The 72089-nt window shown below is 46.0% G+C and overlaps 1 protein-coding gene and 2 pseudogenes across 1 annotated transcript; 2 read left to right on the forward strand and 1 right to left on the reverse strand.

The window, feature by feature from the left end:
• The first annotated feature begins 10928 nt into the window (after window positions 1-10928).
• On the forward strand, window positions 10929-13383 carry LOC123040241 (senescence-specific cysteine protease SAG39-like; annotated as a pseudogene).
• Window positions 13384-18488: 5105 nt separating this feature from the next.
• Window positions 18489-30210, reverse strand: LOC123038888 (uncharacterized; annotated as a pseudogene).
• A 19297-nt stretch (window positions 30211-49507) lies between these two features.
• Window positions 49508-51145, forward strand: LOC123040242 (uncharacterized). The gene is made up of 3 exons (XM_044463139.1): window positions 49508-49755; window positions 50403-50533; window positions 50785-51145. The coding sequence occupies exons 1-3, from the start codon at window positions 49615-49617 to the stop codon at window positions 50915-50917; spliced, it is 405 nt and encodes a 134-aa protein (XP_044319074.1). The 5' UTR covers window positions 49508-49614; the 3' UTR covers window positions 50918-51145.
• The last annotated feature ends 20944 nt before the right edge of the window (window positions 51146-72089 follow it).

Below are 72089 nucleotides of genomic sequence, written 5' to 3' on the forward strand. Positions count from 1 at the left end.
AGTCGCGGTTGCTTAAGAACCGCGACTAAAGGCCCGTCCACGTGGGCGCCAGGTGGCCGTCGGGGCGGAGGACCTTTAGTCGCGGTTCTTCTGGCCAACCGCGACTAAAGGCCGCCGCAGGTTTAGGGTTTTAGCCCCCCCCCTTAAACCTGTTTTCTGTTTAATTTGTATTGTTTTATTTCTTTTGTGCTTTATTTTAATTTTGAAGGAGTTTCATATATTCTACGGTACTACATACATGCATATGAATGTACAATTTCAAATAAATTTGAAATTAGAACCAAAAAGAATTCAAGAGGAATATACAATATATATTCAATATCATCGGATGACCATATACAATTTTGAACAAGTTTCCATACATGATTTAATGCATATAAAGTTCTACGTCCTCGTAATAGTGTTCTCCTTTAGGATGGAGGACTTCCCTGCTGAACCATCCAGCTAGTTCCTCTTGAAGTGGTCGGAAGCGAGCTTCTGGACTAAGCATCCACCGGAGGTTATTCCTCTGAGCATTGGTATCACTCGGAACCCGCTCAGAGGTGTATCTCCGGATCATCTCACATACATAGTATCCACATAGATTGGTCTCCGGTGGCTGAATATCCCCAGCATTCTTAGCCTTTAACATTTTGAATTCTAGCTCTTTTTTGAATTCACCGACCTTTGTATCTACGAACCGTCTCCAAACCCTACGAGGCAAAGAAAATTAAATGAACAAGAGAGTTATTAATTAGTTACTTGATATTAGGAAATGAACGAAATAGGCCGATCGATATAGAGCGCAAATGAATGAAAATAATTACTTCTGCAGCATTCTTCTCATGCCGCCCCAAAGCTTTGGATCCATATTCACAGAGTCGTGGACGAGACATTCTGAGGTGTTAACTTTAATTACTAGCAGAATCCAGTGGAACCTGCGGACACGATACATGCACAGTACGTCATGCATAACTCATCGATTAGCCGGCCACATACCATGCATGGAGTAAACAAAAGAGAATGTGCTCAAGACAGAAACACTCACTCAAAATGGTAAGGAAATAGAATATCACTTTTGAGTTCCTGCTTTGTAAGAAAGTGCCACAGGTCTGCCTCCACGTCGGCGGGGTGACGCTCCAACACATGTCCATTAACGATGTGTGGGTCAATGAACCCAACATCATGGATGTTCCTTACTCTGCATTCCTTAATCTTCATTCTGCATGTATAATAGCGGACACAACAATATAGTTAGGACATATATATAGTGCAGGCAATATGAACGAGATGGGGTAGAAATTAATAAATCACTTATAGAACATAGCAACTGATGATAGATTTATCGAGCTCGCGCAGATTGAAAAGCTGGAACAATTCACTCAGTTCAATTTGTACATAGTAATGTTTGAAGTGATGCTCATGTCTAACTTCCACATAAATATATTCTTTGGCGTTTTATTTTTTATGTAACCCTTGTACCATTTCAGCAGACCTTTCATTTGTGGAGGTAGATCCTTTTCCTGCGCAGGCTCGACGAGAGGCCCATTCTTGACATATGTAATTACTACCTCCTTCACTGGCGCCTCATCAAGGCCTAACAGTTCACGAAGAGTAATACCTAAGTTGGCCGCTTGTTCTCTGGCACTCGTTACAGTCAATCCCTGTGCTGCCGCAGCTTGTATGATCTCGGGGGCATCCGGACAGAAGGCTTCCACTATAAGCGGGGCAATCGATTGTTTACTTTGTTCCCCGAGCTGGGCAACTTGTTTCCCGCTTTTTTACTTTCGGCCTTCTCCCGCTCTTTGTTCTCCTTGAACATGAGTGCCTGCCTGCGAAGTTCACGTGCATAGTCGTTAGGCAGATTCTTCGCGGCTTGGGACGGTGTGCTCAAAAATGACTTAGCCCACTTCTTTTGCTCATCAGAAAATACTGGCTTGGGCTCGAGCTCTCTTTTCTTCTTGCAGTCCGCCTTCCATTTCTCCAAATCAGCAGCCGAGGCCGCGTCGACTTCCTCGGCACTACGTTCCCAAGGCCTTGTGGGGAGAGGCTTCAGTGATGGCTCCGGTACCTTTGTGGTCTTAGGTACATAAGGGTCCGGGTTAATAATCCAGGACTGCTTCTGCTTCTTTGCCGGAGGTGGATTGGGGGGCGGCGTCTGATCACCCGCCGGACGAGGACTGGGGGGCGGCGGCTGATCACCCGCCGGACGTTGTGGACTGGGGGGCGGCGTCGGCTGACGTGACGGAGGTGTAGGTGAACCACCACCACCACCACCACCACCACCACCACCACCACCACCACCACCACCACCGCCACCGCCACCACCACCACCGTAGGGGGGTGGACTTGTTGTCCTTGGCGCCTCGCCTGGAAACTTGATAAACTTCTTTTGCCATAGAATGAAATGGCGCTTGACATCTCCAAGTCTTTTCTCCCCTTCAGGTGTAGCAATGTCAATCTCCAGGTCCTCAAACCCTTGGACTATGTCCTCCACCGTGACACGAGCATAGCCATCTTGAATGGGGTTGTTGTGGTGGAGTGCTCCAGGTAAACATGGTAAAGCACTGCCGATGGCTACCTTCATGGACATGTTCCCGATAGGATAATACAGATGACATTCTTTCATCTCCTTTATATCGTCCACGGGGTAGCGAGGATGCTCCGGTGAAGTAATTTCGACCACCAGAGGCTCCGGTGCAGTAATTTGGACCACCAGAGGCTCCGGTGCAGTAATTTCGATCGTCGGTGCATCTGCACCAGCCGGTGGGGCCTCCGTGGAAGCCACGCTGCTTCTCCGCTGCTGGCTTCCGAGATCCGCTGGATGATCTTCATGCTGCACCCGAGCTGCATCTCTTTCGGCTACTAGTACACTCATGGTTTTCTTCATCACATCCATTTCCGATGCCAACCGCGCCACAACATCTGCTTCCCGATCCATCTTTCTCTTACGGCTTCTGTAACCGTACGGGTCATCGTTCTGGGGGAACCCTATTTTCCACGGAATGTGCCCCATGCCTCGTACACGTCCTCCGTGTTCAGGATTCCCGAGGGCTTTTGTCAGCGCGTCGTTCTCTTTGTTGAACTTGATCTTCCCCTGTTGAGCATCCCTCATTGCGTTAATAAGGGCTTGGGTGGGTTTAATTAATTTGCCCCGGTAAACACACTCCCCTGTCTCCGGGTTCAGCGTTCCCCCATGCCCGTACCACCAGCTTTTGGCCCTTGGGTCCCATCCCTCCGTACCTGGACGGATTCCTCGCGCCCTCAGCTCGTTCTCCATCTTCTCCCACCTAGGCTCCCAAAGGCGATACCCTCCTGGCCCCATAACATGATTGTACTCCTTCTTAGCCGCATTTTCCTTATTTTTTTCGATATTTGAATGAACTGCTCCGATTTCTTTTGCTTCACAAATTCTGGCCAATCATCTTTCAGTTTCTCATATTGTCCTTTGAAATCCGGAGTCTTGTTCTGCTTGACAAAGTCATGGGCTAGATTTTGCTTGAATTTCCGGAATGCGTCGGCCATCTTATGAAGAGCGAACTGTTTGACTAGCCTCCTCCTCTCCTTGTTTTCCTCAATCTTGTTACCCTCCTCATCGAATTTGTTGTATTCCGGAGGTAGAACGAAATGTTCCATAAGCTTCTTGAAGCAATCTTTTTTTGTTCTCTTATCGACAAAAGTGAAACCATCAATTCGTGCCTTCTTTGGCTCATTCCACTCCTGGACGGTGATCGAGACGTTGTCTCTAACAATGGCTCCGCATTGGCTGACAAACTTGGTGGCGTTCTTGCGGGGCTCCAGCGGCCTACCGGTTGCACTGTCGACAACCTCGATGGTGCATGTTTCTCCTTGTTTCATCGTCTTGGTTGCGCCACGCTTTGACGACGTACTCGATTGTTTCGATGATCCGGCCGAGGGCTAAAATAAGAAAGAGTCGCGCGCGTTAGTACACACATAAGAAAGAGGCTCAATGTATATATATACCTCGGCGCCGGAGGTGGTTGCTACTTCCATTTGAAGATCGTCGTTTATCGACGTTTGTTCGGCATCATCTTGCTGACGGCGCCCTTCATCTTCACCGTCAAGGTTCAGATAAGAAGAGATATCATCTTCTTCTTCTCCGGTCGGCACATATAGAATATCGCCGTTTATGATGCCGAACATATGTGCTTCACCATCCGGATCATAGTTGTCCATAATCGGGTCAGCTCTATCGTCCGCCATTATGTCAGTCCTGAAAACATGTAGTAAAAACAAATTAATTAAGTGAAGAAGGGGGGCGGTGGCGGTGGCGGTGGCGAAAGGGCGGTGGCGAAAGGAGGGGGCGAGGAAGGGGTGGGAGAGGGTGTCGCGGTAGAGGGGGCGAGGAAGGGGTGCTGGCCACACTCTTTTTTCTTTTCTTTTTCATTTCATTTCATTTTTTCTTTTCCTGTTTTTATCCTTTTTTTCTTTTCTTTTTCATTTCATTTTTCTTTTTCATTTCATTTCATTTTTTCGTGTATTTCAAAAAATTGATTTTATTAGACACAAAAAAATTCATCAAAACAAAAAAATATTAATGAATTCCAAAACATATTCTTTCTTCTTTCTTTCTTCTTTCTTTTTTTCTTCTTCCTTTTTTTTCTTCTTTCTTTTTTTCTTCTGTTGTTTTCTTCCTTTTTCTTTTTTTCTTCCTTTTTCCTTTTTTCTTCCTTTTTCTTGTTTTTCTTCTGTTTTTCTTTTGTTTTTTTCTTCCTTCCTTCTTCTTCTTTCTTCTTCTTCTTCTTTCTTCCTGCAGGGCGGGCGGCAGGGCGGCAGGCGGCGGGCGGCGGGCGGCGGGCAGGGCACGGGCGGAGGCGGGCAGGGCACGGGCGGAGGCGGCGGGCAGGGCACGGGCGGAGGCGGGCAGGGCACGGGCGGAGGCGGGCAGGGCACGGGCGGAGGCGGGCAGGGCACGGGCGGAGGCGGGCAGGGCACGGGCGGAGGCGGCGCTCACTGGGGACGGGGCGGCGGCGCGCAGGGCTTCGGCGTCGGCGTCGGCGTCGGCCGGGGCAGCGCTTCGGCGTCGAGAGAGAGCAGAATGGGAAGTGGCAAAACTGCTAAGTGCAGTATTTATGGACGCACCTTTAGTCGCGGTTGGAGAGGCGGATCGCGACTAAAGGTACCCTTTAGTCGCGGCCCGCCACCCCAACCGCGACTAAAGGGTGCCCTTTAGTCGCGGTCCGCCTCCCCAACCGCGACTAAAGGGTTTTGGCGCCGCCTCCGTTCCCGCGCAGAAAGACCCTTTAGTCGCGGCCCGCCACCCCAACCGCGACTAAAGGTATCCTTTAGTCGCGGTCCGCCTCCCCAACCGCGACTAAAGGGCTGTGCTAGAACTGGCGCGGTGCGGTGGGATGTTTAGTCCCACCTCGCTAGCCGAGAGGCTTCGACAGTGGTTTATAAGCGCGGCTGCGCTTACCACTTCGAGCTCCTCTCAAATGCAGGCTTACGGGCCTATTCTGTCACTGTGTGCCTGTGGGCCTACTGGGCCTTCTGCGGGCTTGAATCCTGGCCCGTTAATGGGTTTCTAGTCGTATTCAGGCCGTGGTGGCCCAGTAGGTGGCATATTTTCTTTTTTTCTTCCTTTTTTCCTTTTTCCTTTTTTCTTATGTTTTTCTTCTCTTTGTTTTTTTCTTCTGTTTTTCCTTTTTTCTTCTGTTTTTTTATTCTGTTTTTTCTTCCTTTTTCTTCTGTTTTTTTCTTCCTTTTTCCTTTTTCCTTTTTTCTTCTGTTTTTTTCTTCTGTTTTTCCTTTTTTCTTATGTTTTTCTTCTGTTTAATTTTTTCTTCTGTTTTTTTCTTCATTTTCAAATCTTAAAAATACAATTATATATCAAAAAAATCAGAAAAATAAAACTAATTCATTTTAAAACCCCTTGAAGGTTTGACAAAAGGTTTGATACAATAAATTATTACACATCATTTCTTCCCTTGTGTCCCTGCTTGCTTACGATTGTGCCGTATCCATGGAGCATCCTCATCATTTAACTTAATGCTTGGGTCGGTGTTCACTTTGAAGGGCGGAATTTCAGCAAACATATTATAATCTTCTGACATGTCTGTCTTGTCCTCCACTCCCACGATGTTTCTTTTCCCTGAAAGAACAATGTGGCGCTTTGGATCATCGCATGATGCACTGATCGTTTTCTTATCTTTCCGTTTCCTCGGTTTGCTACTCATGTCCTTCACATAGAAAACCTGAGCGACATCTTTCGCTAGGACGAATGGTTCGTCAAGGTAACCAAGATTGTTGAAATCCACCATTGTCATTCCGTATTGCTGGTCCACCTTTACCCCACCTCCTGTTAGCTTGAACCATTTGCACCGGAACAAAGGGACCTTAAAGGAGGGTCCATAGTCAAGTTCCCATATCTCCTCTATGTAACCATAATATGTGACCTTTTTCCCATTCTCGGTTGCTGCATCAAAGCGGACACCACTGTTTTGGTTGGTGCTCTTTTTATCTTGGGCGATCGTGTAAAATGTATTCCCATTTATCTCGTACCCTTGGAAAGTCGTTATAGTCGAAGATGGTGTCTTGGCCAACATGTACAGCTGATCTACAACATCATTGTCATTCATTAAATGTTTTTTCAACCAACTGCCGAAAGTCTCCATGTGGGCCTTCCTAATCCAGGATTCAGGCTTCCCCGGGTTGTCCGAGCGTAAAATATTCTTGTGTTTCTCAAAGTACGGAGCCACCAAGCTGGAATTGGTCAGTACAGTGTGGTGTGCTTCAGTCAGAGAATGGCCGTCCATACATATCGTTGATTTCCTTCCGATCGTGCCTTTTCCACTTAGTCTCCCCTCGTGCCGCGATCGAGGAAGACCAATCGGCTTAAGGTCAGGAACAAAGTCAACACAAAACTCAATTACCTCCTCATTTCCATAGCCCTTGGCGATGCTTCCTTCTGGCCTAGCACGGTTACGAACATATTTCTTTAATACTCCCATGAACCTCTCGAAGGGGAACATATTGTGTAGAAATACAGGACCGAGAACGAAAATCTCTTCGACTAGGTGAACCAGGAGGTGCGTCATAATATTGAAGAAGGATGGCGGGAACACCAACTCGAAACTGACAAGACATTGGATCACATCGTTCTGTAAGCTTAGGAGGTTCACGCAAATATTCTTCATAACGTGCATCACGTCGATTGCAGAGCGGACATCTAGGACTTTCCAATATTCTAGCTCCCAGAATATAGATTTCTTCTTCCACATGGCTGCGTGCCCGTCAGCTCCCTTCGGAACTGATTGTCCGCCAGGACCCTTTCCAAAGATGACTTTCAAATCCTTGACCATATCAAATACCTCAGCACCAGTGCGTTCCGCAAGCTTCGGCCGGTGATCTGCCTTGTCGTTGTAATGCTTGCCTTTCTTTCTTACTGGATGAATTTTCGGAAGAAATCGACGATGCCCAAGGTACACGTTCTTCTTACAATTTGGCAAATGCACACTTTCAGTCTCATGTAAGCAGTGCGTGCATGCATTGTATCCCTTATTTGACAGTCCCGAAAGGTTACTAAGAGCAGGCCAATCGTTGATGGTTACGAAAAGCAACGCTCGTAGGTCAAATTCCTCTTGTTTGTGCTCATCCCACACACGGACACCACCCCACAGCTGTAAAAGTTCATCAACTAATGGCCTTAGGTACACATCGATGTCGTTGCCGGGTTGCTTCGGACCTTGGATGAGCACTGGCATCATAATGAACTTCCGCTTCATGCACAACCAAGGAGGAAGGTTGTAGATGCATAGAGTCACGGGCCAGGTGCTATGGCTGGAGCTCTGCTCGCCAAAAGGATTCATGCCATCCGTACTTAGAGCAAATCTTATGTTCCTTGCGTCAGCTGCAAAATCTTTGAACCATCTGTCGATCTTTCTCCATTGCGTTCCATCTGCGGTGTGTCTCAACTCCCCGTCCGACTTACGGTCCTCTTTGTGCCATCGCAACAACTTGGCATGCTCTTTGTTCCTGAACAGACGTTTCAACCGTGGTATTATAGGAGCATACCACATCACCTTGGCGGGAACCCTCTTCCTGAGTTTCTGGCCCTCAACATCGTCACCAGGGTCATCGCCTCTGATCTTATAACGCAATGCAGTGCATACCGGGCATTCATTCAAATTCTCGTATTCACCGCGGTAGAGGATGCAGTCGTTGATGCATGCATGTATCTTCAGAACCTCTAAACCTAGAGGGCAGACAACCTTCTTTGCTTCGTATGTACTGGCGGGCAACTCGTTATCCTTTGGAAACATATTCTTCAACATTTTCAGCAAGTTTTCAAATGCCGAGTCAGCTACACCTGCCTCTGCCTTCCATTTCAGCAAATCCAGTGTGCAGCCCAGCTTTTTCAGACCATCATCGCATCCGGGGTACAGCGCCTTTCTGTGATCCTCTAACATGCGATCCAAATTCTCCCTCTCCTTTTCAGTTTCGCAGCGTCTCCGTGCATCAGCAATGGTCCGACCAAGATCATCAACGGGATCATCACGTGCCTCTTCTTCACCTTCCCCTTCACCTTCAGCATCCTCCATGAAAGTATCACCGAAATGAGCAAGATAGCTTTCATCGATGAAATCATCCCCTTCTTCATCTTCTTCCATTATAACCCCTCTTTCTCCATGCTTGGTCCAACAATTATAGCTTGGCATGAAACCGTGCCGAAGCAGATGCATGTGAACATCTCTTGAGGAAGAGTAACCCTTCTGATTCTTACAGATAACACATGGACAGATAACAAAACCCCCCTGCTTGTTCGCATTAGCCACTACGAGGAAATCTTTCAAACCCGTAGTGAACTCGCCGGAGAGTCGGTTACCGTACATCCATTGCCGATTCATCTGCATTATTATAATATAAAATATATAATTAACCATCATGCATTTGTTAAACTAACTAGCTACAAACAATATAAATTAAACAATGAACTGCACACATGCATATTTTATCAATGACACACATGCATGAAAGGTTCAAGTTGCTAACCGCGATCGAGGAGGAAAAAATAAATGAGGAACCTCAAGTGTGGCTCCAACACTTCATATCATGTTTGTTTCACCCTCTTAGGGTATTTCATCAAACACCTTGTGTGCATAAGAGGAACCAAAAGCAAACCTACACCCCCTTGTGAAGCTTGTGAAGAGAAGTGGCACCAAATGGCTAAGTGAGTGTGCTGAACTGGTATATATAGGGGAGGAGCTTTAGTCGCGGTTGGCCTGGACAACCGCGACTAAAGGCCTTTGCGCACCTTTAGTCGCGGTTGGCCTGGCCAACCGCGACTAAAGCCCCTCACGTGCAACAGCTGGCCACCGAGCGCCCTGGGCCCAGGCCTTTGGTCGCGGTTCGTCTGCCGAACCGCGACTAAAGACCTCATTAGTCGCGGTTCCTACAGTTTCGCGACTAATGGGGCTGGACGGAAGCCTCTTTTTCTACCAGTGATACAGTCCAATTTATGTGGGGTCGGGTGGGCCAGCATGGGCCGGAATCCTACATGGCGGGCCTGCCCGGGCACGCCTGGCATCCCCATATCCGTCTAAGATGTATATGGGCTGGATATCAGGAGTGTCGATCAGTCCGGATGTTTGGGCCAGAAATGGGGCATCGGGTTGGTGTCATTTTTCAGTTCCGGCACTGACCGGGCAGCCCACCCGGGTGTTTGGGGCGGTTATGGGGTCCAATGGAAGATGCTCTAATCCCCTTAAAGGAGTATAAATAAATGTTGAGCACCTTAGCATGTTCACAAGGTTATATAAAGATTGATACAGTAAATATGTGGGCATTAGTTGTCCTTATTCGTGGTCTGCGTAGTCACGTTATAGTATTTTTGGTCGGCTAATGGCTAGTGCAGGTCACCAACTCACTGTTTCCTTCTTTATAAATTTGAGTGCTTCATGTTAACACATATCTATCAAGCTACATATATGTATTTACCAGCATCGGTTGCAAAGTTAAATCTAAGCAATTTATTTTATCATGCATGAGAAATGTGCCGTGTTGGCGTAGGATTAGAAGTCACCGGGATATACAGTAGTGAAAAATGATTTGGTGTCGCTCGCTCATCGAACGTGCAATGTACGACTAGACACCTTGTGTGGAGTACACCAGTGCTTCCTGCTGCCATTGGCAGTTTTTCCGCAGGTTGCATATACATATTCCCGCAAGGCCAAGAAGCGCCACTAGGCCGTTGGGCTGCCACCACAGTGCAAGATGTATCTGCTGTACCCAAGCGACTGAGCTCGCTGGCTAGAAGGAATGCCTGGGTGCTGATAGTTTCGCGTGTACAGGGAAGCTGCAACAGCGACTGTAGTTTGCTCCAACCATCTAGTCTAGCCAGTTTGAATCGATACCTGCCCAAGCCTGTAGTTTTCCAATGTCGGTTGAGAGTTCAATCTCAGTTGATACTTATGTATGCAAAATTATGTTCCTTCTTTCCTGCTAGACTACGAGCAAAAAGCAGCCTGGGACGTGAGAAAGGGAATTTCAAGACAACTCTTGTTGAATTGTATATGTCACATTACATATACATCACGCAATTTTTTATCAGGCAGGACATTCATGTCCATACTAGCAAGCGCCTACTCGATTCTTCTATACAAATATTCAAGAACACAGTTATTTTTTCTTTCATTAATAAATATTCCAGGCACCAAGCAGGGATCACTATCAGATGTACACTCCTAAAATAATAAAGCAGGTGTCACTATCAGATGTGCTTCAGGCGTACTTCTTTGTTCTGCCGTATCATTTTTATACAATCTGGCCGGCCAATCAAATGTGCCCATCATTTTTATACCACTAGCCGGCCACCATAATCCACGGCAAAGCACAAGCCCTTTTCCTCAAACAACTTCGTACACGTGCCATCCTAGCTTGCATCTGCCTCTGCAGTACTGTCATTGTTACAGTTTGGTGCCTAACCGAATATGGCCATCCACAAGGTTTTGCTTCTTGCCATACTTGGAAGCATCTGCCTCTATGGCACTGTCATTGCAGCTCGTGAGCTGAACGATGACTTGTCGATGGTGGTCAAGCATGAGAACTGGATGGCGCAGTATGGCCGTGTGTACAAAGACGCCACTGAGAAGGCACGTCGGTTTGAGATTTTCAAATCCAATGTCGGATTCATTGAAATGTTCAATGCCCAGAATCATAAGTTCTGGCTCGGCGTTAACCAGTTCGCTGATATCAACAATGATGAGTTCAAGACAACCAACACAAACAAGGGGTTCAAAGCAAACGCCATGTGAGTTCTTTCGACAGGATTCAGGTATGAGAATATGAGTTTTGATGTTGTTCCAGCAACGATGGACTGGAGAGCCAAGGGGGCTGTCACCCCTATCAAGGATCAAGGCCAGTGTGGTAAGTACACAAAATATGTGTTGCACTGCATATATGTGTTATTATTTTATAGGATAACACTATAAGAAATTAACAACACAATTATTTCTAGGCTGTTGTTGGGCATTTTCTGCTGTTGCCGCGACAGAGGGCATTGTAAAACTGAAAACCGGCAAGTTAATCTCACTGTCAGAGCAAGAGTTGGTTGACTGTGATGTTCATGGTGAAGATCAAGGCTGCGAGGGAGGACTCATGGATGATGCCTTCAAATTCATTATCAAGAACGGAGGTCTGAAGAGATGGACTAATCCCCTTCGCTCCGCCTAGGCTCCCTCCCCTCGCCTAGGGTTTCCGAGCCGCCGCCGGCGGCTCCCCCGCGCGGAGCCGCCGCCGCGGCCGAAGCCCGCCATCGCCGCTCGCTTCTCCTGCTCCCCCGCTCCTCCCTCCTCCTCCTCCCGTCCCTGTACCCCCCGCGTCGCCTCCCCGGGCGAGGTGACCGGGGGGCCCCGACGCTGTTCCCCTCCCGCGCGCTCCCAAGCTCCTTCCCCCTGCCGCCGCCAGCGCGCCGCCGGGCCTTGCCCGCGTGGTGCCGGCGGCGGCGGGCCTGCCTGTCCCCGCGCGCGGCCTCCTCTGCTCGGGCGATGGTGGTTGGCGGCGGTGTTCCTCGGCTGGCGATGGTGCGTCCTGGTGGCGGGGTCCACGGGGCGCGGGCGTGTCTGATGCGATGGCGTGGCCGTTGGCCGCGGGGCGCGCGGCGGTGCGGCTAGCCGCCGGCCTTCGCTCCGCCCAGATCTGGGCTCCAGCTGGGTTGGGGCGGGCCGGCGTTCTGGCGTGCGGCGGCGTGGCTCCCTGGCGGTGGTGGCGCGGCGTCGAGGGATACGGGTGGTGGCGGCTTCGTCGGCCGAGGTGCTGCAGCGTGGCGGCAGGGGTTGTCCGGATCTCTGGGGTCCGGACGGGCATGTGCAGGCCTGGTAAGCTCCTGTCGTCACGTCCGGTCGGCTCCGCATCGGCGGTGGTGGTAGTCCCCTCCCATCGGCTGAGTTGCGGCTTCCCCCGAGCCCGTTGGCCCCTCGTCCCTCCTCCAGGTCTAGTGTCGGTGGCTCAGCGAGACGCCGTTGATGGTTCAGTGACTGTGGTAGCACATGTTGGTGGGCGGCAGTTCTGGTGGAGCGCTTCCGATCGTCCTGGGTGGTGGTGGTTGTTTGGGTTGGGAGAAATCCCTGGTGGCTTGTCCATCACCGACATGGTGACGCCTGCGGGCGCCGCCGGACCTTCCTGAAGGGCGTCGGATCTGCCCCTTCCCCACTGCCCTCTGCGTACCGGGGGAAACCCTTGGACTTGTCTGGGCAGCAGCGTCGTCGTCGTCGCATTCCTTCCTGAAGGTGTTGCTCGGTACGCGACGCCTCAGAGTGCTAGAAGCGCGATGGTACTTCTCCGGTGGGTGCAGCGGTCACTAGCCATCTTTGTTTCGTCAACCTGCCATTGTCGGCATTTGTTTCTTTTTCTTTTTCTTTTTCTTTTCTTTTGGGCGTGCTTGTGCTGCTTCCGCCCCAGCACCTATCGTGGATTGTATCGGATGGTTGCTTTGTAATACAAAGCGGGGGGAAACCCTTTTTCTTGAAGAACGGAGGTCTGACCATGGAGTCCAGCTACCCATATACTGCAGCCGACGACAAGTGCAAGGCTGGATCCAACAGCGCCGCAACCATCACCAGCTTCGAGGATGTGCCTGCCAATAACGAGGGTGCCCTTATGAAGGCGGTGGCAAACCAACCAGTGTCCGTAGCTGTGGACGGAGGTGACATGACATTCCAATTCTACTCTGGTGGGGTGATGACCGGCTCCTGCGGTACTGACTTGGACCATGGTATTGCGGCCATTGGATATGGAAAAACTAGTGATGGCACAAGTTATTGGTTGATGAAGAATTCATGGGGCACAACTTGGGGCGAGAATGGGTACTTGAGAATGGAGAAGGACATTGCAGAAAAGAAGGGCATGTGTGGTCTTGCCATGGAGCCTTCATACCCCACCAAATAGGATGATCACCAAATGCCACCTAATCATGCATATGCACAATTCTCTAATAATTAAGGTCCCCATGTCCTATGTATAGTTCATATGTGTCCATAAGTTGTGTACGATGATGTATATTATGTCCATACATTGTTATACTTTGTAAATTAATACCGTGTGTGATATATTATACAGTACGTGAAAAATAGATTAAGAATTATGTTTTTTTTGCGGGTCAGATTAAGAATTATGTTGATATATATCCATGAAGCTTTCAAATGTCCAAAACATTTGGCTATGTCAAGAGTACACTCTAAAGGGCATTTTCATATATATGATTTTTATATCTGGTCTTTTCGGTATTTATTGGAATGTAATGTCTTAACTGAAAATTGAAGGCATCCTACTAGTGATTTGTACCACTAGAGAATACTACAAGCACTATTCAAAGGAATCAATCCATTGCAACAAGATTATGGGAAAACTCCAACTTCCCAAATTGGCCTAACGCACAACACCTTATGATAAGGTGATAGGCTATGACAAAGGAGACATGATTATGTTATCATAAATTTGCATACTATGATGTTCATTGGAGTAAAATGCATAGAATCACTGATGTGGCACTTTACGAAATGTGGCACTTTGCATAGCAGTGAAGAATCGCCAGTGGCAAAAAACACTGATTCGTTTTCTGAGACCGTTTTGACGCGGCCAATCACTCACGGGCCGACAGCGGTGACGACACGCCGCTAAGGCCGTTAATGGCCATGTCCGCAGTGGTTGGGCCAGCCATCACTCCCATCCCTAGCCGTCTATCTCTCTTCTCTCTCGCGCGGGAAGGGCAGTGGTGGTGGTGGCTCGGATCAATTGGCGAGGGAGTGGTTGGGAGCAAGGTGTGGTGAACATATTCAGTCACCTTGGCTGGCCGGCGTGGCAGAGGGCAACTGCGTCGAGGAGGAAGATTGTTCAATTATTCTTGGAGGAAAATTTGTTGATCTAGTGTCAAATGATGCTGGTCTAGCTCTGTGAGCTGCCTCCCGCGCCAAAAGACTGCCTGGCGTGCCTCACCGCGGCCGCCAAGAAGCTCACCAACTACGGCGCGATCAGGTGCGCTGATGTCCGAAGGAGTGAGGGATGCTTCCTGGCCTATGTCGACGGTGACACCTCCTCTACGCACGAGGATGCCTTCTGCGACGTCATCTTCTTCGGCCAGGAGGTCTACCCCACAGTCATACGGAAGTCGTGTCAAACAGCGAGATGAAACTACACAAGGAAACTAAAAAGATCGATTGTATCTCATGAATTTGTCAAAATTCGTCCAAAAAAAGATTCAAATATGTGCACGAAATTCAACATATAGAGTGAACAAAACTACAATCCGATCACCTGAATGGAATCAGAACATCGAGGTGCGAATCGAAGCAAAGTTGTGTAGAAGGGATGAAGGAGATTAAAGAGGTTCTTAGAAGAAAATACCTGCTAACCACGTACCGAAAACCCTCGATTTGAGTGTTCCCAAGCGATGCAGGCAAAACGGTGCTATAAGAACCGTGTGATACAGGCCCAACAGTGTTCACATATAGCCAAACAGTCCAACACACACAAAAAAAACTGCATCCAGCTGGCCTGGTTGGGCTCGATGCAGCCTACCAAACGCGTCGTAAGTGGGTGTAAAAGCGTCAACGCTCAAGAGGCTATGCAGGGAGGAGAGAGCCCAAAGAGGCTATGCAGGGAGGAGAGAGCCCAATGAGGCTATGCAGGAAGGAGAGTGCTCTGACAAGAATATTGCAGATTTTGCAACCAAGAATTTGGCGAACTAAGACAATTTTCAGTCAAAAAGATCTTCCCAAGTTCCTTAGCCTACACTCAATGTTCTAGTCCCTTGTTGTTAAATCGATCTGTATAAATCAAGTGGTAGCTGAAAACTACTCGTAAAATCAACTTACTTTTGTTGTAAAATCAAGCGGTTGCTAGAAACTACTCCCTCCATCTGATATTAAGTGACGCTCAAATGGATGTATCCACAAGGATACATCAGTAATTGTTGGAGATACGAAGGAGCAAAAATGAAATCATCTGATTCAGTATAGCACTATTGTGGGATCCAGACTTTTGAAGCCTGAATTTGTGATTGTCTCACGTGTACCTAGCAGAGCATATACGAACATAATAAATAAGTTCATTTTGGTTTAGAGAATCATGCAGGTCACTCATATGAAGCTAGCAGACGTCAAAGGATTCATATGCAAAGTAATGGATCCTCAGATCAAAAATATATTACCATGGCACATCTGTACGCTTCTTCCTTGCTTATGTCAAGACTAGCACATATGCGCATGCGTTGCAACGGGAGAGATATTTCTTTGCGAGAAGCAATGGGACAAATAATTGATGTGAAGAGAAAAAACGATCTCCGCAACGGTGCAATAGAGCGAGGAGTTGTGGTCTTGTCGCGGTCATGTTTGTCCCGCGAGATCTTGATAGTCGGTGTGGCGGCAACCATCCTACTCGTGCATTTTTTTCCTTCGGGTCTGCCTCCGTCATGTGGTTGTGTCTGCCACCTCATTTGGTAGCTATGCAGCGGTTGTGTCTGCCTCCTTATTTGGTAGCTATGCGACGACCTTTGGGGCACGGTTGCTTCGATCGCTCTCACGATGGCGTAACCAAATAGATTACTAATTGTAGCGCATAAATCCCGTTTCATCAGCATAATTAGCGCATAACCAGATATCAATGACCCTTCTTTATTAGGGTTTATTCTCTTTGTTTTAGCGCTCATGTGCCCATAATATTTTTATTCGAGCCAAACCAACATATTCTTTTTTATTCGCACGTGCAAGTTAGCACCCGCAATAATTTATGGAGTCCCTCTTTCTGCTCAATTCTCGAGATAACTTACTTATTTTGATATAAACTTCTTATTACCAGACAATCTATGGACATATACAAACTGGTGGGAATTTACTATAAAGTTCCAAAGCGATACTATTCTCATCATAATTGAAAGATAGATGAGCTGGTTTTGTCCATTGACATAATACAGAAGGTCCAGTTCCATCGGGGCTTAAATTTTTGTTGCTCATTCGTCTCACAGAAAAAGAAATGCGTGGGTAGGCCCAGTTTGTCCCACTCGGGTTACAAACAAAAAAAATTCAGGAACTATGAGCGGGCGGAACAAAACCTATATGTATATTTAATAGGAGGACCATCAATTTTATGTACCCAAGCCGCTCTAGCTCAGTTGGCATTCGCCTGAGGATGTGGATGCACTGTCGCAAGTTCTATTCCTTGCGGGTCGACGAATATTTTTGGCTCCCTCGACGAGGATTGATGGGACAGAGGCGGACAACCCAGTAGGGGAGTGCAGTTGAGGCCCAATACTGCCCGTGCGACGCAATTTTTTTCTTGGGCCAACTGCGTGGGGCTACTATATGCCGCTAGTTGCGTAAAATAGCATGTGGGACACACATTAGTTCGTGTATGGCCCAACACACTGGCAGGCTCCAAGACGACCAATGTTTGTAAGGCACGCAAAAATCCAAATAACAATGTGTTGAAGGATCAAAACCATATCCTCAAAGAACGACTACGTGCTGCTAGCCACTCAAAGAAACGAGTCCTATCAACCAATGGCCAGCTCGAACTGTTAAGAACGTACTCCAAAGTCAGATTCGAAATAATTTTTGTTTTTTTGAACATTTTAAAAAATATAAATTGTTGAATATTCTTGGAAACATGAATAATTTGGAAAATCCCAATTTTTTAAAAATTCTTTACATTTTCAGAAATACACAACAAAATTTGACATGTTCGAAATTCACAATTTTATTTGAAAACAAGAACCTTTTATAAAAACATTAAAAAAATTGAATTTGTGTTGTTGAAACGAAACATATTTTAAACATTCAGAACAATTTTAGAAAATGATTTTTATTTAAACTCGGATATTATTTTTAATTTGCGAATATTTCCCTAAAAATAATTTTTTTTCGTATTTGCAATATTTTCTAAATGCATTTTTTTGGAAAATCGTGAACAACTTTGGAAAACGCAAAGAAAAAATGGAACATTTTTCTAAAATTTAACCAATATTGGAATGAGAACAAAGATATAAAGTTCTACAAAACATGATAGTTTTTGGAATTCTGAACATTTCGAAAAAAATCGGTTTTTTCCGAAATTATGAATATTTTTGAAAATTATGAATTTGAAGAAAGGGGTGAAAGAAAAATAAATTTGAAAGGAGAAAAGGCAAAATAATAAGGAAAGAAAAAGGGAAAGAAGGGAAAAACAAAATGGAAACATAATACAGTAAAAAAAAGGTTCAGCCCAGCGTGGGAGTACAGTGCGAAGCTGCAACTATTTGACGCCACATGCGATTATTAGGGTTTTCCAGGTGGGCATGAAAATAAATGGGCTGACTTTGATGGGCCACATTGCAGGCGGCCCAGGTACGAAATTCTGGCGTTTTTCTTTTCTAATACACGAACAGACATAAATTTAGTACTACCTCGAATAGATAAAAATATTTTTGATGGTGAACGGATGAAAAAATTGGAGAAACACACCTTGCTTTATTAGTGTAGGGTTATAGAATCAATAGAATGTAAAATTACAAATCAAGGAAATTTTCTAACCAAATGATAAAAGGTATAAGAGTGCCACATGTAACAATATATTTTTAAGAATTAATGTAGTCTAATAGTATTGACAAGCTCAATCAGATATGCAGAGAAGGCCAGAAATGAAATGGCACCTCCTGGTGTTTCAAGCTATATTGGTCAAAGATATTTAGCCACAAAGTTCAAATACATATATAATCTAGACAATGCATGCCTAAAGACCATAGTGTTCTGATGATAATTGATCTGCATGGCGATCAGGACAACATAATCCACAAAATACAGTGAGAACACGCTGCCACAATCAAAAAGCTAAAAGGAGTATATACTATGGGAAACTGATGGCACAGATAAACCGGCAAGCAAGCTATCATTAGTCCATAGTATTTCTGACTCCCGCCAAACATCGGACCATGAATTTAACACAAAGTCTGCAATGTAATACCACAAAGTCAGGTGCCAAAGGAAGCAGATACCAAAACAACCTCCACTGCTCCACAGATATTAAGATAAGTTGGAAACCTCCACCATTGTGAAAGGGTCCTGAAAGGAGTAATCAGTTCCTTTCTTGAAGCTCCAGGGCTTGCCTCCTTCAGGACCTATGCTCCCGAGAAGCACCATTTGGCAGGATCTACTGGCCATCTTGTTAGAAGCTTTCTCCAATTTAGAATGACGTGAAGCTCGGGTTAGCCATGGAGATGGACGCAGTCCTCAGTGCCCTCGCGCTCTAGAAGAAGAACTTGAGGAAGGCAACCTCCCCGAGCTCCCATCGGAATTCTCTGTAAGAGGACACCTTGATCCACGACTTGATGCATTCAGTGGGCTTGGCCAGCTTCCAAAAGTTGAGGTTCAGCCTGGCGGTGCCAGCTTCATAATCACATTTTTCAGACTGCAAGAAAAAAAACACTTAAATCACTCACAATTCAGCTTCAATGATCATGTTGAGTATATAATGCTGATACACACAATGCAAAAAACTGTAGTTAGCAATGTGTTGTTTGTCATGTGTAAATTCCGTAAGTCTGGAACGAGCACTACAAGACACTTACAACATCAACATCACGAATATTGCCAAGTAGTACGATATATGACCACGGTGAGAGACGTTATATCAATTAACAAGAGGTTAAGAAGCAAAGCAATCGACATCAGGACAACTGCGTTGTACATTATCTGCAATTAATCAATCGTAAGCTGAAAACACACCATCTACAGTGAACCAAATCTGCTGCTACAAACATTGTACACATAAGAAGACATAGTGGAATTCGGTATGAAGGTAAGCAAAACATGAAATGGAAAAAAATTACCGTCATGTTCAGTGCCTTCAAATTGGGAAAGCAGACAAGGAAGGAGAGAACCATCTTGGCATAGTTGTGGTTTCCGAAACGCGCATTCACACTCAGGATCTTGATGCTAGTGGCCATGGTGCTTGAGCTCACCTTCATCCAGGCATGCAGGAATGAACCCAAATTAACAAACAAACAAAAACTAACATTTAGTGATGGATCTCCATCGATCAGCTGAACGTTTCGCTAACGAAACAAACTGTCAGAGACTGCAGACAGGAGACGTATGTACAGACCATGAAGATGGTGTCTCAGGTCTCTAGGATGGTGCTCCCTGGCTCCAAGATTCCTAATGCATGCAGTGTGGGAGCATCGCCAATCCTCACCATGGTGGACAAACCACCAAGATTGCTCCGAAAACCCTCCAGGATGAACCGCTCTAGGCGAGGAGCCTTCACCACCGCGATACCCTCCAGAATAGAGCCGCAGATTTGGACCCAAGTGGAGGCTGTGGCTCACGAGGCGAAGACGCAGCCCCTTGTTGCCTCCATGGATGTTGAGGGTCACGGTGGACGGAACGAGCTGTATTTAGGACCGGCTCGTGGCCCGCTCGGTCCGGGCAGGCTCGGTCCTGGCCCGGCATAAAATTCAGCCGGTCCGGTCCCCGCAAACGGGACCGAAAATCCCTCGGTCCGGTCTGGTTAAAGCTTGGTCCAACTGAGCAGACCAACGAACAGGAGCGTTCGAAGCCGGCGGCATGGGGGGGGGGGGGGGGGCGTGCCAAGGGCGTGGCAGGGGCATGGCGGGGGGGTGTCGTGGTCATGGCAGGTGTGTGGCGGGCGCGTGGCCGGAGCTACGACTGCTGTCGTCGTTCGTGCGCTGGTCAGTGCCGTCGTCGCTCATCCGCGCGGCCACCAGCCTCCCTGACACTGGCAAACATGTCTAATGGATGCACTGTGCTCGGATCTATCACCTGGCAGGTAGAACATGAAGCGGGAGGCGCTACACCGCCGTTGTACACCGGCCGTCATGCATCGGCCATCGTGTCAGGTTCTTCGTCGCTACCATGCCCCGGCCTCCCTCCTGTATTCCTAAGCTCCCTCCTAGCCTCCCAAAGTCGCCGGACACCTCCACGACGAGCCCCACTACCTCCAGTGCCCTCCATGCGTCGCTGTGCTCCGGTGCATGCTCTGCAGTGACCGCCGGCCGGTCCAAATGAGCCGCCCGGTCCGGCTCGGGCTTCGTCGCTGACGGTCCGTCCCTGAAAACAGGACCGCGACGCTGCTCGGTCCGGTCCGGTCCGTACCACCGACGGCCGGTCCAAGCGACGGCTCGGTCAGGGACCGGACCGGCCCGGACCGTGTCCACCCTAAGTTGAGGTTCTCCAGGACGGGGCTCTGGGCGACGACGAAGTCGATGTCCCCTTCCTCCATGACGACGTTGCAGATGTCGAGTTCACGGAGATGGGGATTTGCGGCGGGCAACCTGGCTGTAGAGGAATAGGATGCAACTCTCAATATTCATTGGATGCATATGCACATGTATATATAGTACTACAAGGGGAAGTCATATCCTTATAACTGTACACAAGGAGGAAGACTTGGAGTACAAGGAATACATGTGCTAAATACATATACTCAACACTGTCCACGTCCGAGAACTTCCAGAGGCCGATGTAGAGGTGGGTGAGGGTGGTGACGGTGAAGAGCACGGACGGGAGGGGCACGTCGAGCGGCCACGGGTGGTTCACAAGGACCAGCTCCTGGACGCCCTTGGCGGTGAGGAGCTGGAGCCAGCGTGCGAGCTGGGGCTGGTACGCGCTCATGTGGCTGCTGGTGAGATGGAAGTAGGGGGTGGCCCCGAGTGCGCCTCTAGGGTATTGGATATGGCGGTGATGATGGCCGGCGAGTCGGTGGGCGTGAGGGGAAAGTTTTGACCTTTGGGGCGGAGGTGGGCGGAGGTGAGGATGATGGGCGCGTCAGCGGTGTCGCAGGCGGGCAGGTTAGGGATGAGCTCGGCGCAGATGTAGGTGAGTAGCTGCTCCGTGGATCGGCCTCCGTCGCGGGGTCGGCGTTGGTGAATGGCGCCATTTCGGGCGGCGGCGGGCGTGCTCATCCCTAACCATTTAGGGTTGGGGATCTGGGAGTGGTGACTGAAGTGAAGCAGAGTGATTCCCATTTTATAGTTTTTAGATTTTAGTTGGTCCAAATTCCTACGCAGCCACCTTGTCTGCGGGCCTACCATGAGTCAGCTACTTACTATTTATCGCTCTTGTTATTTAGTTCAGTTTCACTAAAGCACCTCTAGATGTGCCATAAGTATTGCACATCTAAGTCCTATGTTATTGATTTTACATCAAGATTTGTGTGGATATTTTCTTTTTCTTTTCCTCTTTGTGTCTATTTATTTACTGCTCTTACATTTTTTCCTCTAGCTAGGGTTCTACCCATCTCTCAGCGGTGCTCTAGCCGATGTTGAGTTTCATTCCCCGATCCCGGCCATCCCTCGAGTTCTAGGCTCAGACCTATCAAGGGGTGATCCCTGGATCGACGCCGCGTCTGCCTTAGGTTTTTCATTGTGATATGGGGTTTATGTTTTCTCGGCCCGCCGATCTCAACCTCGGGTTGGAGCATGATGGCAAGTGGCGCGTCGGGATATGGAACTACTCTAGATGGTGTGGAAACCATGATGAAGGAGCTAGGGCTTCATGAAGAGGACCGCGATGATGTGGTCCTCGAACAGGAGGTGTCGCCGACGAAGGATACCCTCTGGATGGTCATCGTCAGAGTTCATACAGATAAGACTTAGAGTTGGTACTAGTTTTTCAAAAATATGATAGCTTCCTGGGATCTATACAAATAAGTGAAGATCCGTCCCTTAGATGATAATTTATATAGGCTCCGGATTTCTGTTTCGTTGAGTGGGAGAGAGTCATGGAATATGGCCCTTGGAACTTCCATGACGGTGTGGTGATCATTGCCCCTTATGATGGTTTTTCAAGCCATCATCAACGAATACACTAGAGATGTGGGTTCAAATCCATGATCTACCTGATGGGCATGTGCATCCTTTGAAATCATTGGCAACCAAGGTTGGAGAGTTTGTGTGTGCAGAGCCTCAGTTCCATGACTTCTCACGGAATTTTATATAGAGTTAAAGTCAAGGTAAACATTTGCAGACCACTGAAAAATATTGTTACGATGATCAAAGATAACAAGAAGCAAATCTTTCTTGTTAGGAACGGGCGTATGCCTGATTGGCCTGTTGTTTGTGGTCATTTGGGCCATCTGTTTAAAGAACATTGGGATGTTGTGTGATACATCTCCAACGTATTTATAATTTTTGATTGTTCCATGCTATTATACTACCCGTTTTGGATGTTCATGGGCTTTACTTTACACATTTATATCATTTTTGGGACTAACCTACTAACCGGAGGCCCAGCCCGTATTGCTGTTTTTTTTGCCTATTTCAGTATTTCAAAGAAAAGGAATATCAAACGGAGTCCAAACGAAATGAAACCTTCGGGAGCGTGATTTTTGGAACGAACGTGATCCAGAGGACTGTGAGTGCAAGTCAAGTAGCAGTCGAGGCGGCCACGAGGGTGGAGGGCGCCCCCCCCCTACTGGGCGTGCCCCCTATCTCGTGGGCCCCTCGGGCGTTCACCGACCTACTTCTTCCTCCTATATATACCCACATACCCCGAGAATATCAGAGGCGACCACGACAAACTATTTCCACCACCGTAACCTTCTGTATCCGCAAGATCCCATCTTGGAGCCTTCGTCGGTGCTCCGTCGGGGGGGGGGGGGGGGGGGGGGGATCGGCCACGAAGGGCTTCTACATCAACACCATTGCCCTTCCTATGAGTTGTGAGTAGTTTACCACAGACCTTCGGTACATAGTTATTAGCTAGATGGCTTCTTCTCTCTTTTTGGATCTCAATACCATGTTCTCCTCGATCTTCTTGGAGATCTATTCGATGTAACTCTTTTTGTGGTGTGTTTGTCGAGATCCGATGAATTGTGGGTTTATGATTAAGTTTATCTATGAGAAATATTTGAATCTCCTCTGAATTCTTTTATGTGTGATTAAGTTATCTTTGCAAGTCTCTTCGAATTATCAGTTTGGTTTGGCCTACTAGATTCATCTTTCTTGCAATGGGAGAAGTGCTTAGCTTTGGGTCAATCTTGCGGTGTCCTTTCCCAGTGACAGCAAGGGCAGCAAGGCATGTACTGTATTGTTGCCATCGAGGATAAAAAGATGGGGTTTATATCATATTGCATGAGTTTATCCCTCTACATCATGTCATCTTTCTTAATGTGTTACTCTGTTCTTTATGAACTAAATACTCTAGATGCATGCTGGATAGCGGTCGATGTGTGGAGTAATAGTAGTAGATGCAGGCAGGGGTCGGTCTACTTGTCACGGACGTGATGCCTATATACATGATCATGCCTAGATAATCTCATAATTATTCGCTTTTCTATCAATTGCTCGACAGTAATTTGTTCACCCACCGTAATACTTATGCTATCTTGAGAGAAGCCACTAGTGAAATCTATGGCGCCCGGGTCTATCTTTTACCATATAAGCTTTTAATCTACTTTTATTTGCATCTTTACTTTTCCTATCTATATCATAAAATACCAAATATATATTTATCTTATCATACTATCTCTATCAGCTCTCACTTTCGCAAGTGGCCGTGAAGGGATTGACAACCCCTATATTGCGTTGGTTGCGAGTTCTTTGTTTGTTTGCGTAGGTGCGTGGGACTTTTGAGGAGCCTCCTACTGAATTGATACCTTGGTTCTCAAAAACTAAGGGAAATACTTACGCTACTATTGCTGCATCACTCTTTCCTCTTCAAGGAAAACCAACGCAAGCTCAAGACGTGGCAAGAACGGTTTCTGGCGCCGTTGCCGGGGAGGTCTTCGCTCAAGTCAAGACATACCAAGTACCCATCACAAACTCATCTCCCTCGCATTTACATTATTTGTCATTTGCCTCTCGTTTTCCTCTCCCCTACTTCACCCTTGCCATTTTATTCTCCCTCTCTTTCACAATCTTATTCTCTCTCTTTCGCTTGCCTTTTGTGTGCTTGCTTGCCCTTATGTCTTTGCCTAAGAATACCGACCTTCATCTTAGAAGGTTGGAAGAGATTGAATCAAACGTTAGAAGTTTTATGACTTTACAATTTGGGCATAATCATTTCTTCAGAAAAGAGCTTAAAGAACAAAAAAAAAATTGGGGTTTATGAACAAAGGGCTTGATGATATGTCTAAGGAATTTTATGGTTTGAACTCCCAAATTACTCGGCTTGAAAATTCTATAGCCCAAATTTCTGATAAGCAAGCTACCTTAGTCAATAAGATGGCTGCCAAACCAGAAAAGTTAGGTGAAAATAATGATGAAGATCTTAAAGTTATTGATGTGTCCCCTATTAGATCTTTGTTTTGCAAGATGAATCTTAATAATGATGGGACTGGAGATGAGTCAACTTTAGTTAAAAGGCGTCCCAATGATTTGGAGTTTCTAGATCTTGATGCTAAATTTGGTAAAAGTGGGATTGGAGAGGTCAAGACTTTAAATAGCATTAAACCCACTATCTTGGATTTCAAGGAATTTAATTATGATAATTTTTCTTTAGAAGGTTTTATTTCCTTGTTGCAATCCGTTGTGAATTCTCCTCATGCTTATAGTCAAAATAAAGTTTTTACCGAACATATTGTTGATGCCTTGATGCAATCTTTTGATGAAAAACTTAATTTGGAAGTTTCTATACCTAGAAAACTTAACGATGAGTGGGAACCTACTATAAAGATTAAAATTAAAGATCATGAGTGTTATGCTTTGTGTGATTTGGGTGCTATTGTTTCCACGATTTCGAAAACTTTATGTGATATTCTAGGTTTCCATGATCTTGATGATTGCTCTTTAAATTTTCACCTTGCAGATTTCACCATTAAAAAGGCAATGGGAAGGATCAATGATGTTCTCATTGTTGCAAATAGAAATTTGGTGCCCGTAGATTTCATCGTTCTTGATATAGATTGCAATTTTTCTTGCCCTATTATTCTTGGTAGACCTTTCCTTGGAATGATTGGCGCGATTATTGATATGAAGGAAGGGAATATTAGATTCCAATTTCCATTAAGGAAAGGCATGGAGCACTTTCCAAAGAAAGAAAATTAAATTACCTGATGAATTGAGTGCCAAAGATGGCACTACTTAGATCTATCCTCGCTTTTATGCCTAGCTAGGGGCGTTAAACGATAGCGCTAGTTGGGAGGCAACCCAATTTTATTTTTGTTTTTTGTTTTTGTTCCTGTTTAGTAATAAATTTTTCATCTACCTTCTGTTTAGATATGTTTTTATGTTTTAATTAGTGTTTGTGCCAAGTAGAACCTATAGGATAACCTATGGTGATAGTTAATTTGATTCTGCTGAAAAACAGAAACTTTGCACGCATAAAATTAGTTTTGTTAATTCACAGAGACGTGATTTTGCATTGATTCTTTTTGCTATAGATGAATAGACAAATTGTCCAGGACTTCCTATTTTGGTAGGATTTTTAGGGTTCCTTAAGTATTCGAGGGTTACAGATTGCTACAGACTGTTCTGTTTTTGACAGATTCTGTTTTTCGTGTGTTGTTTGCTTATTTTGATGCATCTATGGCTAGTATTAAGTGGTATGAACCATAGAGAACTTGAAATATAGTAGGCTTAATACCAATATAAATAAAGAATAAGTTCATTACAGTACCTTATGTGGTGGTTTTGCTTTCTTTCACTAACGGAGCTTATGAGATTTCCTGTTGAGTTTTGTGTTGTGAAGTTTTAAAGTTTTGGGTAAAGATTTGATGGACTATGGAATAAGGAGTGGCAAGAGACTAAGCTTGTGGATGCCCATGGCATCCCAAGATATTCAAGAATAGCCAAAAGCCTAAGCTTGGGGATGCCCCCGGAAGGCATCCCCTCTTTCGTCTTCGTTCATTGGTAACTTTACTTGGAGCTATATATTTATCGCCACATGATATGTGTTTTGCTTGGAGCGTCTTATATGATATTAGTCTTTGCTTTTTAGTTTAGCACAATCATCCTTGCTGTACACACCTTTTGGGAGAAGCCCACTTGATTAGAATTTATTAGAATACTCTATGTGCTTCACTTATATCTTTTGAGCTAGATAGTTTTTGCTCTAGTGCTTCACTTATATCTTTTAGAGCACGACGGTGGCTTAATTTTGTAGAAATTGCTAGTATCTCATGCTTCACTTATATTATTTTGAGAGTCTCTTAGAACAGCATGGTATTTGCTATGGTTATATATAAAATTGGTCCTATAATGGTAGGCATCCAAGTTGGGTATAATAAAACTATCATAGGAAGTGAATTGGATGCTATGATCAATTTGATACTTGATAATTGTTTTGAGATATGGAGGTAGTGATTTTAAAGTCTTGCTAGTTGGGTGATTATGAATTTAAAGAATGCTTGTGTTGAAGTTGTCAAGTCCCGTAGCATGCACGTATGGTAAAAGTTGTGTAACAAATTTATTGCATAGGGTGCTCTTTTGATTGCCTTCCCTTGAGTGAAGGTCGGGGGCGCGCGATGGTTAACTCCTACCAACCTCCCCCCTAGGAGCATGCGTAGTAGTACTTTTCTTCAAGGGCTAATAAAACTTTTGCAATAAGTATATGAGTTCTTTATGACTAATGTTGAGTCCATGGATTATACGCACTTTTACCTTTCCATCATTGCTAGCCTCTTCGGTACCGTGCATTGCCCTTTCTCACCTTGAGAGTTGGTGCAAACTTTGCCGGTGCATCCAAACCCCGTGATACGATACGCTCTATCACACATAAACCTCCTTTTATCTTCCTCAAAACATCCACCATACCTACCTATTATGGCATTTCCATAGCCATTCCGAGATATATTGCCATGCAAATTTACACCGTTCCGTTCATCATCATGACACGCATCATCATTGTCATATTGCCTTGCATGATCATGTAGTTAACATTGTATTTGTGGAAAGCCACCATGCATAAATTTTCATACATGTCACTCTTGCTTCGTTGCCCATCCCGGTACACCGCCGGAGGCACTCATATATAGTCATATCTTGTTCTAGTTTTGAGTTGTAATTCATGAGTTGTAAATCAATAAAAGTGTGATGATCATCATTATTAGAGCATTTTCCCTAAATAAATAAATAAAAAGAAAGGCCAAAAAAAAGAAAGGCCAATGAAAAAAATGAAAAAAAGAAAGGCCAAAAAAAGGAAGGCCCAAAGAAAAAAAAGAAAAAGGAAAAAAATAAAATAAAAAGGAGGCAATGTTACCATCTCTTTTTCCACACTTGTGCTTCAAAGTAGCACCATGTTCTTCTTATAGAGAGTCTCATATGTTGTCACTTTCATATACTAGTGGGAATTTTTCATTATAGAACTTGGCTTGTATATTCCTACAATTGGCTTCCTCAAATGCCCTAGGTCTTCGTGAGCAAGCAAGTTGGATGCACACCCACTTAGTTTCTTTTGTTGAGCTTTCATACATTTATAGCTCTAGTGCATCCGTTGCATGGCAATCCCTACTCCTCATGTTGACATCAATTGATGGGCATCTCCATAGCCCGTTAATTATCCTCGTCAATGTGAGACTTTCTTCTTTTTTGTCTTCTCCACGCAACCTCCATCATCATATTCTATTCCACCCATAGTGCTATATCCATGGCTCATGCTCATGTATTGCGTGAGAGTTGAAAAAGGCTGAAGCGCGTTAAAAAGTATGAACCAATTGCTTGGCTGAAACCAGGGTTGTTCTTGATGGGATTATTTTGTGTGATGAAACATAGCCTAGCTATATGATTTTGTAGGGATGAACTTTCTTTAGCCATGTTATTTTGAGAAGACATGATTGCTTTGATTAGTATGCTTGAAGTATTACTATTTCTTATGTCAATATGAACTTTTATTTTTGAATCATTTGGATCTGAACATTCATGCCACAATAAAGAAAAATTACATTAAGAATTATGCTAGATAGCATTCTACATAAAAAATCTGTTTTTATCATTTACCTACTCGAGGACGAGCATGAATTAAGCTTGGGGATGCTCGATGCGTCTCCAACGTATCTATAATTTTTTATTGTTTCATGCTAATATATTATCTGTTTTGGATGTTTATGGGCTTTACTTTACATATTATATCATTTTTAGGACTAACCTACTAACCAGAGGCCTAACCCGTATTGCTGTTTTTTTGCCTATTTCGGTATTTCGAAGAAAAGGAATATAAAATGGAGTCTGAACGGAATGAAACATTCGGGAGCGTGATTTTTGGAACGAACGTGATCCAGAGGACTTGGAGTGCAAGTGAAGAAGCAGTCGAGGCGGCCACGAGGTTGGAGGGCGCCCCCCCCCCCCCTACTGGGCGCGCCCCCCTATCTCGTGGGCAGCTCGGGCGTCCACCGACCTACTTCTTCCTCCTATATATACCCACGTACCCCGAGAACATCAGAGGCGACCAGGAAAAACTATTTCCACCACCGTAACCTTCTGTATACGCGAGATCCCATCTTGGAGCCTTCGTCGGCGCTCCGCCAGAGGGGGAATCGACCATGGAGGGCTTCTACATCAACACCATAGCCCTTCCGATGAGTTGTGAGTAGTTTACCACAGACCTTCGTGTCCATAGTTATTAGCTACATGACTTCTTCTCTCTTTTTGGATCTCAATACCATGTTCTCCTCGATCTTCTTGGAGATCTATTTGATGTAACTCTTTTTGCAGTGTGATTGTCGAGATCCGATGAATTGTCGCTTTATGATCAAGTTTATCTATGAGAAATATTTGGATCTCCTCTGAATTCTTTTATGTGTGATTAAGTTATCTTTGCAAGTCTCTTCGAATTATCAGTTTGGTTTGGCCTACTAGATTGATCTTTCTTGCAATGAGAGAAGTGCTTAGCTTTGGGTTCAATCTTGCGGTGTCCTTTCCCAGTGACAGCAGGGGCAGCAAGGCACGTATTGTATTGTTGCCATCGAGGATAAAAAAATGGGGGTTATATCATATTGAATGAGTTTATCCCTCTACATCATGTCATCTTTCTTAATGTGTTACTCTGTTCTTTATGAACTTTATACTCTAGATGCATGCTGGATAGCGGTCGATGTGTGGAGTAATAGTAGTAGATGCAGGCAGGAGTCGGTCTACTTGTCACAGACGTGATGCCTATATACATGATCATGCCTAGATAATCTCATAATTATTTGATTTTCTATCAATTACCCGACAGTAATTTGTTTACCCACCATAATACTTATGCTATCTTGAGAGAAGCCACTAGTGAAATCTATGGCGCCCGGGTCTATCTTTTATCATATAAGCTTTTAATCTACTTTTATTTGCATCTTTACTTTTCCAATCTATATTATAAAATACCAAAAATATATTTATCTTATCATACTATATCTATCAGATCTCACTTTCGCAAGTGGCCGTGAAGGGATTGACAACCTCTTTATTGCGTTGGTTGCGAGTTCTTTGTTTGTGTGTGTACGTGCGTGGGACTTTTGAGGAGCCTCCTACTAGATTGATACCTTGGTTCTTAAAAACTGAGAAAAATACTTACGCTACTATTGATGCATCACCCTTTCATCTTCAAGGAGAACCAAGGCAAGCTCAAGACGTAGCATTGTGCACCCACCATCTGCACTTGCTTTCAAGGACATGAGAGCAACCTAGTACATGGGATGTCTGCCGCCGGGGTCAGAGACAAGCAGGGCGGGGATGAACTCATTTTAGATGTAGGTGAGTAGCTGCTCTGTGGATCGGTCCACCTAGTGCAGGTCCAAGCCCCTGCGCCACAAATCGACCTCCGTCATGGGATCCATGTTGGTGAATGACATCTGCATGTGTCCGGCCATGGTTGACTGCAGATGAGCCGGCGAGTGATTGAGGATTTGGTAGTGGCGAGTGAAGTGAAGCGGAGGGTGGTGCGTCACTGCGGAGGTGGATGGTGGTGGGTGGCCATTATATAAGGCTTTATGTTTAGTTGGTCTGAATTCCGGCACAAGATGTCTGTGGGCCTATCTAGAAAGTAGAAACACCGATTACAACATGGAACACATATCAAAACAAAAACATACACATATTCATACAAGCCCTATTATAAAATGCGATTGAAGTTGAGGAGCATCAAGATTGATGAAGTCATCACAGGCACCTCGCCATCGACCGAGAAGCATCAAGCTTGATATTTGATATTGCCATCGCCATTATTGCAACGGTAGCCATCGTATTCATTCTCATGCCGCTCCCTCCTTCGGATGAGTGGTGGCTAACATAAGGAAAAGCGGGAATGTGGGGAGTCCATTCTCTATCATGAAAGAGCTCGAGCCCATGGCTCGGGTAGTTTGCCAGCTAGAGCAGGCCAAGGAGCACGGCTCAGAGCTCGCGAGGATGGTAGCACCGGCACCCTAGATGGTTCCAACGACGGCATTGTAGATAGGGAAAAGCCATGGGACATTGCAGCAGTGACGACTTTTGTTCGGTGGTGATAGTGTGTGGTGTCTCCGACGACGGGGAGAGGATGGGTCGATAAGGCAGTGGCGACGTAGCTTGCTGGACGTGCCAGTGGGGAAGAAGTGTTTTTTTTTGTCGAAAGGCGACGGAGAAGTATTGTAGGAGGAGGTGGAGGTTGGGAGAGGAAAGTGCACCACGCCAACAAAAAAGGGAATTGAGAGGGGAGTTGGGAGGAAGCAAAATTTTCACTTTTGTTGAGATGAACGACTATTTTTGCAAATTAAATGTTTTTTATGGGAGTGTGAGTGCTCTAATCCAGATTGGTATTATACTCTCCCAACAGTTTAATGTCTTTGATATTTTTACGCCTTTGATTAGTATTTTATTGTTTGATTCCTTAAGTATTTGAATTTTTGGAAGTCCTTGAATTATTCCTACTTTGTGCAAATGGAATTATTTTAGATTTTATTGAAATGTTATTTTTGTATTTAGCAGCCTATTAAAGTAAAACAAAATAAGCACATATTATGGAAATTATGAGAATAGACAGGAATATTAGGTTGTATCTGAGAAGATTAAATTCATGAGTTGGTAGCAGTTGATTGGTTGAGCATGATCCACTACCTAGCTACACCATTAGAAATGCATTAGAGGGTAAAACATGATTTGCCACATCGTTCTTCGGTTTTAAAACTAACTTAAAATCTTAAAAGTGCACGCGCACTATTCATCGAACCGAGCGGCCGCGCCTCGACCGCTCGTTCGGTGCAAATCGTGCGCCCATGAGACCCAGGTGCTTTTTTGTCGGTTTCGTCTGTCCCTCTCGTTTTCTTCCCATCCCCACACCATTCCACTGCCACCGCTCCCAAAATCCCATCCTCCACGAATCCAATCTCTACCTCCGTCACAACAGCCTCAACCACAACCACGGTGTTGTCGGATAGTCACGGCGATGACATCTCCGCCCCGGCACGGTTCGAGCTGCAGTGGTTGGCTATTTTTCTGCTGGACAGCTGCGCCGCCGTTTGTGATCCCGGACGGATCTGAGGAGCTCCGTGCTGGATCCGCTCGTCCAACGTCTTCATGTGGAGCTCCGGCTGCTCGGACGCCTTCACGACGTCGGCAAGCCCTGCGCCGCCGCCCCTCGCGCCCCTCAAATCGGACGCGATCTGGAGCTTGTGCACCACCTATGGAGGAGGGGTAAGGGTTCAGGGGCCGCCGTGAGGTCTGGGCGTGGCTGCAGCAGCTGGGGGAGGAGGAAGCAGGGGCTTCGATCTAGCTGAAGCAGCCGGAGGAGAAGGAAGCAGGGGAAGGGAGCTCGTCCTCGATGCAGCAATACGAAGACAATAGGGGCTAGGAAATGGAGTTCTTCGCTGACCAAATCGAAGCCCGTACGCACTCCGGCCTCCTCCAATCTCTCCTTTCTATAATCTCCATCTCCGTAGGTGATGTAATCCTGAAGCTAAATACACTCGCATTGGCTTGGGATTAGGAAAAATGCGCATATGTGATACTTCTAGCTTTATAGCCCATAGCTTGTTAATTGATTGCTAGCTTCTGGTCATATTCGAGTAGAATAGCATAGTAGCATACGAGTTCTAGGTACTTGATATCAAACAACAATCTATGATTTGATTTAGGAGCGAACAAGCAATAGTGCACACCCATATATACGCAGCCGATCAAGGGAGCAGTCAAAGTTGCACAATGACTGCTAGACAGTTGTCGAAGTTGCATAAACACGGCAGCATAGTTAAGGGCCTTAGGGTTAGTTGTGTACAAGTTTTCACGGATTTAATGTGAAAGTTTTTTAGCCATTTGTGCAACCGGGGCAGCTTCCCTTGTGCAACCTCTTATATTGAACTCGCCAACTTCATGTTAAAAATAGCCAACCTAAGTTTTTGTTTTTGATGGATTTTTCTGTTTTAGGGTGGCAGTTTTTGTGTACAACTAGGCAGCAAATCATGTGCAACTTTTATTTTAATCAACCAGGGTAGTCTTTCTGAGGCTGCTATTTTTTTAGTTGCACAATGTGGATGCAAACAATGTGATCCGTCTGGACCACACAGTGATACAAAGGCACTCTGTAGCCAATTTGTTTTGCAACTAGGAAGGTCTCGTTATTCAAGTTGTTTTGATTGACTTCCCAACCAAGTAGTATAATTTTTTATGGGTGGCAATTTTTTCGCTCACCCAGGTAGGAATTCATGTGCAACTTTCTTTTTAATTCCTGTGCAACTTGTTATCTTGAGTTGCCAACTTCACATTAAGAGTAGCCATTTTTTTTCATTTTTTCTGCCCATGTGCAACTTGTTAATTTAAGTTGCCAACTTCATATGTAAATGTAGCCTACCACACCTCCTATTTTGTCTCCCCCTGTGCAATTTTGTTAATTTTGACTACTATGTTTGTTTTTTTCTGTTTTGCAGAGACAAAATGGTTGGTGAAGGAGATGTGCCTGGTAGTGAAACAGAGGTTCATATTTTATTTTTCTTTTATCCTATGACCATTTATTAATGCTCTTTTCTTTTACCATCTCAGTAGTTCAACCTTTTTTGTTCATTGTAGGGTTCTCCAAATAGGACCTCTTGGCGAGACTTAAAATGGGCTGCTAAGCGGGATGAGCTTGCCTCCTCAGGCTTTTCTAGTTGCACAAGAGTACCTGATTAGTTGGCATCCTCAGCATTTCTAGTGGCACAATACCATCCAACTAGTTGACATCCTCAGTCTTTTTGTAGCTGCATTGACACCCTCAGCATTTTCTTCTAGAAGCCTGGAACCTGAATGTGCAATTTTTTGATTGGTCATGCAAGTGCTGAATATTTGTTTTCCCAAGGGTATCTAATTAATTGGCATCCTTAAGATTTGTAGTTGCGCAAAAGTATTCAATTAGTTGGCATCTTCAACCTTTCTACTTGCACAAATAGTATCCAACTAATTGACATCCTCAGCCTTTCTAGTTGCACAAGAGTAACTATTTTTTAGTCTCATCTTCAAATTTTTGAGGGTTTCCCAAGAGTATCTAATGACTTGGCACCCTCAACCTTTCTAGTTGCACAGGACTATTTAATTAGTTGGCATCCTGAGCATTTTCTAGTTACACAATAGCATCTAACTAATTAACATCCTCAGCCTTTCTACTTGCACAAGAGTAACTATTTTAGTTGGCATCCTCTGCATTTTGTAGTTGCACAACTAACATAATATCAAGTTGGCATCGTCAACCTTTTTTATCCAGTTTTTCTGAAGAACAACAAATTTTTTATATGCAGTGTTAACTAATCACCTTTGGCACCTTTTGTTTTGCGAAACCTTAGGTGATCACGTCATAATCACCTTTGGCACCTTTTCTGATGACAGGAAATAGAATTTCATCTTCTTTTCTGTTTCACCTTTAGTATATAGAACATCCTATAGAACACATTCCCCCTATTGAAATTTGTGTGAGACAGGACTATTTTTACGCCCATTTTTAATACTGTTCTTGTGCTTTTTCTAGTCTGGTTTCTTTGATGCACACATTTACAGCAAAAGTTGGCTTTGGATACAAGTTTAGCTGCACAATTATATGCAGACAGCAAATTCAGTATTTTTTAGTTTACACTAGTTTGTGTGTTGGTTGCACACATTTTTGCATGAAAATATAGACTGAATGTAATGTCTGTGCAAATAGAAGCCCATATTTGTGCCAACTAAACGTGGATGCAAAACCAACTTTTCATGCAATGTGTGCAACCAACAGCCAAAAGACTAGAACAGATGGACTCCAGTCTGGGTTGTTTTGTTGCACACATTTGCGTAAAAAGGTTGGCTTGGACCCTTGCTTAGTTGCACAAATATGTTCTTATTGCAGAAATAGTACACCTAGTCCATCTTTCTAGTCTTGGATGTATTTTTGGAACACATGTTGCATGAAAGTTGGTTTTGGACCAATGGCTTAGTTGCACAAATATGAGCTTATTTTTGCACAAACAGTACACCCATTTTGCAGGAAAGTTGTCCTTGGATTAATGCTTAATGTGCACCTATTATTTACTCTTTTATAGTTTTGGCTATTGGTTGCACACATTATAGGAAAAGTTGGCTTGGATCCATGATTTAGTTGCACAAATATGTACTCCTTTTGCACAAACAGTACATCCACTCCATGTTTCTAAGCTGGGTTATTTGTTGCACTTTTTTTTTGCAAAACTACTCCCTTGTGTCTATTTGCACACATCTAGACAGAAGTTGGTTTTGCTACCGAGTCTTGCACAGAGTGGTGTTTAATTACATAGACATCAGATTACTGTTGCTACTCCCTCCAATTATGGAGAAGACCGGTGGCAGATCCAGAGGCAAAGGGGAAGGGAGAGTGAAGAAGGGAGGATCTGGAGCCAGAAGAGAACTTAACTTGATTGATGTTGTCTGGTACGCCTCTCTCCTCCCTCTTGTTACTACTTCAGTTCTTGCCAAAAAAAACACCTTGTTTGGTTTGCTATGGCAGCTCTGTTGGTTTTTGGATCCAGGATGGGATCCCCTCTCTTTGATGGAGAAGAAGAAGGAGATGCCGTGGAGGAGGAAGTGTGGGCGAGGGAGGCGCGGGAGGCTTCCGGAGGGGTAGTGGGGTCACGTGATAGCGACTAGACCTTGGGTTTCTGTTTAGTGGTTTTGTGGGTCGAAAGCATGCTGTTTTTGGAACCGGAGGACAAAATTTTCCTTTTCTGGCTAGCCGCACGCTGTTTTTGGTTGTCATCAAAGTTGGTTTTGAAAAAGTTGCATCCCATAGTACAAAAATTGCATCATGTAGTACCAAAAGTTGGCAGTAAAAAATGTTCATCGAAACATATATAAATGGGGTCTAGTTTTAAAGTTCTCATCGTGAGAGTTCCAACGGTGAAAACTAATCTTAATTCCAATGTCTGGTTTGGAAGTTATAGCCTTTTGAAATTTTAGAAATGCAATTAATTGCTTCTTTGGTTTAATAATGCTAGGGCTGGAAAAAAGCTCGAAGCTCGTGAGCTAAACGAGTAGCTCGTGACTCGGCTCGACTCGACTCGAACTCGAAGAATAACGAGTCGAGCCAAGCTTTAGTTTAAGATCGTTTATAGACCAAGTTAAACGAGCCAATCTCACGAGTACTCGTGTAACTCGTTAGGCTCGGTACAAAAGATCAGCCACTCTCAATACAAAAAAAGATCAGCCACTCAACACCCTATGTCCTAGGCGCACAACACAAGGCCTAGCAGTTGAAGGCCCAACCACCTAGGAGACTCATGCGTTACAAGGAAATTACTATTGTTAGAGATATATATGTTTAATATATACATAATTATTTTTATAATATTTGAGGGTTTTATGTTCATATCTTTAACAACCTTAACAAGCTAAACGAATCAACTCGCGAGTTATACGAGTCGCGCCAATCTTGGATTTGAGCTCGTTATAATAACGAGTCGAGTCGAGCTAGCTCGTTAAGGAAACGAGCTCTAGCGAGTCCAGCCAATCTTGAATTTGAGCTCGTTATAATAACGAGTCGAGTCGAGCTAGCTCGTTAAGGAAACGAGCTCTAGCGAGTCGAGCCGAACTGGCTCGACTCGGCTTGAATTTCAGCCCTAAATAATGCAGAGCACGTGATGAAGGAGTACCTGAAGGCCTGAAGGGGAAAAAGAAGCGCGTTCTATTTCTTTTATCTTAGACAGAAACTTTTCTAATCAGGATGTGGGACATAAACTTTTCTAATAAGCCCGGCTGCCCAGGAGCGCTAGCGAGCAGCCGGCTGCTCACTAGACGCATCCAATTTTGGGTGGAGGCTACTTCATCAACAAGAGGCCGGAGGGAGAGCTTGGAAGGGTGGCATGACATGCTTGTCTGCAGCAGCGCAGAGGGAGAGATCGAAAAAAGCGCGTCCGGCTGCTCTGTTGCGGTGGCACGGGAGAAGAGTTTGAAAGCAGCACGGCCGGTTCTGCAGCTGGTATTGAAGGCCTGAAGGTTTGGCAAGAGAGCTCTACTGCCTCGAGCATGGCATCCAGCCCCAATGGCATCATGCCCACTTGCCCAGGTAAGCTTTTCTCTGTTCCGATTCTTGCACTTTCAGAGCTCTGGAAAACATGGGATGGTCTGTGTCTTATTTTCTGGTACAAGTACTTTAAACTAGCACCGTATCATTGCTACAATGAACAAATTAAAGGTTGTATTTTTTACATTGATTGGTACGCAAATAGTTGTCTTAGCTGATCACCTGCTGCAGATGCATGCTTTCACTTGACCTTGCTGGTGCCTGTCTATTATTCTTTCTTTTTTTTGAAAAAGGAGGAACCCGGCCTCTGCATCTGGACTATGCATACAACCACTTTATTAATTATTCACACAAGACCTTACATAGTCATACACCAGTAAGACTAAAGCCACCGTCTAGGCAACATGTGTCGCTACTCCGATCCAGTTGATCAAGGGATGCTGATAGTCTTGACCTAATACCAAACATACCTCGCAGCCAAACCTAACATCTAAGACCTGAGGTCCCAACTAGGACGCCTGCCGGGTATGGGGCACCCACCAGTCCGACTCACTCCTTAACCAGGACGAGTGCCGGGTATGAGGCCGCCGCAGCCACCTGCCACCAATCCATCTTCAGTGTTGTACTGCTGCATCTACCTTGTCCAGTCTAGCTGCCGTCGACGCCACCACGACGCCAGACAACGCCACCATCCTATGCTCGTCCATCATCACACGCCCATCGGCGAGACCCCGATGCTCCATGCCGCTGAGACCCGCCGATGTCGACGTTCCAGATGCCACGCCGCTCCTCCATCGCAAACACCACCTGCTGCCACTGGTCCCATCCCCTCCGCCTGTAGTTCCTCTAACCGAGCACCCAAATGCCCCAGGCGGCGCCTCCAAGAAGGGTACGACACACACAGTGTCGCCACCGCCCAATCTAAGAAGATTTTGGGTTTTCACCCGAGCATGGGGTCGGGGTAGATGGCAGCGACCTCAACGGCGCCTCCAAGCAGGAGAACGGCAACCCTGGTCGTCGCCACCGTCGAGATGAACGAGTCATCCAGAGTTTCCTTCGGTCCGATGTCACCTCTACAGCCCCCGCGAACGCACTGGGGCCGACGACCGCGATCGTAAGCCACCAAGTGCAGCGGGAGAAGGCCTGCAGTGCGGAGGAGATCCACCTGCAGCTCACCGCCCATGCGGTCAAGATGTCGTCCATCCACCCCCGCGAACGTCGCCAGCCGACGGCGCCGTCCCCATGCCTAACGAGGCGGCCGCCCCAGGTCCAGGTTCCTCCACGATGACCGGAGTGGCGAGATCCGCCACGAGCGACGAGATCCGGCACCGCACGGCCGACGCCATTGCCCAAGCCCGCCGTCAACGGGAGCCCGCACGCTGCCGGGAGTCCCACACCCATTGATTTGGGCGCCCGTGCACCGTCGCGAGCCCGCCGCCTCCGGGATCCGCCACACCGCCGAGAGGGATGCACCCCGTGGATCAGGACGCCCACGCCACTGTGGATCCGGGAGAGGGAGGATAGACCCGCCGCCGCCGCCGTCACACGCACGGGCTTTGCCCGGTGACGACAATCGGCAGCGGCAGAGGGGGAGAAGGGCTCTGGAGGGATACTAGGCGGTGGCTGAGCCCTCCCAAACCGCCCGCCTTGGAGGCGACGTGAGAGCATTAAAAATGGGAGAGATTTTCACTTTCCGGCCTCTGCACCAATTTAGTATGAGTATCAAGATAAACATGGTCCTCAGAATTTTTTTAAATGAGTATCAAGATATTTCTTGATGAGTGGTTACACCAAGCTTGATCCTAAATAAACGGGGGGAAACCCTGTGTATCACCTGTCAATTCTAGAAATTGAACTCGGATCGCTAGGCTGCACAACTGCAAGTTCTTTCCTAGTTGTATCTGCTTATGGTTTGCTGCTTGCCCCTCTGTTGTGCTATAGAACTTATCTAACATGCAGAAACCTGGGATGCGGGAAGGGCTCTGTGGTAGATCGATCAAGGGAACAGACTACTGGGCAAATTAAATTTCTGTCAATTTGTGTTTCCAGTCTCTTCTTGCCTGCATGAATTAGTCCTTGTTCACTCTGCTTATGGGTCTCTCTCTACAGAGCAGTGACAAAGAAACTGAAGGAATGGATGGATGATTTTCAGTTATTGTTTTCAACTGGAAATGTCTAAATTGACATGTATGTGATGATTTTCCTCTTCTGTCTGTGAATAAATGTTCCCTCTAATCTTTTCTTTAGGTACACACAAAAAGTTTAAACCAGTCCTTATTCCTGTTTACTACTAGGGCTATTTGATTTGATATGCCCTCATAGAGCAGCAGCAGGGAGAAACCACTCTGCTTTGCCATGTCTATGAGCCATCAAGGAACCCATATGAATTCTGAACATCTAGCAGGGTGCAAGTTACTTCGCTGATGCTTATATGTTCTAAAAAGTAAAAGAAAGATACTACTGAACTATGTTTTTGCAAATTGTCCTCTGAACTTTGAGTACCTTTACACAAATATTTCTTAGCCATTATGGTAGATTATTGATATTATGCTATCAGCCTGATACCTCCGAAGATAGAATAATATAATGTGTGTGATAAGGTGTTGTTACCCTCTGATGCAGGTATTGAGAGAATCAATCCGGCAGGAGTACCGGGAAGCCGTTGAAAGAAGGGTATTCACTGTAATTTTTTTCTATGGTCAAATTTGTGCTTTTTTCTTTCTATTGTTTATCTTTCTTACAGTGTGCCTCCTTTGTAACTTTGGAACCTGCAGATGTTAAGATACAGGAGCGGCATGATGCTCTTGGATAAGTGGCGTTTTGTTGTTTTACTGACTGAATTTGCAGACCCGACATGGCTCGTGCATATTAATTCATCATTGTCTCTGGCTATCCTACAGTTCAATGCAGATATCGTAGATTACATTTCTAAGCAGCTCGCCTATATTGGTAATTGTTTATTGTGTTTATTTCAATTAAAATGTCTTATGTATTATGCCGGAGTAGTCACTGGCCATATTAATTTTAGAACAATTTCTAATTTAGTATTGTGCTTGTCTATATTGTTCTAAAAGAAGATTCCAAACAAAACCAAGTCATAGTTTGTGTTTATACACATTGGACAATGGATGGTTTCGATCACTAAATTTAGTCCCTCTTTTAGTGGATGTGTGAAAACATTCGTTTTTGACAACAAAAAAAACCTGCGTCTTATCCAGACGCTCCCGCTTCCTTTCCAGCCGCGGCGGAGCAGAAGAAGTTGAGGGGCGGCATGGCGGAGCAGGAGAAGTTGAGGGGCGGCGGCCTTGTCGCCGGACGGCTACAACCGCAGCGGAGTAGAAGGCGGACGCCATGGGCGTGTGCTCGGGTAAGGGAGGCCATCGTTGCTGCGCTTGATGGAGGACGAAAGGGGGGGCATTTTCTGGTGGGTACGCCGGCCGCGAGCACGCGCCGCCGCCGCCGCCAATCCTCTCGGTCCTTGTTAGAATCCATGTTGTATACGTTTGTAGATACCTATTCGTATCTACCTTGTACATGTAATACCTACTGCTATATATTGAGAAGCACCGCACCCTATTGGGGTTGCGCGAGACCCTCCATCAATTACGTACGTCTTATATGGTATCAGAATTGTTACGATCATGACTTCCGCCGCTCCTTCGGCCGCCGCCGTCGCCCCTTCGACAGTCGTCGTCGCTCCATCAGCCGCTGCACCCGCGCAGGGGGTCTTCTCTCCCACCCTTGCTGCTCTTCTCGTCGGCACCAACGGGGCGCAGAACGCCCTCGTCGTCAGCTCCGCTACAGCCAGCGCCGGCAACCTCGGCTCCTTCATGGCCGGGTTGATGCCGTCTGCTTCTTCAGCTCCTCAGGTCGCCGCAGTCCGTCCTGCTCATGTTCGCCTACCCGTGGTGTCCGATGTGCCCACTCCGGCGCCGTTCCACTTTGTGCATCTGCTGACGATCAAGTTGTCGGCGGAAAACTTCCTCTACTGGCGCGCACAAGTTCTTCCTCTCCTCCGTAGCCACGATCTTCTCGGCTATGTTGATGGATCGCTACCGTGTCCGTCACCGACCGTCCTCGCCACCACTGCTGATGGCGCGCAGCACATGGTTCCTAACAGGGCGCACACGAGCTGGGTACAGCAGGATCATGCCATCCTCTCAGCGATCCAATCGTTGTTGACGGAGGGGGTGGCTGGCATGGTTTTGTTTGCTGCAACTTCCCAAGACGCCTGGACAACCCTAGAGAGCAGTTTCTCCTCCCAATCCACGGCGCGCTCCATGGCTCTTCGTCGGCAACTTCAGGATATTAAGAAGCTTGATCTCTCGGCCACCGTCTACTTCAACGAAGTTAAAACCCTAGCCGATACTCTTGCTGCCATCGGGAAGCCTCTAGGCGATGAGGAGTTCACCGGATTTATTCTGGGTTGTTTGGATGGTGATTATGACACGCTGATCGAGGTTGTCCAAGGATGCGACACTCCAATGCCTCCTTGCGATCTTTATGCTCGACTTCTTCAGACTGAGCAACGCGTCGAGACAAGACTGAGCAACGCATCGAGTCTCGACGATCGGTTGAGGTTCATGCTGCTTTCTCCACAGCTAATGCTGTGACTCGTGGCGGTCCACGACAACCCTACCGCACCAGTGGGAACACGTCTTCTTCGTCGGGTGGCAAGGCAGTTCTTCCCTCGCCATCACAGCAACAGCAGAGCTTCACCAACAACAAGTCTGGCTCCTCCTGCCCTACGTGTGGTCGTCCTAACGGTGGTCGCCCCACGTGCCAGCTCTGTGGGTTTCAGGGCCATGTTGCATCTCGCTGCCACAAACGCTTTAAGCGTGATTTTCTAGGGATCGGCAATGATGGACGCAACAATGAGAGGCAGGCTGCCATGGCTACTCAAGGACCCATTGGCTCGGGTGGTTCTGGCCACGGGCACACTTCCTCCTACCCCGTTGATTCAAGCTGGTACATGGATACTGCCGCTACGGATCACATGACCAATGAGATGGACAAGTTACACTCAAGCCAACCCTACCTCGGCCATGACAAGGTTCACATTGCAAACGGGTCAGGTTTGCACATTACACATATTGGTCAATCTTCTCTTCCGACTAGCACATCTAGGGAGCTTCAACTTCACGATGTTCTTCATGTTCCCGATGTTACTCGCAATCTTCTATCTGTTCCTAGACTTACTCATGACAACGACGTTTTTGTTGAATTTCACCCTTTTGATGTCTTTGTTAAGGATCGCGCAACGAGGGACGTTCTTCTTAGAGGTCACTTCCACCATGGTCTCTATCCACTTGATGCACCTTCAAGGTTCAGTGTCTTCAGTAGTGTTCATGTCAAGCCGTCTCAGTGGCACTCGCGTCTTGGTCATCCAGCTACTCCCATTATACATCATGTCCTTCGTCGTCATCAACTTCCAGTCGAGTCTAGCAAAAAAGATGGGTCCGTGTGTGATGCCTGTCAGCAAGGCAAAAGCCATCAGCTCCAGTTCCTGTTGTCTAGTCATGTAGTTACAGCTCCTCTTGAAATTATCTTTTCAGATGTATGGGGTCCTGCCCAAACTTCAGTTAGTGGTCATAACTACCATGTTAGTTTTATTGATACTTATAGTCGATTTACTTGGCTTTATTTTCTTAAGCGCAAGGCAGATGTGTTCAATGTTTTTCTTCAATTCCAAACTCATGTTGAGCGTCTACTTAACCATAAAATTCTTCATGTTCAATCAGATTGGGGTGGGGAATATCGCAATCTCAACACGTTTTTTGGGAAACTTGGGATTACACATAATGTGTCCTGTCCACATACACATCAGCAGAATGGCTCCGCTGAACGTAAGCATCGACACATAGTTGAAACCGGCCTAACTCTCTTGGCACATGCATCTGTACCTTTTCGTTTTTGGTCTGATGCCTTTTCCACAGCTTGCTTCCTCATCAACAGGCTTCCCACACGAGTTCTAGCCATGAAAACACCCATTGAGCGTTTACTCCAAGAGACACCTGACTATACATTCCTCAAGATTTTTGGTTGTGCTTGCTGGCCACACCTTCGGCCTTATAACCGTCACAAACTTGAGTTTCGATCAAAAAAATGTGTGTTTCTTGGGTATAGTTCTCTTCATAAAGGGTATAAGTGTCTCCATGTTCCGTCTAATCGTGTCTATGTATCCCGTGACGTTGTCTTTGATGAGAACCTTTATCCCTTTTCTAATTTAACCGCATCACAAATTCCATCTAGCAACTCTTATTCTCCATCGCGTCCTTCATCTGACCAATTTGTAGATGCTGCATACTCTCCTTTTTTGCTTCCTAACCATGGTACAGGTACTGGGCGAGGTGCACAGCTAGAGTTGCTAGATGATACAACAGCTCACGATGATTACCTGCAAGCAATTCAGACCAATGCATCAAGCGATGCTCATGTGCATGCACGAGAGGTTGATTGCATGCAACGCCATGCAACGGCGGCTCGGTCCGAGCCGGATCCAGCCGAACGACACGCCGAGCCGGAGCCGCACGTGGCTCCCAAGTCAGCCGGGTCTTGCATGGCTCCTGTGTTCGCTGACTCACCAGCGCTGGAGACCAAGCCGAGCTCCCCAACGCCACCGACACCTGCGACTGACCATGTCGTGGCTCCGCTTGTGTCGCCTGTGTCGGCATCTTCTGGACCGTTATCGCCCGTCCAGCCGCCGGCCCTACTGTTACTCGACGGGTGCATACGCGCAGTCAAAGCGGCATTTTCCAACCGAAGCAACGAACTGATGGCACTATTGCTTGGCTGGCTACTTCCATGGCGTATGCTGCATCTGATCCGACGTCCGAACCTCGACATTTTCAAGCAGCAACGACCATACCTCACTGACGAAATGCAATGGAACAGGAGTTCCTCGCACTTCAGAGAAATGAGACCTGGCAACTTGTTCCTCCTCCTTTTGGGTAAATGTGATTGATTCTAAATGAATATTTAAAGTACAAAAGCATCCCGATGGCTCTGTTGAACGCTACATGGCACGACTGGTTGCCAAAGGATTTAAATAACGATATGTGCTTGATTACGAAGACATTTTCAGTCCTGTCATCAAGCCTAGCACTGTTCGTCTTCTTCTCTCGTTAGCAATTACTCGTGGTTGGTCTCTTCGACAGTTGGACGTCCAGAATGCATTCCTTCATGGTGTCCTAGAGGAAGAGGTTTATATCCGACAACCTCCTGGTTTTGTTGATTCAGATCGTCCACATCATCTTTGTCGGCTCCATAAAGCAATTTATGGTCTCAAACAAGCCCCTCGTGCTTGGCATGCTCGTCTTGGTTCTGCTCTTCAGTCGCATGGATTTGTTCTCTCTATTGCAGACACGTCTATGTTTCTTCTACAGCGCCCTGGGCTCACGATGTACCTATTGGTTTATGTTGATGATATTAATTCTCATCAGTTCTTCACCTACTGCAGTTGATAAACTCATACTAAGTCTTCGACATGATTTTGCTGTTAAGGATCTTGGTCCTCTTCATTATTTTCTGGGGATAGAAGTGACTCATACTGCTGCTGGTCTCTCACTCACTCAGAAGAAATACTCTTTGGATCTTCTCCGGCGTGCGGGCATGCTGAAGTGTAAACCTGTCACCACACCCATGACTGTGACTGAGAAGCTCTGTGCTGATGTTGGTGTTCTCCTCTCGCCTGGTGATGCTACAGAGTATCGCAATAGTGTTGGTGGGCTACAATATCTTACTATTACTCGACCAGATCTTTCCTTTGCAGTTAACCGTGTCTGCCAGTATCTTCATGAGCCTCGTGACACACACTGGTCTGCGGTCAAACACATCATGCGTTATGTTCGTCTCACTGCCTCCTTCGGTTTGCATCTTCGACCGGCCACCTCTAGAGTGTTCTCTGCTTTCTCTGATGCGGACTGGGAAGGGAGTCCTGATGACCAGCGATCTACAGGGGGACATGCTGTATTCTTTGGTTCCAATTTGATCGCCTGGAATGCTCGCAAGCAAGCCACCGTTTCTTGGAGTAGTACAGAAGCTGAGTACAAAGCTTTTGCTAATGCTACTGCCGAACTCATTTGGGTACAGCCTTTGCTGCGGGAATTGGGTATTCCTCAAGATGTACCCCCAGTTCTGTGGTGTGATAATATTGGAGCTACATATCTTTCATGCAATCCTCTCTTCCACGCAAGGACGAAGCACATCGAAGTTGACTTTCACTTTGTGAGGGAACGGGTTGCACAAAAGCTACTACAAATCAAGTTCATCTCATCGAAAGATCAACTTGCGGACATTTTCACTAAGCCGTTGTCACTTCCCTTGTTTGAAGTTTGTCGGCGCAATCTCAACCTTCTTGACACCGGTTAAGATTGAGGGAGGGTGTTAGAATCCATGTTGTATACGTTTGTAGATACCTATTCGTATCTACCTTGTACATATAATACCTACTGCTATATATTGAGAAGCACCGCACCCTATTGGGAGACCCTCCATCAATTACGTACGTCTTATAGTCCTCCTCCGCCGTATCCTTCTCAATCTCCGACGGGCTACTCCCATGTCATGATTTGGATGGACAATTGGAGGCCGTGTCCTTGTCCAACACCAAGCAATGGAGTGCCGGACCCGGATTTGAGTTGCTTGCTATAAGGAGGGGTCCTCGGCCGGAATCTCCATCAGGTTGTGTCCTTGGACCATAAGCTCCATCAAAGCCCGTCAAAATTGCAATTTCCGACCAACCGTCCAATGTCGCCTGCCTCGGCTACACCAGAGGTATGTATCCCCTTGCTATTCACTGGATGGAATCCCCTGTTTTACATATTGTTTCTGTCCCCTGGCTCTCTGTCTACGATTCTGCTCTTTCTTCAGTTTTTGCAGTTTTATGTGGTGAAAGTTTTACAGGCCGTCGATAGCTTTCGAAAGGTACTAAGTTTGTGCAATTCGGAATAATGATGGTGAATATATCGCCAAATAACAGTTTTGTTGTTTCAGCATTTTCAGTCCAAGTAGATATGTGTTTTGCAAGAATTAATGGAAGAAGTTAGATTTCAGAATTCAGTTAATGGAAGAAGTTAGACTTCCTGTTAATACGACTTCAGCTTAGCCTGACTGAAATAAGAGACAATACTTAATTTTGTACTGTAAGTATATATGTACTTTGTTGTTTGCTCAAATCTACATCTTAATACTGCCCTATTTTTCAGGGATTCATATTTTCTGGCTGGAATCAACAAGCTCAGATAATCTTCAGTCTTCCACAATTATGTTTTGCTTCATGTTCTATGATAAGGTTGTAATCTGCTGGTGTGGTGCTGCCCTGCTTTGATTTGGAGATTAATCTGGGATCTAATTTTGACCGAACAAAGCTGGTTTGTTGGCTGCCGGCTGGTGTCACCTGATGGTATTGTGCTACGGAGAGAGATGTTTTTCCAGCAATAGAAGTCGCCAGTTAGTTAAGTTGAGGATCTGTGCGTCCTCTTCTTCAGGACTGTAACTTGTGGTTTCAGTCGGATGGTTAAAGTTGCATTTTCAGTCGGACACATGTTTGTTGTTTTGCCTGCTTTTTTCTCGACTGTGCACTCTCGCCGTTCGTCGTCGTGCAATGCTGAAGTTGTTCATGCGGTGGAGTGGATGAAAGTGAGTACCTGACTAGCACTTTGGTTGTCCCTGTTTGGTGATAAAAAAGCTTTGACTGAATATTGAATCGATAACGTTTCTTTTCAGCAATCCTTCTGCTATTGCCATTGCTTCTGTTCATCAATATACTTGTCCATGCATATCTTCTTGATGAACAGACATAAAACCTTGGATGCCCATAAATATGTTAGGTAATAACCTGCGTTTACTGAACATATATGTACTTACATTTTTTTTACTTTTATATGCTTCAACTCCAGCTAACAATCTGCTGATAAGAAGCGGTCCCAACAGATTTTATGCATTCAAAAAGAATTCTAACTTCATCAAACGAATTAGAGGACCAACCGTAGGTTTCATGGATGTGTGAATCAGCAGACAAGTCTCATTGTGTTTCTATATATGTGCCAAAGAAGAACTATACAATACAAAGAAAACCAATATACTTTGCATCTCTATATGACAGTCATAGATCGGGTAGGTAAGTACAAAGCTACTAATTTTCATGTAGCTATGTCAGTTTTGTTATGTTTTCCTCATGTTTCCTTAAGACAATAGAAGCATCCTACTTTTGAGTGTATATGTTAGTTTATGAGTTGATCCAGTGTTGAATACAATTCAATTGAACATGTTCTGCCACTTTTAGGTAAACATTCACGTGCATATGCAGTTTGATACCATGTGAAGGAAATGACTGATTTTTTAAGAAATGCATATGGTATGTTTGGTGAAGTTGCATTCAACAAAGAAGATATGTTTAATTGTGGGGAAATTTTGCAGGTAATATCTATCCATGGATATTCTCAGTCTCTTGCTTGGAGAACCTTTTTTTCCCGCTCCATTGGTTGCATGTAAACATCAATCTCAAATTGTAGTCATATTATCAGAATACTGGAATAGGAAAAAGGGGTGTACAGTACTTTAAAAAGCTGGTGTTATTTGAGAACTTAATGATGCCTTTGTTCGATGCAAATAATTTCATTTTTAAGAAAAGGCTGGGACATCTATTGTTGTTTGTATCTTAGTGTTACAATGTAAATCATTTGTGGTAGCAAACATGCTAAACCAGGGCGCAAGTGTGTGATTCATGTTGTATTGTACATAAATCAGTTTTTTATAGTTCACAGAACTAACTACATGCTTCATTTGGTTCTGTGTTCTTTTTTTTTTTTGCTTTTTTTCTTTTTCACAGAGCTGAATGCGAGTTTCAATATGAGACATCTCGAGTCTGAAGTCCAAACCGTGCAACCTCTTCTTGGACTATGAAAATATGAGCCATTGGGCTTCCTTCCAATCAGTTGGTGCCTCAAGAAGGCTCAAATAGGGTGGAAGACTAATTTGAGCTTCGGTTTTGTTGGCAAATCGAGGGGAGGAGGGACGGAGGAGAAACCAAGTCATGGAGAAAAAAAATTGAGCCTAGACCCCATGGCCTTGAGTTGTGTGCATGTGTGGTGCCACAAATTGGCGCCCATTAGGCGGCGATTAGACACTAAGTGGTCATGCGGGGACATGTGAGGGACCCATCCTACCCGAGTGGAACAAATCCATGACACAAGTTCTCCCTCAGTGGAACAAGTCCGTGACATTTGATGTTCAATTGCGAGAGGTGGTATGATGAACGATGTATAGAACAAGTATAAGGTATAGCTCAGTGGCTTGTGTTATTATTTTTTCGTTGCAACGCACGGGGCATTTTTCCTAGTAGAGTATTTATGTCTTGTAAAATCTGTTCGTTTGTCATCATCGTGAAAGATTTTCCCTACACCTTTGACCATCTACAACCTTCGCACATGTACTGTTCTTTCATTTAAAAAAAAACTCTGCCGTCTGGGGTATACGAGGGTGACAAAGACATAGTCTAGCTGATGGCAAAGATACTTTTCTTTTCCGTCCGGGGTACACGAGTACGATGGCAAAGCCGTAGTTTGGCTGATAGCATCTTTGCCGTCTACCCGATAAAAAGTTGACTCTTTGCCGATTTAGCTTTGCCAATAACGTTTGCCCGATTCCCGTAGTGCCCGCCTGGGCCCGCCCACGGAGTAGGGCCCTCCTATACTACGCTCTGCGTGCTGGTTGAAGACGCAGGGCGCCTGTTTGGGCCGGCCCATGTGCGGATGACCTGTTTTTAAGTTTCATTATTCTTTTTTCTTTTTTCTTTTTGTTTTTTGTTTTTTCTCCCTTAAATAATTTGGTACTTCAAAAAAAATTCCAAAATTTTAAAAAGAGAATTTTAAATACAATATTCAATAAACCATAAAATGTTTCTGGTTTAAGAAAATGTTTGTAATTTTTTTAAAAGGTGTCCGCATATTCAGAAAATGTTCTTAACTTTAAAAATAAATGTTTGGGAAATAAAAAAATATTCATGAAATTTTAGAAAAGATTGTGTATTAAAAAATATAAATAAAATTAAACAAAATGTTCATCAAAATATTATCGGCAACACATGGATGCAGCAGAATGTTTTCATGGTCTTTGGATATTATGATTTATTTCTCCCTATGCAACACATGGACTCTTTTGCTAGTATTACTTGCGGTGAATCCTGAAAATATTTTTTTTAACACAGTGCAAATGCAAGCGTTCATATATACGTGCATACACTCACCCCTATGAACGCACACACCCACATCCTACCCCTATGAACACCTTCGAGAGATTGAGCCGGCATATCATCTTGAGATTTACGAAGCCACCGTAGTCGCCTCATCGTCGACGGGGACGCCTCCTCCCACTGAAAGCGCATCATCGAAAATTCTGAAATAAATCCAAAAATAGTGCGAGCACCATGACTTGAACCCTCGTGCGCTGGGATACCACTGTCCCATCTTGAAAATGATATCGATTGGAAATTGGACTTGGGTTGACACGTACACGATTATATTATACTAGTAGGGAGAAGTGTATGTACTACACGTTTTGCGTGTGTAGTTTTTCTTCTTTTTTTCTTGGAGAGTTTTAGCGTGTGTACTGTGTTTAGAGAAAAAAAAATGGGGATCGAGTTGGGCCAGCGCTACAAGTTATGTTGGTGGCGGAACAGGACCTACCTACCGAGGAGTTGGAAACTTGGAATATAATGTGAGGCTCCCCGTGCCCCTTTTGCCTGGGAAGCGAAATCAGACCACCCAAACAAACCCTAGATCCACGACGCCTTGCTCTGACAGACCTGATGGCGCTTCGCTCTGCCCTGAGGAAGATGCCTGCCCTCGGTAGGTCGCTCGGGATGGCCCCCCGTATGGGCCTCATGCACGCGCTCTCGCTCTCGCCGCCGGCGTGTTCTCGCCTGATGTCCCATGTCCCACAGCCACAGGTGAGCTATCTGCTTGGATGTTCTACAAGTTAGATCATCTGATAGCCGGCGGTTCGGCTTTGCTGTTTCTTTCTCTAGTTTCCTCTAATTTACAACTTATTAGCCAATTCAATCACCCCCACCGCGATTTTGCTAGTTTCATAAATCAGTCATCACAAATATCTGATTCCCGCCGGTCGATTTTGCTCTCTATTAAGTTACATTGTGAGTTATTTTTTTACAACTTTTTAGACAAATCACCCACCACAAGTTAGATCAGACCCCGCCCGTGTGATTTTGCTTTTTTTTGCCGTCTAGTTTCATCTAATTTACAGCTTTTTAGACAAACCGACTACCTGAAGTTAGATCTGATCCCAGACAATGCGATTTTGCTCTTTTCCCCTTAGCATCATCTAATTTTTAACTTTTTAGAGAAATCAATAGCCCGTATATATGAGAGGATGTTTGGATGGTGAAAGGTTTTTGTAAGGATATATTCTATTATTACAAAAGTCAACAAAGATTACTTATTTAGATTTGACGATAGACCAAAATTTAAAATTTATTTGGTCTTTCCCAACTTGAGGCATGCATGATTATTTACTTTATTGCAACTTCTTGATGAAATTCTAGCATTTTTAACCTGTACACATGCACTTTAACATTAGGAAGAAGACCTGTTTTATTCTGATGAAGCGCGCGCCAAACGGCGCGAGCGAATCAAACGCAATGAAGCAAGTTTTGAGGAGAGCATGAAGAATGTGCAGAAAGATTTGGATTTTTTGAAAGAACTTCACAGGTAATTGACCAGAATTTATTATTATTATAATTACGCTTGATACTGTTTATGAACACTCTCGGTCTCAAAACCTTTATGTGTGAGCAGAATGTGTTGCTCTGTATTTTCAGACAAGTTGTTATACAAATAACGCTTGTATGCTTATTGACCAGATTATAAACTTTGTGTACACTATGTTTTATGTGCCCGTGAACAGAACATGTACGTAATACATAACTTTTCCTCTAACATAATCACCCTTGTATGTGCAGTCGTGAATGGCCTGATCCTCGAGAAAATTTCCTCAAGGAGCTTCGCAAATTTGAGAAGAAATGTGACATTGCTCTTCTTGTACTAGTGCCTACAACTGCTGTGCTCTTTATGAGTATACCATATTACCTTTAGTGGGTTATAAGAAACACACTACCTTAGTTTTAGCTATCATGGTTGTAGTGATCGAGGCTTTAGGCATTAAGTAGCTACCTATTATCCGGGTTTGACTCCTGTAATCTGAATGCATCATGGTTTTAGTGATCAACGTTCCAGGCATTATTAAGTAGTGGGTTTGACCTTTGTAGTAATCTGAACTTGTCCAAGCTATAATGGTTCTAGTGATAGAGGTTCCAGGTATCATGTATTATCCGGGTTTGACTTCATGTAATCTGAATGCACCTACTTATGCTAAACAGTGGATGCTACTCGTCCAATTCCCATGGGTTGCTCCCCAATTTCATTTACTGAAATTGAAAGACAAACAAACCTTCCTAATTATTACAGACAGACCAACAAAAGAAAGCCAAAACTGGACATCAAAGGTAAAAGACCCGAGATTCTTTTAACTACAAACTAGTACAGATGTCAACATCGTTTTCAGCAGCTCATTCAACAAGTCTTTATACAGCATTTCCGGCCTGTGATCCGGCATTCCTCAACACCATTGGCGCCCAGTCTTTTCTTCTACTGAATATGAATATGTCCGCCGCCACTGGAGCAGTAACCTCGCCCCTTTGACTTGCACCCCTCTAATATAAACTATATAACACAAAAATTATACCGTTTGGAAATCGGAATCGATAACTCCCGAACGCGCGCTGCGTTTTGATGTTTCCGTCCGAACGCCTCCTGCGGCGTCAGATTTACAGTACGAATCTTAAATCGGCTGTGTTGTCACGTCACGCAAAAAACTCGTTCGGGCCCGATACCACCGACCCCGAACGCCTCAGTCTGTCTCTCTCTCTTATCCTTTTCCCCAACCACACCTCTGCTCACTTTGCTGCACATTCTCGCCACCATCGCCAACATCGACCGCAGATCAGCTCCCGCCCGACCACCGCCTCCGCCGCGCGCATCGACCATTGGTGCGGGCAGAGAGGAGCGGTGAGAGGGAGATGGGGGGAGAGGCGGTGGGCGACGCAGGGGGAGGGCGGATCCGACAAGGCACACGGACCACCCTGATGCGCCTTCGGCTTCCATGCCGGAGCCAGCCGCCCCGTTCCCCGCGACGGCCATGAGCGCCAAGCTCCTCAAAGCTACAGGCATGGCGTGGCGCTACCGCACCGCCGGGGAGGAGATGCAAGCCACCGCGTTGCCGCAAGGACGAGGTACCGGCCACCGTGCCGCCGGCGTGGAGAAGGGGTAGGCACGGCACCCGTTCTAGAGAAGTGGAGTGTGTTCTACAGGCTTACATCTCGCTGCGCGTTCTACAAATTGTGCAGCTCCTTTGTGAGGTATGAATCGTGCCCACGCCTCTCCCGTTCCAGTTCTTCTACTAACTAATGTGAGTTTTCCCGAGACGAGTTGCGGTCCTGCTGATTGCTGGATTTTTAGAAGATAATCAATAGAGGTGTTGGTTAGTATTAGCTGCAGGAGAGGAAAGCGCTGGGTGCTCCCGTCGTCGCACACGGCCGCTCAGGAGAGCCGGCGGCTATGGAGGACGTCGAGTGGCAGTGGCAGTCGCTCCCGCTTCTGCTACGAGTGTGTCAACGGTGTCGTCAGCCATCGACCCCTCCATTTCGGGCTTGCTCGAGGTACAAGATGCATCCGTCAATCTCATCGCTACGAAATTTGTTGAAGCTGCAAGTCTGATTAATCAATCCATTCCACCGATGTTGTTTCAGTATTTGCCATGCTTTTGTTTTAATTGTGTTTTGCACTGACAGTCAGTACAAGTAGTAGAATAGAGTGTCAAGCATATCAGACATACATAACCTGGTCCCATATTGATTCAATCAAATCTAATTGATCGTTTGAGACAATCTCTATTTTGGTTCAGTATTGTCATGTTCATTTTACTGTCGGAGTGATCCATCGAGTCCATGCATGCATTTTTGGTTGATTGGTTCAGTACATGTGGCCATGCAATTGAAGAAGAAACAGTCTACAATCATTGATCGAGCATACTATGGGCAAACATTCTTTATTGCCATGCCAATTTAAAAAATTTATTTGAAATGGCGAATTACTTCTATTGCCAAGACGAAGGCAATTTTTTCGGCAAATAAAAATTGGAAATTTTAGTTCAGGAATCATGGCGAATTTCTAAATTTAACCATGGCAACTCTATTTTCATTTGACCATGGCAAATTTTGTTCAGAGATCATGGCAAGTTTCAATTTCTCATTAAGTAACCATGGCAACCTTTTTTCATTTAAATTTGATCTTGGTAAGTTTAGAAATTGATCATGGCAATTTTAGTTCGTAGATAATGGCATTTTTTAGTTTCATGTATTTCGCTTGGCAACATTTTTTTAGCCAGGACGATGGCAATTTTTAGTAAATGACCATGGGAAATTAAGTTTATGATGCATGGTAAATTTAATTATTTAAACATGGCAAAAGAATATTTAGTAAATCACGATGGCAATTTTTCTGAATGTTAAGTACATCCACAACTTCTGTCGCGCCCTTGTTTGGCAAATTTTACTCCATTTTTTGCCATGGCAAAAATACCTTTATTCACACGGCAAATTTTAGTTTAAGTTTCCATGGCAATTTTTTTGTTTAAGTTTCCATGGAAAATTTATTGTAAAGAGCATGGAAATTTTGTTTTAAATATGATGGCAAATCTACATTTCCAGAACATGGCAAATTTAACTATGTAGCACGGCAAGTATACTTGCATAGCCATGTCAGTTTTTTAATTTATTTGCCATGGCAAAAGTACTCCATTTTTTGCCATGGCAATTTTTTACTCCATTTTTGTCATGGCAAATTTAACTCATTTTTTGCCATGGAAAAAATACTTTTATTTTTCACATGGCAAATTTTAGTTTTAGTTGCCATTGGACATTTTATTTTTAGTTGCCATGGCAAATTTATTGTAAAGAGCATGGAAAATTAATTTAAATATTATGGCAAATTTACATTTGTAGAACATGGCAAGTTTTACTATGTAGCATCTTAAATATATTTGTGTAGCCATGGTATTTTTTAATTTATTTTCCATGGCAAAAGTACTACATTTTGCCATGGCAAAAATTAAACCATTTTTGCTATGACAAATTTAACTCCATTTTATGCCATGGCAAACTTGTTTAGTTAACATGTTCAAAAACATGCAAACTTGCTACGGCAAAGTTATAGATGTTCAAAACATGGCAATCTTTGCCATGGCAACATAAGATGTTAAAAAATATGGCAAATTTGCCATTGCATTTTAAAATGTTCAAAAACATGGCAAACTTGCCATGGCAAACTTTAATATGTTTAAAAACATGGTAATTTCTTTTAATTAAGTTTTGTCCAAAAACATGGAAAACTTCTTTTAATTAACATGTTCACAAACATGCAAACTTGCCATGGCAACTAAAGATGTTCAGAAAAATGCCAACGTTGTAGATGTTAAAACATTCGTAAACTTGTCGTGGCAAATTTAAGATGTGCAAAAACATGGAAAAATTCTTTTTTAATTAAGTTTGTACAAAAACATGGCAAACATGCAAACTTTCTTTAACTAAGATGTTCAAAAAACATGGCAAACTTGCTATGGCAACTAAAGATATTCAAAAACATGGCAACCTAAGATGTTAAAAAACATGGCAAACTTGCCATGGCAACTAAAATCAGTATTGTTGATAGAAGTTTTTTTTTCCATGGCAACTAAATGCATTTTTTGCCATGGTTAGTTCTGTCTTTTTGCCATGTCCATCTGAAGAATGTTTGTCATGGCCATTACAAATTAGATTCAGAACACGACGAGTTTTTCTTTCAAATTTCTTTTTGCCATGGCAAAAAGTTTTGATCCTTTGAAATTTGTTTTGCCATGGGGATTACATGTACGATATCACCACAACTTAAGATGTTTTCTCCATTCTTTTTCCAAAAAAATTCTATGTGTCTGGAGAGAACTTCTTTCACCATATCACTTCATGGCAACTTTTCATTTTTTTATAAACATCATACTGATGGCAATTTTTCGTACTGTTGAGATGCAGATTGCCATGACTTCTTCCTTTTTTTTGAGCCATTTTTTAAAATATAAACTTGAACATGGTAATTTTTTTCATAGAATTGCAAAAGTCCATGGCAATTTTGTTGTGCACAGAAAAACTGGGCCTTTTACTAGTCATAACTTTGCCTCAAAAAAAACTAGTCATAACTTAATATGGGCTTTATTTATTTTTATTTTGCTTTTCGTAGGAAAAGGCCTGAAGGGCCCGGTGGGTGGGGCGTTCGTGCTAGGGCGATCTCCTCCCGAACGAGTTGTTGTTCGGTCCATGCTCCCTCCCGTCCCGAACAAAACATTCGGTCTGGGGTGCTCCCAGATCGAACGGTCGGGAGTTATCGACGTCCTTGAAAATAGAATATCTGAAGTTTATATTGGTATATTTTTTGTAATATATGACTTTTATTAGGTTGGTCAAATTGGCGATCTAGGGGTAAGCAAATGCCCTGTAAACTGAGAGAGGGAGTAATTCTTGTCTCTGTGGCAATTTCCAAAATTCCAACCAATGAGCTGATTGTGTCATGATTTATGGATCATATGGGTAAATATTATCAAAGCATGCTCTATTAGCCGCCTTCCAAATAGCCCATAAAACTGTCACTACTCCTACAACCATTACACTTAATAGTCATGATTAGATCTCATTGTTATACCCACAGCACACTCTACCCCTACCCCCCCCCCCAAAAAAAAACCATACCTAGCTAAGGAGCACTGGATAAACAAATGATCTACTGTTTCGTCAGCACTGCAGAATCTACACTTAGCAGAACCAATCCAACCTCTCCTAAACAGGTTATCTTTAGTAAGAATACTGTTCTTAAACATCAACCAAAGGAAAACTTTGATTTTCAAAGGAACTCTAACAAACCTTTTTTTTGGAACTGGCCAGCAATTGCTGGTTTTCATTAGCTTAGCAGAAGAGAGCGAGAAAGGTGTTTGATCAAGTGATTGGTGAAATGGAGAGAACACAGAGGAAAACAACGTCGGGCTGATATCTCACGGCACTCCCCCAAAAGGGTGCTCTAAACATGCCGCTCTCGCGATCCTCCATTGCTCGGAGCGGCAGGATCTGATGATGTTGACTATGCTTGGTGTCTTTCCTTTGAATACGGAGTCATTCCTCTCCATCCAGATTCGCCAGCTGATAAGTGCGATCATGGATCTGGTGCCTTTCCGGGCTGCCGGGACGGCGGCGTCGATGATCATCTTAACCTTGGCAGTGGTTGCTGGTCCCTCGATCCATATGTCCGGGTGCAGGGTAGAGCAGCCTCCCCATGTTGCTGTCGTGCTCCATACCTGCAAGGTTGTCGGGCAGTCATAGATGAGGTGCACCGACCTCTCGAGGTTGCGCATGCGTAGCGGGCAGAAATATCCGTTTGGCCATTCGCGCCGTTGCAACCTATCATTGCAACACGACCGATTCAGATGGAGCAGCCATATGAACATCTTGTTCTTGCCCGGCGTTGATACGTCCATTTTGCATCATGTTTTTATGTTCGTATTTATTTATGGACTGTTATTTCACTCTAAGATACAATTCTTATACCTTTTCTCTCTTATTTTATAAGATTTACATGAAGAGGGAGAATGCCGGCGGCTGGAATTCTGAACCAGAAAGGAGCAAATCTGAGATACCTATTCTGCACAACTCCAAATGTCCTGAAACTTTACGGAGAATTGTTTTGGAATAAATAAAAATTATTGGGCGAAGAAACAACAGAAGGGGACCCACCAGGTGGCCACAAGCCTGGGGAGCCGTCCTACCCCCCAGGACACCCCCTCGAGTTTGTGGCCCCCCTATCCAGCCCCCGGTGTCCATCTTCTGCTATATGAAAGGTTTTGACCTAGGAAAATCAGAAGGAAGTTTTTGGGACGAAGCGCCGCCGTCTCGAGGCGGAACTTGGGCAGAAGCAATCTAGGGCTCCGGCAGAGCGATTCTGTCAGGAAAACTTCCCTTCAGGGGGGGGGGGATCGAAGCCATCGTCATCACCAACGCTCGTCTCATCGAGGGGGTCAATCTTCATCAACATCTTCACCAGCAACATCTCCTCTCGAACCGTAGTTCATTTCTTGTATTCAATCTTGGCCTCAGAACCTCAAATTGGTCGTGGGTTGCTAGTAGTGTTGATTACTCCTCGTAGTTGATGCTAGTTGGTTTATTTGGTGGAAGATCATATGTTCAGATCCTTAATGATATTTGTTACCCCTCTGATCTTGAAAATGAACATGCTTTGTGAGTAGTTACGTTTGTTCACGAGGACATGAGAGAAGTCTTATTATAAGTAATCATGTGAATTTGGTATTCGTTCGATATTTTGATGAGATGTATGTTGTCTTTCCTTTAGTGGTGTTATGTAAACGTCGACTACATGACACTTCACCATGATTTAGGCCTAGGGGAAGGCATTGGGAAGTAATAAGTAGATGATGGGTCGCTAGAGTGACAGAAGCTTAAACCATATTTATGCGTTGCTTCGTAAGGGGCTGATGATATGGACCCACATGTTTCACGCTATGGTTAGATTTATCTTAATTCTTCTTTCGTAGTTGCGGATGCTTGCGAGAGGGTTAATCATAAGTGGGAGGCTTGTCCAAGTTATTACAATTGATCCAAGAAAAGCGACATCAGATAGTGCCATCGGGATGCATGCCTCTTTAATCTGCTGTTGTAAGAAACATAGTTCAAATAACTATCAAACAAAATTCAAAATGTACAATAGTACATACATAAATATTGCATGGTCTGGTAGACATGGACTCCCTAGCTTCATTTATGCATATAAAATCCATTCACATGTATGCAGATCTTCAAGGCAGTACCGGTTCGTGCCACGTATCGGCATTAAAGGGGTCTAACCTATAGTCCCGGTTGGAGACACAAACCGGGACTATAGGACAATTTTCAAACTTGAAAAAAATCATAACTAAATCATCCTAATTCAGAAAAATACATATAATATATCAAAATTTGCAGTACAAGTTTTCCGTTTCGACAATTTTTTAAAATCACAAAATTCCAAAGGGAAAATAGAGTTTTTGGGCGTTTTAGACGTTTTTTAGACGTTTTTAGCGTTTAGTGCTAGGGTTTAGATTTCAGAGTTTAGGGTTAGGTTTTATGGTTTAAACCCTTAGTTTTTACTGTTTAGCATAGAGTTTCCGACGTTTTAAGTCCCGGGTTTAGGGTTTAGGACAAGTTTTGAAATGATAAAATTGTAAAAGGAAAAAAAGATATGCTTTAATTTATGTTTTTTTGAATTCTGGTTAAATCTTGTCAAACCGGTCAAACAACTGATTCAAGAAATATAGAGTGTTACTAAATAATTACGCAATAATATTAGTGTTACTAAATAAGTATCTTAGTTTTTTGAATTTTGATCAAATCTGGTCAAACTGTGGTCAAACTACTTATTCAAGAAATATTAGTGTTACTACATAATTATTGTTTTTTAGAATAATAGTTTCAAACTCAAACAGTGAAACGTGTGACTTCATGCTCAAGCTAAACTCCTGAGGGTTAATAGGATTAACATCTTACTATTGTCAGGAAAACAACAAGTGCAGACTTGGAAACGAGGGAGAATAGAATCCGGAAGTTAAGCGTGCTCAGGCTGGATAGTGAGAGGGATGGATGACCAGCCGGGAAGTTAGATGATTTGGAATGAGTGATCCACACTAGAGCAGTTAAGAGAGGTGATTAGAGACTAAATCATCAAATAACTCAGAAAAATTAAAAATAAAAAAAATCAAATTTTTTTCCAAAAATTTAAAAAAAAATTCAAAAAAAAACCCTTTAGTACCGGTTGGTAACACCAACCGGTACTAAAGGTCCCCATACCAGGGCCTTTAGTGCCGGTTCGTGCCAAACCGGTACTAAAGGGGGGGTCTTTAGTCTCCACTCTTTAGTACCGGTTGCAAAACCGGCACTAAAGGCCCTTACGAACCGGTTTTAAAGCTCCGTTTTCTACTAGTGTCCATGAGCGCCCGCATCTCCTGCAGGCCCGACGCGGCCGCCGCCGTCGACAGCGAGCCCGTGCTCCCGCTGGAGGACGTCATCTATGTGTGGGCGCCCACGAAGCAAGCAAGCGCTCTCTGCTTTCCTTTGTTGTTGCAAGAATGCAGGGCCGCGCGGGGACTTGGATTTGTCCGGGTGGAGGGGTCGTGCAGGGCTGCAGGCCGGCCATGAGCTCCCACAAGTTGCTATGCATGTGTGTGTGCTCCCGTGTCTTCTTCTGCTGCTGTGCGTGCGTGCAAGCCGGTGAACAGAGCAGCAAGCAGCCAGCGAGCTGCAGCCAAGGAGGAGGCCGCGGCGCTCGCCGGCACCAAGGCTCAGAACGAGCTCGTGGTGCGGGTGCTCGCCACCGGGAGCAAGCACGGCTCCGGCGCTGCCCCGTTGGCTAGCACAACAGAGGCCCCGTTGGCTAGCACAACAGAGGCTGCCCCGGCGGTTGCCTCGTGTCCCGCTCCCGCAGCGTGGTTGGTGGTTTGGTGGACGGATGGATGAGAGGAGAGAGAGAGAGAGAGAGATGGGATGGGATGTGTGGGTGAATGACGGATGGGCCATGTGGCACATGCAGCGGACAGAGGCGGATGAAGAGGACACAGAAAACATCTGCTTTGTGTCCGCGTCTGATTCAAATCTGACCTTAAATGGCGCCGAAAATGAATCCGAGCGGACACGAAACGGACAGAAAATGGAAATGAGTCTGTGTGTTGGAGTTGCTCTTTGGTGTGAGCAATCAGACGACTGGAGGGCAACCCAGCGGTGTTTCAATCCTATGAATTGAACAATCTAGATCAAAAAATTGCTTCGGATCTTAATCCTTCAAAGTTCATATGGAAATTGTTAGTAAACCTGATGATATTTAAAATTGAGTCATTCTAAAATCTCAAGTAGCAACTAACATGGCAAGTGCCTAGAAAATTAAGCCATCTCAAGTCACACGAAAAAACGTGCATGTAGTCGGATCATCTTCCACATGACGTCGTGCATCACATGGTCTTTAAAGAAAAACATCGTGCATCACGTGATGCACTGTGAGTCTCAGTGCAAAAATTCAGAACATGCATCCTTCCTGCTGCTGCTTTCGAGCTTAAGAAACAATTTAAATAGACAATTGAGCATTGTTGCTTTGGTTAGAAATTAAACCGGTTGAAGTTAGCAATGCAGTGTACAAACATCAGACAAAATATGAGTTTATACATCCATTCTGATTTTTTGTGCTGCATTCACCTAAACAAATAGTAATGAATAAGAGAAGTAGGTCTGATCATCAACATAGAAACAGAACAAAAAAAACTCCCATAGCACTGCACGTCTTCTCATGCACATAAAAATTTACCTTACTAATATTGCAGCTCAATTTTTTTAATTTTATTAATATTAGAGATCAAAAGCTTTTCTTTTACTAATATTGCAGCTCAAAAGGTTATGTATGCTGTTTTATCTGAACAAAGTTGGACCATCTCTATTCACAGACGCCTACATCTGTGAGCATATCAATGAGCGAGAGGCAGCAAATGAGAGATGATGATGTACTTCCCTTCCATTTTTCTCATGCGTAATATATATCCACCTTGACGAAATCGGACGGTCATGTACTCTGATGCTTAGTGATGGATTAGCGGCAGATGGGACATTATACAGATTACACGTCAATGCTTAAAAGGGATCTATAGAAGGTGTACGTACGTCGTATGATCTATCCTGAAGCACCGGCGCTCTCAGCAAAGTGTATGTACCCCTTCTTTTTAGACATACGAGAAGGTGTATACTCCCTCCGTTCGAAAATACTTGTCATCAAAATGAATAAAGAGAGGTGTATCTAGGAGTATAAAATTGCGTAAGTAACACTGGGTGATGGTTCGTGAACAGGTCAAGGTGAGTAGTTCACAAACCCCATGGAGTGCCGTGGCATCATTCGTGCCATCGCCACCAGTTACAACAATAACAAGACCTCTGCTACCAACTGCCTTAACAAGTACTCCTTCTGTTCCAAATTACTTGTCGCAGGTATAGATGTATCCATTTCTACGACGAGTAATTTGGAACGGAGGGAGTAGTAGTAAAAGTTTATCGTTCGGTGAGGACCTCCCAATCACCTGTAACAAGTATGCTAGCTAAATTGAAAGAGCAAATTAGCAGTGGTATGCGAAACATAAAGCAATTGGTATAAACCAAACGCATGGAGACATAGAGTATACTGTATTTTCTAGGAAGGAGAGAGACCCTGATTTCTATAGCTGTCATATTTGAGGATTTGCCTTTAACAAGATTCATGGTAAAGGTTTCAGCGCCACACGTCGGCTTATATACCCGCACAGGAGAATGACTGCTAATGGAAGGTAAACAGTGTAAAAAACTAACAATCAGTAATAGTTCCGACAGTAAAGTAAAACAGTAGGCGATGATGTTGCAGATGATTTGGACCATCTGACAAAGTGTTCACTAGAAGTTGCAGTACAAGGTTCAGACTTCAGACTAGCAGGGCCTGACCGTGGGGGGTAACCAAAAACGAAAACAAGATAACCCCAGAACACACAAATGGATACAAGGAGACATAGGTAATTGGAGACTGAGACTGTGCGCAAACAAACGTTTCTGTGATTGCTAAACCGCTCACGCGAACCGTCTCCACAACTTACATCACAGCTGATCATTTTGTTGGCTTTTGGTCTCATGCATCTCAACTCCCGGGTCAATATAATCTTGTGGGGAACAAACAAAAGTCGATTTAAAGTATCGATGCATTGCATGCCCTGAAAGTGAAAGATTGGTATAACTTCCTGGTTTGTCACGTAGTGCACACCGGCAGTTAATTTGTATTTTTTCCATACAAGGCCATAATGTACTTATAAATTTTAATTCACTGGAATCAAAATGATGCAGCTAATTGTGGAGAATGAACATGCAGAAATTTTATCGGCAACATCCTTGTCAGGTACACAACCTGAAGACATCTGAAGATGCAGCAATTTACAGTTGTGAAGAGGAAAATAACTCTTCGCTGGATGGACGTCCAGGATAGCTCCTACATTTACCGCGTCGCCTCTGTCCCTCCACTACTAGTTACCGTTATAACAGTACCGCGTGGGTAACTGGGTAAAATCCCTCTCCTACTTAAGCCGGGATGTGGCTGTGATTTCCTTGGCTTATTCTCTGTGATTCATTCGACTCAAGGCAAGATTTACTCTATAGCCACAAGAAATACAGATATGGCATCCTCTTTCGGCCGTGATCCCTAGCCAAATTCCCAAACTCTCACGATTCCTTGTCTCGATCCACTCTCAGTTCACTAGGATGCTGACAAAATTGGTACTCAGAGCTCATGTTCCTCGGCGGCGTTTCCGGATCAAGCAAAAATTTCACCAGATCAGCTTGTTCCCAACCTTTTCCCTCCCTTACCATTGGCCGCAGTGTTCTTCCAGGTGGCGACCGTGCGGTCGCGGTGACGTTCGGATGCAGATCAGTCGAGCAGAGTGGTTACACGAGCTCATCTCTCATCGTTAAAATCCCACATCTAGCGCTGATCCGTGTACCAGGGCAGCGATTCGTGTAGGCGGCGGCAGGATCTGACTTTTGGGGACAGGTTGCTGGGCTTCCAGTGGCAAAATTCCTTCCCCAATTTTCAGATCAAGGAGATGGGACGATCGAACAAGACCATCGATGAAGCAGACTTGCAGCAAGTTTTGGCCATGCGAGAGGATTTTGGCGAATTCCACAAGGACAGCGCTGCTCTGCAAACATTGGTGTCCAAACTGCAGGATGAGGTTCAGTCCATCGGTTCTAAGCCTTCCTTGCAGAGAGAGCAAATCCTTGAGCTGGGCAAACAGATGAATGCTATGACCACATTCCTTCAGTCCTTGGTGCCAAAACCACCTGTTAGTCAGGACAAGCAACTGACGTTACTACTAGTCTGCTACCCAAGTCCCCTACCTTGCAGAGAGAGAGAGCAAATCAATACACAGATGGCTAGGAATGATCTTTTGAGAAAAACACCTGGAAATGGAGAAAGAAAAATCTAAACAGATGGAAGAAACAATTGTTACACAACTTACCTCCTATTAGAACCAACAGACCTCCTGGTTTTCCTGGTATACATAGATTCGAGCAAGCTAGCATACCTGGTACTCCTGCAGACCAACAAGACAGAGCACACGCTCCTATGTTCCATCGGTATAACAATAGCAAAGATATATAGAAGTATTTGGCAGGGATATTACAGGACATATGAGCAGGACATGCAGGCTCAGTTCATGAAATCCACGACAAAAGGGCCTGGAATGGATTTCCCACGATTTGAAAGAGATGACCCAGTTGTCTGGATTAGATAGTGCAATAAGTATTTCCAAATGTCTGCTGCACCAGAGGAATACAAAGTCTCTTTAGCTCAAAATGTACATCCAAGGAGATGCAGATGTGTGGCTCAGAAGGTCGGGCTACTTAAGAAACAACTTACTTGGAAACAGTTTGGAGCTAAACTAGTTAAAAGGTTTTCCGCTCAAGGATCTTATGACCTGACAGAGCAGTTTAACTCCGTCAACCAGAACACGTCCACAGTGGCAGAGTACAACAAATTGTTTGAAGATTTGATGGCAGAAGTACAGGAGGAAAACCCAGAACTCAATAAATTTTGGTTTGTGGGGTGTTTTGTAAATGGATTGAGGGATGGAATAAAATACCAGATCAGACCATTCAAACCCCAAACATTAACAGATGCCTATCTATTAGCAAAAGAGATTGAACCATGATATCCTCCTCCTGCAGCTCAACCAAGGAAGCAATACCCTCCTTATAACAATTATTATTATCAGAAGACCACTCTTTTTTTTCGAAACGGAGGCAAAAGATTTGCCTCATCCATTAAATAAGCAGAAGAGAATTGCCCGGTTAATTTAGCGGAAAACCGGGCGAAAACCGTCACAATCTACAAAAGATACCCCCCCACACACCTATACGGAGAGTGCTTCGTTGAGTTAGCACACAGACGTCATCGTCATCACCTCTCCCCAAGCACGCGTCATCGATGCCTCTAATCCCCGAGCAAGCGACTCCGACTTCGCTGTAGACAAACGTCGACTCAACCCTCACCGCAGAAGCCGTGCAGAAACACATGAAGATCCTGCCAGAACTCAGCCACCTGCACCGAGGGCAGCACAGCATCACCTTTGAAGGAGAGATCCGAAGCAGAAACCAGACAAGGTTGGCGCCGTGGAAGACCACCGAACAGACCACCCGTTGCCTGTCATCGTTGCCACGGGGGCCCCGTTGCCGCAGCTCCGACTTCACGCAACAAACAAACCAAGGTAATCCCACGGACACGCCGGAGAAGAGCCGACTACCGCAACCACTGTCATGCCTCCGACTTCACTCGCCACCATCAACGTTGTTGCCACAGAAGCCCCAGCGCCACACCAATGCCTTCCACCAACCTCCTAGCACACCCACCGGTCCCTCTAACCGGATTGAACTTCAAAATCGATGCCCTCAAGAGGGAAAGGACGCTTACGCGCCGCCAACGACCGACCCTATGGGTCTAGGGTTTCCCCTGAAGCTGTGTCTCATAGAGGAAGAGAGAGCATACTGTCGATGCCTTCAAGAAGGTTACGGTGTCCACAAACGCCGCCGTCACAGGTTCCAGCCATAGGCAGAAACGGGTTTTCACCCAACCCTCAAAACCTCTGGTCAACAGCAAATCCGGCCAGCCCACCTGCATCTCCACGCATCCACCCCTGGAACCAGATCCCACAATAGCAACATTGTTAGAATAAACCTTGCAAGTTCAGTTAGTTCAGTTAGCGTTAGCTGCTTTTTCTTCTTCAGTTTCGTCAGGTTCGTCAGTTTCGTTAGTAGCGAGATTAGCTCGAGGTTCCAACAACTTAGACTGAGTCCTGCGCCTTACTGATTCGTTCGTGGGATGGCACGAACATTGTGGATCGTAGTGGCGCATAGTCTGGAGGCCACGAGCCCCATTCCCTTCGTTGTACTCAATAAATACAGAGAGAAAGAGATCAGAAAACTGCAGCAAGTTTGCCCAGGCAAAAACCTCGTCTTCCACCTCGGTCCAGCTAGCTCGTCGTCTCAATTCTGACAATTGGCATCAGAGCGGGTTCTTGATCGTGGGAATGGCGGGTCCAGTCGACTCGGGTGGTAGCCAGTAGCCGTCCACTCCGCGGGCACGGGTCTCCGACGGCAGCGAGCTTGCCGTGGCCGAGAGACCCACGGCGCGGATGGCGCACGACATCGGCGGCGCAGCGTGGCCGCAGCTGACCCGAACCAACTACACCGACTAGGCCGTTCTCATGCAGGTCATGATGGAGGGCCGCTACCTCTGGGACGCCTTGCAAACGGGCACGGCGGAGCGCAGCGACGATCGGCTGGCGCTCGAGGCAATCCTGCGCGGGGTGCCACCGGAAATGGCGCCCACCCTCGCCAGCAAGGCCACGGCGAAGGAGACGTGGGACACCGTCAAGACGATGCGCCTCGGCGTGGCGGCGTCCGCGAGGCCAAGCTCGCGACCATCTCCAAGCAGTACAACGACATCCGCTTCGCCGACGGCGAGACCGTTGATGACTTCGCCATGAGGATCTCGAACATGGTGGCCCAGATGGCACAGCTCGGAGAAGTTGTGCAAGAGAAGCGCGTTGTGCGGAAATTTCTCTCCGTCGTCCCCAAGAGGTACTCTCAGATCGCACTCTCCATAGAAACTCTCGTCGATCTGGACGCTTTATCGGTGGAGGAGCTCACCGGACGGCTCAAGGCCGCTGAGGAGAGATACGATCTCGATCAGGCCGAGGCCGGCGTCGGCCGGCTCATGATGACGGAGGAAGAATGGGCTGCACGCCTCAAGGGCGGGGTGTCTCAAGCAGCAACGCGCCGCGAGGCAGCGGTCGACGCGGCAGAGGCCGTGGACGCGGCCGCGCCGGGTGCGGCAACGGAAAGACCGACGATGACAAGTGCAGATATTGCGGTATTGCCGGGCACTGGGCTCGGGATTGCCGCAAAAAGAAGAGGGAGGAGGCGAATCAGGCAAACCTCGCACAGGCAGAGGCAGCAGACGAGGAGGACCCAACCTTCCTCATGGCGCAGGTGTGCACGATCACTCACGCCGGCGACATCTCCGACGGCTACATCGACCTCGTCGAGGAGCACGCCGAAGTCCACCTCGGGCGCACGGAGGAGGAGTACGACTCCAAGTGGTACCTCGACACGGGTGCCTCAAACCACATGTCGGGCAGCGTGGCGTGCTTCAACGATCTCGACCGCCGCGTCGGCGGCACCATGAAGTTTGGGGACGGCTCGGTCGTGGCGATCTGCGGACGCGGGTCTGTGCTCTTCACCGACTGCAATGGTGGGCACCGCGTGCTCACAGGAGTCTACTTCATCCCTTGCCTGCGGAGTAGCATTGTCAGTGTCGGGCAGCTCGACGAGAGCGGCTGCAAGTCAGTGATCACCGGTGGTGTGTTCACTCTCAGCGATCGCCGCGGACAAGTGTTCGCGCATGCCATGAGAGCACGCAACCGCCTCTACCCCTACGACATGAAGCTAAGCAGGCCGGTGTGCTTGGCCGTGCGCACCACCACTGATGATGCATGGCATTGGCACGCGAGGTACGGGCATATGAATTTTACTTCACTCCAGATGTTGGCCCGGCAGGAGATGGTGCGCGGCCTGCCTGCGATCGACCACGTCGACCAACTCTGCGATAGCTGCCTGGCCGGTAAGCAGCACCGAGCTCCGTTCCCGGACGCGGCGAACTACCGGGCCGAGCACGTTCTCGAGCTGGTCCACGACGATCTCTGCGGGCCCATAACTCCGGCGACTCCGTCAGGCCGGCGCTACTTTCTGCTCCTGGTGGACGACCTCTCCAGGTACATGTGGCTGACCCTATTGAGCAGCAAGGACGTGGCGCTGGACGCGATCCGCCGCTTCCAGGAGCGCGTCGAGGTGGAAACCGGGCGCAAGCTGCGCGCTCTCCGCACCGACCGCGGCGGGGAGTTCACCTATGTCGAGTTCGGCGAGTACTGCGCCGACCGTGGCGTTCAGCGTCAGCTCACGGCGCCATACTCCCCTCAACAGAACGGGGTGGTTGAGCGCCGCAACCAGACGGTGGTGGCCATGGCACGGAGCATGATGAAGGTGATGGCGTTGCCCGGCAGGTTCTGGGGCGAGGCGGTGAGCACGACAGTGTTCATCCTCAATCGTGCACCGACCAAAAGCATGCGCGACATGACCCCGTACGAGGCGTGGCACGGCGGGCGACCAGCGGTGCACTTCCTCCACACCTTTGGGTGCGTGGCGCATGTCAAGAATGTGCGCCCACACCTGAAGAAGCTCGACGACAGATCAACACCGATGGTATTCATCGGCTACGAGGAAGGGGGCAAGGCGTATCGCGTCTTCGACCCTGTTGGTGGGCGCGTCCATGTGACACGCGATGCTGTCTTCGACGAGGCAGCGCACTGGAACTGGGACGCCGAGGACCGCGTCGTGGGCACTAACGCCTTCACCGTCGACTATGAGGTGCACCGCGTTCCTGCTATGGCAGGGAGGATCATTCACAACTCGCCGCCGCACCAGCCTCCCAGCGGGGCCGCACCATCTTCAGAGCCGCAGAACCCTGACGTGACAGATGACCACGGGGCAGCAACACCGGTGGCGGCGGCAACTCCAACCCGCGTCGAGCCCGCAACGCCACGCACGGTGGCGACACCCAGAACGGCAACGACGCCCGGCACGGCAGGGAGTTCTGCATCTTCGTCGAGCAGCACGCCGATCACCTTCACCACGCCCCCGACGCCGTGTTCGGAGAGGCTTGACGCCCGCGTCGATGCCCACGGCCCTCTTCGGTTCCGCCGCATGACATACCTGTTGTCCACGCCCGGACACGACTCGCGATCAGGAGGAGGAGCTGCTGCTCACCTCTGAAGAAGAGCCGTCCACCTTCTCTGAAGCTGAACACGAGCCGTGCTGGAGGAGATTGCCTCGATCGAGGATAATCAGACCTGGGAGCTCACTGATCTTCCGCCAGGACAAGAATCCATCGGCTTGAAGTGGGTGTTCAAGGTCAAATGCAACGAGAGCGGCGCAGTGACCAAGAACAAGGCGCGGCTGGTTGCAAAGGGCTTCGTTCAGCAGCAGGGCATTGACTTCGACGAGGCGTTCGCGCCTGTTGCCCGCATCGACTCCGTGCGCCTCATGCTCGCTCTCACTGCACAGGAGGGCCGGGGCGTTCACCACATGGACGTGAAGTCCGCATTCCTCAACGGCGAGCTCACTGAGGAGGTATACGTCCGGCAACCGCCGGGTTTCATGGTCTCCAGTGAAGAACACAAGGTGCTGCACCTCAAGAAGGCGCTGTACGGTCTGCGTCAAGCTCCACGCGCCTGGAACGCCAAGCTCGACGCGACGCTCGGCGCTCTGGGTTTCACCAGAAGCAGGTCAGAGCATGTCGTCTACGTGCGTCGCGGACTCCTGGTGGGCGTATACGTGGGCGACCTACTCATCACCGGGCCGAACGACGACGACATCCGCAGCTTCAAGGGGGAGATGATGGCTGAATTTCGCATGAGTGATCTCGGCCTGCTCACCTACTACCTCGGCATCGAAGTTCACCAGAGCGCGCATGGGATCACGCTCGGGCAGGCTGCATACGCACACAAGATACTGGAGAAGGCCGACATGGTGGACTGCAACCCCTGCCACGCAATGATGGAGCCCAGGCTCAAACTCAGCAAGGACAGCCAGGCTCCTCCAACGGACGCCAGCGACTACAGAAGTCTCGTCGGCAGCCTCAGGTACTTGGTTCACACTCGATCGGACATCTCTTTTGCCGTCGGGTATGTGAGCAGGTTCATGGAGGCGCTAATAACGGAGCATCTCGCGGCGGTCAAGCACATCCTACGCTACGTTGCGGGCACGGTCGACTACGGCTGCAGCTACCGGAGGAGCGGCGGCGCAGTTCTGTCCGGGTTCAGCGACAGCGACATGGGCGGCGACCCGGACACCCGCAAGAGCACCACCGGCCTCCTCTGGTACCTTGGCGACAGCCCAGTCTCTTGGCAGTCACAGAAGCAGAAGGTGGTGGCGCTCTCATCTTGTGAAGCAGAGTACATGGCCGCCACGGCGGCGGCATGCTACGGCGTGTGGCTGACCCGTCTGCTCAAGGACCTGACGGGAAGAAATGCTGATGCGCCTGTACTGAAGATGGACAACAAGTCAGCAATTGCACTTGCCAAGAATCCTGTCCACCATGATCGCAGCAAGCACATAGACCTGCGATATCATTTCATCAGGGACTGTGTGGAAGAGAAGAAGATCACAGTGGACTACATCAGCACGGATCTTCAGCTCGCGGACATTCTGACGAAGCCACTAGGCAGAGTCAAGTTTTAGGAGCTGAGGAACAAGATCGGCATCACGAAAATAAAGTAGGAACTACAAGGCTTAGAGGAGATTGTTAGAATAAACCTTGCAAGTTCAGTTAGTGTTAGCTGCTTTTTCTTCTTCAGTTCCGTCAGGTTCGTCAGTTTCGTCAGTAGCGAGATTAGCTCGAGGTTCCAACAACTTAGACCGAGTCCTGCGCCCTACTGATTCGTTCGTGGGATGGCACGAACATTGTGGATTGTAGTGGCGCATAGTCTGGAGGCCACGAGCCCCATTTCCTTCGTTGTACTCAATAAATACAGAGAGAAAGAGATCAGAAAACTGCGGCAAGTTTGCGCAGGCAAAAAGCTCGTCTTCCACCTCGGTCCAGCTAGCTCGTCGTCTCAACTCCGACAAATATCCCATCACGAACAGAGGTCTCGATGCACAACACCGCCACCACGCCTGGCCTTGATGCAGAGAAGCAGAGGAAGACAGCCCCAAGCCACCGGGCCAAGATCCCACAGAAGACCACTCTGACTAACCAGCCAAAGAGCACTACTACTATTCCTCAACAGCAAGTGCCTGTGCGACAGCCTGACCAAGCTCCTACTACACAGCAGAGGGTCCGGAAATATGGAGAGTGCTGGAGATGTGGTGACAAATGGATGCAAGGACATAAGTGTAAATTGATACCCAATGTGCACCTCATGCAAGAAGAACAAGACACCGAGGGCCAAAATCCTAATGAATTAGAAGAAAACTACCAGTCTGCTCAGGAAAAGATAACAGAAAGTCGGGAACAAGTCATGCAAATTTCTGCTAGTGCAATGAATCAAGAACTTCCAATTTCCACTCCCACTATCATCATCATAATCAATGGGAAAAGAGCTATATCACTGCTAGATTCTGGCAGTACATCTTCATTCATTAACCAAACATTTGTTGTTAAAGCAAACTGTATTCTCTTGCCTGCTCCTCCAAGAACAATAGCTGTAGCTGGTGGGGGTACATTATTATCTACAGCTATAGTTCCAGATTGCTCTTTTCAATTGGCAAAAATGAATTTCTCTCACCAATTCAGAGTTCTCTCTCTACCCAGCCACATTGCAATCCTAGCAGAGCAAACCCAACAAATTAACTGAAAAATGCAGTACTAGTATTTTTTGAGAAAACACAAAGACTTTGCATTTCTTTTCATTGAAAAGGGGGGATAGGTTACATGCCTCCTAGGAGGGGGGTTTACAGTTTATGCTACAATGATCTTACTGGACATCCCAAGTGCTTGGGATCATGACTCGAAGCCTGGAAGCCCCAGCCCTAGGCCAGAAGGTGGCCTCTGCTTTGATACTCTCCGTTAGCTGGTGAATGGATGGTTGATCCCCATCAAACAAGCGTTTCACTGTTTCCATATCATCCATCCCGTCAGGAGCGTCGTGGTTGCCAGTCCCTTGCGAAGCGGTTTCGGGGTCACTGCTTTGACAGCAAGCCACCATTCGGAAGGCAGTACTAGTATTGCTCTACAAATTCCCACAGTTCACTTAACTGCACCTGAGAAATACTCTGTTCCTTTGGGAGTCCAGGATTTATTGGACGGTTTTGCTAGAACTTTAGACCCACTCTATCCCATTGACTCAACTAAGAATTTTTTTGGGCCAGCTGGGTATTACAGACGGTTTATCAGATGCTACAGCATTATCTGTAGAACACTTCATGATCTGTTGAAAAAAGGAAAATTTCTCCTGGGCTGCAACTCATGACACAGCCTTTCAACAACTCAAACAAGCTCTTACGACTACACCTGTCCTAGCACTCCCAAACTAACAAGAAAGTTTTGTACTAGAGCTGATGCATGTGGAAACGGCATTGGCCCTGTTATGATGCAGCAAGGGAAACCTATAGCTTTTTACAGCTCTGCCCTGCGTCCAAGAAATGCAGCCATGTCAACATACAAGAAAGAAGCTTTGGCCATTATTGAATCTTTGTAGATATGGCACCACTACTTCCTTGGCAATAAACTAATTGTCAAAACAGGTCAGCAATCATTGAAATTCATAACAAAGCAGAGATTAGCTGAAGGAGTACAGCATAAACTTATGATGAAGCTGTTAGAATTTGACTTCACTATCCAGTATAAGAAAGGAGTTGAAAACAAATTGGCTGATGCTCTCTCTTGGATGTTCCCAAAGTTAATGTCAATTTCTGTGGCCACCCCTGTTTGGGCACAAGAAGTGCATGGCAGTTATCTGCAAGACCCTGTCAGCAAAAAGCTACTCGAACAACTCCTACTACAACCTAAGACAGCACCTGAAGACTACACAATTTCCTTGGTATTATCGGGTTTAAAGGAAAAATTCTTCTGGGCCATAACCTGGAACTCCAAAATAAACTCCTGTTGGCACTCCATAACTCGTCCATTGGAGGTCACTCAGGGAGAAGAGCCTCAAGAAATCTGTGGAAGACTTTATTCGTCAATGTCCCATTTGCCATAGTCCGACAGATACCAAGATTCGACAGATACCAAGATGCAGTTTGGGAAGACAAATTGGGAAGACGCAGTGGACAAATTTATCTCCAGAAGACGCCACTTGGGAAGTGGACAAATTTATCTCCAGAAGCCTTCCAGTGCAGTGGATAAATTTATCTTCAGCATGGTCCGGACGAGACTACAGTGCCCTGCACGAATCTCCAAGTGCATTCTGCATACGGCTATGGGCCGTGGGCTGTGGGCGTGGCGGCAGGCCCATAGCTCCTACGAGGCGCGCGTT

The sequence above is a fragment of the Triticum aestivum genome, chromosome 2B, assembly GCF_018294505.1.
Source record: "Triticum aestivum cultivar Chinese Spring chromosome 2B, IWGSC CS RefSeq v2.1, whole genome shotgun sequence".
Lineage (NCBI taxonomy): Eukaryota > Viridiplantae > Streptophyta > Magnoliopsida > Poales > Poaceae > Triticum > Triticum aestivum.

Excerpts from the sequence above, each read along its gene's own strand:
- LOC123040242 (XM_044463139.1), top strand. The coding sequence starts at position 49,615 with ATGGCGCTTCGCTCTGCCCTGAGGAAGATGCCTGCCCTCGGTAGGTCG. Across the intron at positions 49,756-50,402 it reads CCCATGTCCCACAGCCACAG|GAAGAAGACCTGTTTTATTC; the intron begins GTGAGCTATCTG and ends CTTTAACATTAG. Across the intron at positions 50,534-50,784 it reads TTTTTGAAAGAACTTCACAG|TCGTGAATGGCCTGATCCTC; the intron begins GTAATTGACCAG and ends TTGTATGTGCAG.